Source organism: Arachis hypogaea, chromosome 1 (genome assembly GCF_003086295.3).
Source record: "Arachis hypogaea cultivar Tifrunner chromosome 1, arahy.Tifrunner.gnm2.J5K5, whole genome shotgun sequence".
In the NCBI taxonomy this organism is placed as follows: Eukaryota; Viridiplantae; Streptophyta; class Magnoliopsida; order Fabales; family Fabaceae; genus Arachis; species Arachis hypogaea.
In genome coordinates, this window is record NC_092036.1 from 93,326,140 (window position 1) to 93,387,087 (window position 60,948).

At 34.1% G+C, this 60,948-nt stretch overlaps 4 protein-coding genes across 5 annotated transcripts; 2 read left to right on the forward strand and 2 right to left on the reverse strand.

The window, feature by feature from the left end:
* Positions 1–13,321: 13,321 nt before the first annotated feature.
* LOC112696144 (brefeldin A-inhibited guanine nucleotide-exchange protein 5) lies at positions 13,322–27,014 on the reverse strand. Of its 2 annotated transcripts, none has more exons than XM_025748758.2 (33): positions 26,441–27,014; positions 26,063–26,144; positions 25,779–25,983; positions 25,534–25,655; positions 25,394–25,452; positions 24,131–24,188; positions 23,969–24,053; positions 23,683–23,877; positions 23,544–23,602; positions 23,394–23,463; positions 23,245–23,313; positions 22,666–22,788; positions 22,528–22,581; positions 22,335–22,423; positions 22,114–22,210; positions 21,911–22,009; positions 21,329–21,517; positions 21,098–21,208; positions 20,835–21,019; positions 19,694–20,317; positions 19,122–19,539; positions 18,785–19,024; positions 18,567–18,690; positions 18,338–18,486; positions 17,610–17,966; positions 16,419–16,585; positions 16,074–16,333; positions 15,802–15,977; positions 15,604–15,717; positions 15,268–15,404; positions 14,900–15,194; positions 14,466–14,561; positions 13,322–13,655 (listed from the first exon to the last, which is right to left on the reverse strand). In XM_025748758.2, the coding sequence occupies exons 1-33, from the start codon at positions 26,541–26,543 to the stop codon at positions 13,593–13,595; spliced, it is 5,274 nt and encodes a 1,757-aa protein (XP_025604543.1). In that variant the 5' UTR covers positions 26,544–27,014; the 3' UTR covers positions 13,322–13,592. The 2 variants fall into 2 exon arrangements, with proteins under 2 accessions (XP_025604543.1, XP_072055604.1); XM_072199503.1 differs by having other exon boundaries at positions 26,063–26,311; positions 26,441–26,892.
* Positions 27,015–30,634: 3,620 nt separating this feature from the next.
* LOC112696147 (glucan endo-1,3-beta-glucosidase 5) lies at positions 30,635–33,532 on the forward strand. The gene is made up of 2 exons (XM_025748764.3): positions 30,635–31,037; positions 32,169–33,532. The coding sequence occupies exons 1-2, from the start codon at positions 30,685–30,687 to the stop codon at positions 33,310–33,312; spliced, it is 1,497 nt and encodes a 498-aa protein (XP_025604549.1). The 5' UTR covers positions 30,635–30,684; the 3' UTR covers positions 33,313–33,532.
* A 6,917-nt stretch (positions 33,533–40,449) lies between these two features.
* Positions 40,450–44,702, forward strand: LOC112696164 (uncharacterized). The gene is made up of 6 exons (XM_025748789.3): positions 40,450–41,945; positions 42,558–42,655; positions 43,264–43,288; positions 43,578–43,698; positions 43,789–43,923; positions 44,105–44,702. The coding sequence occupies exons 1-6, from the start codon at positions 41,423–41,425 to the stop codon at positions 44,307–44,309; spliced, it is 1,107 nt and encodes a 368-aa protein (XP_025604574.1). The 5' UTR covers positions 40,450–41,422; the 3' UTR covers positions 44,310–44,702.
* Positions 44,703–44,975: 273 nt separating this feature from the next.
* LOC112696156 (alpha-aminoadipic semialdehyde synthase) lies at positions 44,976–53,837 on the reverse strand. The gene is made up of 25 exons (XM_072236310.1): positions 53,564–53,837; positions 53,071–53,333; positions 52,739–52,825; positions 52,475–52,604; positions 52,196–52,369; positions 51,916–51,998; positions 51,480–51,590; positions 51,121–51,196; positions 50,849–51,020; positions 50,341–50,440; positions 50,076–50,245; positions 49,877–49,934; positions 49,636–49,776; positions 48,933–49,280; positions 48,738–48,818; positions 48,429–48,494; positions 47,999–48,116; positions 47,507–47,636; positions 47,005–47,084; positions 46,654–46,812; positions 46,239–46,476; positions 46,058–46,166; positions 45,724–45,885; positions 45,574–45,643; positions 44,976–45,253 (listed from the first exon to the last, which is right to left on the reverse strand). Exons 2-25 carry the CDS (start codon positions 53,308–53,310, stop codon positions 45,201–45,203), a joined length of 3,156 nt encoding a protein of 1,051 aa, XP_072092411.1. The 5' UTR covers positions 53,311–53,333; positions 53,564–53,837; the 3' UTR covers positions 44,976–45,200.
* Positions 53,838–60,948: the final 7,111 nt, after the last annotated feature.

Genomic DNA, 60,948 nt, shown 5'->3' on the forward strand with positions numbered 1-60,948 from the left:
TATATTCATAGAAAAATGACCCACTTTAAGAATTTTCAAGGATTTAGGATCCTTCAAACAACAAAAGTTCATAAAGCTAATCAACAATTGATCCCAAAATCAAGTTAAAATCCAAAACAGACCATACAAAGAAATTATAATCCAATCAGCCCTAAATTTTTACTCAGATCTACACAAGAGATAAATTGGAGAAAATTATTTTTTTCAAAACAATCAGGGCTAAAACAGAGCATAAGCACATGAATCAGAGCACATGAAGTTGTTTCAATTCATGTTTTAATTCATTTTATGCTTTATCCCCCTTTTGACATCAAAAGGGACACCTGCAAGCACAAAAGTCAAGTAATGAAGCCAAAATATTAAGTCATGCATACCAAAGAAATTATACCAAAGTTAACATTATTACAATCATCCAACAGAAATTGAAGTTCAAGATAAAAGAAAATAGTATCAAAGTTCCAAATCCAGAGTCAATAGAATACAAATCAGTCAGAAGCAGCAAGGAGCAAAACTAGGCATCAGATTCCTCTTTTTCAAATTCCAGGTAGTCATCCTCTTTCTCGGAAGTTGCCATATCCTCATCAAAAGAGTCTCGTTGCTTTAGAAGCACAGCAACCCTATCATGAGATTTCATCCAGGATTTTTCATTTTGCATTGCAAGCTTTCGAGCGCCCTTACTAGATTTGACCATTTGCTTGGTCATTGAAGCAAAATCCTGAAGAACATGCTTAACAACTCCTGAGAATAAGTACTTGTAGGAATTCGATGTACCAGCAACTGAAGGAGAGGGAAGCCTCTCATCATCGCTTTCAAACATGACCGAAGACTTAGGGCCTTTGACACTTTTACCTTTTGCTTGCTGAGGTACACCGCCACCTTTGATAATAGACACCTTGTTCTCAACAGGCTCATTACTCAAATCAATATTAGAATATTCAAACAAACACGTTAAAAACATGCCATAGGATAGAGAACTCTTTTTATCACTTTTGACACAATCCCACATATGGCGAATCATACGATATGCAAATGAAATAGGGATGGAGTTCAAAATAGCATAGAGCGCAAGAGTGTCACAAACAGTTACCCTTTGATATGAACCACTTTGAGGCATGATAATATGAGTAATGATGCGATGTAACAGAGCCCTAACAGGTACTAGGACCTTTGAGTGGGAGTTGTACCATTCATAGAAGAAAAATTTTCCCAGACGTAAGCCAAGGTGTCTTGGTGAAAGATGTCAACTTGGTTATCCCATTTACCAGCCATATACAATTTTACCCTTGTGTCTTGATATCCAAGGGCAGTGCCAATGGTTTCAGCATTCAAGACAAACTGAGTGTTTTTAACAAAAGATGAAGTTCTCCTTCATGAAAAAGCAAGTTCGCATAAAACTCATGCACCGAATTCGGGTAGACAGGTTTTTGGATTTTGAAAGTGGGACTCCATTTCAGGTCATGAAAATTAGTTTTAAAATTAATCCCCTTTTCAGATAACGCATCGAGATCAACAACAAAGGAAGAACAAAGAGTACGATTTGCAAGAATTTGTTTATGAAACTCATAATCTGCATTTGTTGCAAATCGGTGAGGATTGTAGTAAGAGTGAGTTTTACCATACTTTTGCTTGAAGTCAAGAGAGTCAAGATTGGAAGGCTCCCTAGTGTTTTGAAGTATGGTTCTTTTTGGACCTCTAGAAGGACGGTTGCTTGGTGCAAAGCGACTAGTGGGATGTGGAGTGGAATGGCGAGGAGGTGATGATGGTTGGTCTTCCTCTTCATGCATGGGCCCTTTTCCTTTTCTTTCTTTTGCACGAGAGGATTCAACCTCCTTTCGTGCTGAGGACGCTTTCAGATGAATAATTTTTCAGGCCATGGACTCAGATGAATAGGACTAATGAGAAGAAGATGAATGGGAGTGAATGTGTAAGTGTGTGTGTGACTAGGGTTGTTTGGAGTGAGAAGGATTTTTGGGGGGTATTGATGCGTGAGCATCTTTCCTATCTTTTCTTAGTGAATTTGCATCTAATTTGTTGAGTTTAATAAAGAATTAATTATCTTTTAGCCAATATTGATGCTACTTTGAGTCTTTTGCAATTTTATTTATTTTAGGTAGCATTCGACTGGATATGATGGAGTTTCTGCAGCACAAGAACAAAAGGAGATGGCAGCGAGGAGCGACGCGTACGCGTGCCTGACGCGTGCGCGTGATTTGGATATATCCATGGCGACGCGTGCGCATGACCGAAGCGTACGCGTGATTTGAAGATTTGCTCAGCGACGCATACGCGTGACCGATGCGTCCGCGTAACTCGCAGAAAAGACCATCGACGCGTACGCGTGACTGATGCGTACACGTGACATGCGCCACGTGCAGAAAACACAGAAAATGCTGGGGTGATTTTTGGGCCCCATTTTAGCACCCAAGTTAGGCGCGGATCCAGTGAAGCCAAGTGGTCCCCACGTTACAAGACGCGGAGTAGTTAGTTAATTCTTATTTAAATTCAAATTTGATTTTAAAATAGGAAAAGATATTATCTTAATTTTAATTATTAGATTTTAAATTAATTAGGATTAGTTATAAAAAGAGGAGACTTCTCTTCTATTAGGTAGATTCCATTAGGGGGAATCCATTAGGGAATTCTATACAAATTTACATTCTGAACCATGAGCAACTAATCCTCCATTGTTAATGTTAGGAGTTCTGTCTATTTGTATGGATTTATTCATTTGACCTTTCTAATTTAATCCATGTTTTGGTTTATATTTCAATAATTATTTTCGCTCTTTATTTTATGTATATGGGTGGAACGGAAGTATGACCCATATTCTAATTGAGTTCTTGTAAAAATTGGAAAAGCTCTTTACTTGAACAACAGCTTGAAAACATATTATACTGAATTCTAATTGTTTGTATTTAACGGGATACGTGACATATAATCCCCTTATTTTTGGATAATTAGGATTCTTTTGGCATATAAACTAGAAATTGATTATCACCCTCTAATTGGAATTAATTGACCAAGAAATTGGCAGTTAATGAATTTTAGAGGAGACTAGGAAGGTCTAAGGAATTAGGGTCTAGTCACATATAGTTTGCCATGAAATTAAATCTTGCATGATTAAAATAGTTAGTAAGAAAAATAAATCCGAAAAAATAGATAACTCTGAAACCTTAATTGTTTTCTCAATATTTTATTCCCAACTTATTTATCTGCCTGTCTTTAATATTCTGAATTTACTGTTAATGCTTTTGAACTTCCAAACACTATTTTCTATTTGTCTAACTAATCCTATCAAACGCTATTGTTGCCTAGTCCGTCAATTCTCGTGGGATCGACCCTTACTCACGTAAGGTATTATTTGGTACGACCCGGTGCACTTGCCGGTAAGTTAGTGGGTTACAAATACCGCACCAAGTTTTTGGCGCCATTGCCAGGGATTGACTGTGATTAACAACCATTAGTTGTTTAGTTGCTTAGATTAGGTGTTTTGTTTTTAATTTTATTAAAATCTATTTTTTATTTCAAAAAAAGATATATATTTATTTTGATTTATTTTATTTAAAAAAAATTTCTCTATTAATTTTTGAAGTTAAGTTTGGTGTCTCCGTAGTAAATTTTCTCTAAAAAAAATTTGTTCTGTCTTCTTTTCTTTCCTGTTTACCACATGGTGCATTTAATTCTGTTTGGTGTTTTGTGCTAAGAAAAAATAATGGAGAGAGATCACATGGGTTACTACTCCCACACGAGTAGTGACTCATATTATGGTGGATGGAGGAACTATCCAAATTTTGGTTGGCAAAGTCAAAATCAAAGAAACTTCAATGCTCCATGTTCCAACTATCAAGAGCCACCACCTCCATATTCATATCAAGAACCACCATCTCCATATTCATATCAAGAACCACCATCTCACTATCCATATCAAGAACAAGCATCTCCTTCTTATGCATATCAAGAGCCACCATCTCCTTATTCATCTCAAATACCATCAGATCTTGAGCTTCTCATAAAAGAATGTCTACATGATATAAAGACAAGTGTCAAAAATATAGAGAAATATGTGCAGACAATAATCAAGAACCAGGAAGATGAATAAGTAAATTCCTTCCCAAGAGATACAATGCAAGATCCTATGGAAGAAAGTGAGGAAATCAATCAAAGGAGTTTATACTCTAGTAAATTAGAGAACTTTCCACCCTCACATATGGAAGAAGAGGAAGATGCACAACCTCCCATGCCCTTGGTAAGCAATGAAGAAGGAATTGAATTAGAAGAAAGCTACCAAGAGGAAGAGGTTGAAATTGAGGAAGCTTGCAAAGAGGTAGAAGAATTCAAAGAAGAGCACAAGGGAGTGGAGCTTGCAAGACCTCTTCCAAAGACATCACCATCCAATACAACATTTAAGTGGAAAAAATTCCTATCCTTAACCTTTACTTTCCCACTTGAATATGGGCTACTAGAGACAGATGGTCAACTTAGAGCTCTTTGTGGCATTAAGAGTAAAAGGAAGATGGTTAGTGGCAAGAGATGTCAAGCAAGATTCAATATTGTTGCATGCTCCAAATTGAAGTGCAAGGATTGGTGTAGAGCTCACTTGAATGGGTCTAGAAGTTTGTTTGGATGTCTCTGTGAGGATTCAGATTGCTTGCCACCCGGGGAAAACAATGGTGATCCACAAGAAGACAGATGTAAAAGCAAGGTTTGGGACCCTGGAATTCATTCCCAAAATCAACACTCTTGGGGCCTTGCCACTTGCTTCAACTTGCTCAAAGGCGTTATGCGCCTAATTTGGGATCCCGGTAGCCATTGGAATTACAAACATTGGTGGAGATTCCTGGATCAGTACAAGCACAAGCCACCATGACAAGGAGCTCACCACAAGTCCAACTTAAGGACTTTAACTAAAAGTGCTTGGTGGGAGACAACCCACCGTGGTATGATCATTCCTTTTCATTCTTAGTTATTTTTCGTAGTAGTAGTTTTCTCACTTATTTGATTTTTATTGAGTTCTTACTAATTTTCTGATCATGCAGCTATTTTAAAACAGGAACCGGATATTAAAAAAAAAGAGAAAGAAGAGCACCCGACGCGCAAGCGTCGCTGACGCGTACGCGTCAGATGGGTGTGCGTGAAAAATAAAAATGAACAGAGAGTTGCGCGGGAGTGGAGCAGGAATGAGGCCTTTCGCACAAACATGCCCACGCGTACACGTACGTGTACCCCACGCGTGCACGTCATTGGTGATTTTGGCGCTCCACGCGTGTGCGTCATTAACGCGTATGCGTGACTTGAATTTCAACGTAAATATGTGTTGGGCAGAAAGTTGTGCTAGTTTGGGGCTTGAAGTGTGCTAGACGCACAAAATTGACCACGCGTACGCGTCCTTGACGCGTGCGCGTCATTTGACCAAACGACCATCCACGCGTGCGCGTGCATAACGCGAACGCGTCGTATGCCAATATTGGTTCCCTAGCCACGCAAACAGAGAGTTGTGCGTGCGCGCGGCTAAATTCGTGCGAATCGCACAAAACCAAGGGCACGCAGACGCGTGCTTGACGCTTACGCGTCCTTAAGAAAATTTCGCACCCCACGCGTACGCGTCGCCTGCGCCGCACAATTATACTAGTTTGCTGCCCAGTTTTTATTTTCTTTCTCTCTCTCCCAATCCTAATTCTCTCTTGTTCCTTTATCCTTTTATTCTTCTTTCATCTTATTATTTGTTTTTGTTTTTAGATCTTCTTTGCTTGAGGATAAGCAAACATTTAAGTTTGGTGTTGACGCTTCGCTTAAAGCTTTTCTGTTTATTCCTATGGCACCAAAAAGGAGGCGACTCATCTTCACGGAGGAGCACAACCTGAAGAATAAAGCGACCGCTAGGATAACTAAGGTGGTTGAGTTCCTTTTATATTTTTTATTTTTCCCCTCTTTTTCTATGTTATGTTCCGATTTTCTGCTATTTTGATTTGTTTGTTGCATGATCCTTTATTAGTGAGAATCCTAGGTCTAGTTTAGTTTTTCCTTAAATGCTTTAATTCTGAAAAGATGTATCATGTATTACCCACTGAGCTTAAATTCAAATAAAAAATACAGAAGTGATGTATTGCATGAGAAATTGAGTTAATTTTAAAAGTTATCTTATTTACTTAAATGTGGTGGTATTTTCTATAATTCTGAATGCATGACATGAATAGTGCATATTTTTTATAGTGAAGTTTATGAATGTTAAAATTGTTGGCTCTTGAAAGAATGATGAAAGAAGAGAAATGTTATTGATAATCTGAAAAATCATAAAATTGATTTTTGAAGCAAGAAAAAGCAGTGAAAAACACAAAGCTTGCGAAAAAAAATTTATATAAAAAAACGAAAAAAAATAAGCAGAAAAATCCAATAACCCTTTAAACTAAAAGGCAAAGGGTAACAAGGATCCAAGGCTTTGAGCACTAATAGATAGGAGGGCCCAAAGGAATAAAATCCTGGCCTAAGCGGCTAAATCAAGTTGTACCTAACAATGTGCTTGTGGCGTGAAGGTGTCAAGTGAAAAGCTTGAGACTGAGCAGTTAAAGTCGTGATCCAAAGTAAAAAGAGTGTGCTAAAGAACTCTGGACACCTCTAACTGGGGACTCTAGCAAAGCTGAGTCACAATCTGAAAAGGTTCACCCAGTTATGTGTCTGTAGCATTTATGTATCCGGTGGTAATACTGAAAAACAAAATGCTTAGGGTCACGGCCAAGACTCTTAAAGTAGTTGTGTTCAAGAATCAACATACTAAACTAGGAGAATCAATAACACTATCTGAATTCTGAGTTCCTATGGATGCCAATCATTTTGAACTTCAAAGGATAAAGTGAAATGCCAAAACTATTTAGGATTGCAGTTGTAAACCCCACTATAAGAAGAGACATGGGCTTAATCAAACTCTCATTCTCATGTAAATTCACATCCTAAGCTTATATTAGTTTTGGTTGCTTGAGGACAAGCAACAGTTTAAGTTTGGTATTGTGATGCATGAGCATCTTTCCTACTTTTTCTAGTGAATTTGCATCTAATTTGTTGAGTTTAATAAAGAATTAATTATCTTTTAGCCAATATGGATGCTACTTTGAGTCTTTTGCAATTTTATTTATTTTAGGTAGCATTCGGCTGGATATGATGGAGTTTCTGCAGCACAAGAACAAAAGGAGATGGCAGCGAGGAGCGACGCGTACGCGTGCCTGACGCGTGCGCGTGATTTGGAGATATCCATGGAGACGCGTGCGCGTGACCGATGCGTACGCGTGATTTGAAGATTTGCTCAGCGACGCATACGCGTGACCGACGCGTCCGCGTGACTCACAGAAAAGACCATCGACGCGTACGCGTGACATGCGACACGTGCAGAAAACTCAGAAAACGCTGGGGTGATTTCTAGGCCCCATTTTAGCACCCATGTTAGGCGCGGATCCAGTGAAGCCAAGTGGTCTCCACGTTACAAGACGCGGAGTAGTTAGTTAATTCTAATTTAAATTCAAATTTGATTTTAAAATAGGAAAATATATTATCTTAATTTTAAATATTAGATTTTAAATTAATTAGGATTAGTTATAAAAAGAGGAGACTTCTCTTCTATTAGGTAGATTCTATTAGGGAGATTCCATTAGAGAATTCTATACAAATTTACATTCTAAACCATGAGCAACTAATCCTCCATTGTTAAGGTTAGAAGCTCTGTCTATTTAATGGATTTATTCGTTTGTTCTTTCTAATTTAATCCATGTTTTGATTTATATTTCAATAATTGTTTTCGCTCTTTATTTTATGAATATAGATGGAACGGAAGTATGACCCATGTTCTAATTGAGTTCTTGTAAAACTTGGAAAAGCTCTTTACTTGAACAACAGCTTGAAAACATATTATACTGAATTTCTAATTGTTTGTATTTAATGGGATACGTGACATATAATCCCCTTATTTTTGGATAATTAGGATTCTTTTGGCATATAAACTAGAAATTGATCATCACCCTCTAATTGGAATTAATTGACCAAGGAATTGGCAGTTAATGAATTTTAGAGGAGACTAGGAAGGTCTAAGGAATTAGGGTCTAGTCACATATAGTTTGCCATGAAATTAAACCTTGCATGATTAAAATACTTAGTAAGAAAAATAAATCCGGAAAAATAGATAACTCTGAAACCTTAACTGTTTTCTCAATATTTTATTCCCAACTTATTTATCTGCCTGTCTTTAATATTCTGAATTTACTGTTAATGCTTTTGAACTTCCAAACACTAATTTCTATTTGTCTAACTAATCATATCAAACACTATTGTTACTTAGTCCGTCAATCCTCGTGGGATCGACCCTTACTCACATAAGTTATTACTTGGTACGACCTAGTGTACTTGCCGGTAAGTTAGTGGGTTACAAATACCGCACCAGGTATAAAGGATTCGATGCTTCTTCTCGTTGCAATCTTCTTTCTCATATTGAAAAGAAAAGAGATGGAGAAAGGAAGATAGAGAGCGACGAAGGTGAAAAGTGAAAGAGAGAGGTTGGAAATGATAAACCGTCATTAATGTTGAGTGGAAACCTTCTCTTTTAAAGCAAAAACTTTTAAAGAAACGGTTTTCAAAAAATTTGAATGTTAAAACCATGAAATATGAAAAGACAAGTCATGAGAAATGATAAAAGATTAAGACTGACATAACTTGTTGTGGAATGAATTAACACAAAAAATTTAAAACCAAAAAATAAAAGAAATTTATGATTTAATAATAATAAGCCCATATCATATGAACAAGGTTTGTCTTACATATGCCCAAATGGCGGTGACAGCATGCTGGACTATTGGGCACAGAATTCCATTTTTCCAATCCAGAAATTTTCAAGACTCCTTTTGAAGAGTTCATCACTTGTCCAATTTTGTCTCCTTGCTACTTACGAGACAAAATAATACAGAGACTAGAAAAACATCATTAAATAACAGAATTAATATCAATCAGTCCCAGTTCAGTTCTCAGCTTGCAAAATCTTTCTTCACACAGTGGCTTAGTAAAAATGTCAGCTAATTGCTCTTCAAATTTTACAAATTGAATATCAATAGTTCTCTTTTACACATATTCTCTAATGAAATGATATCTCATTTCAATGTGCAAGACTCATATTAAACGTGGGATGTTGAAAGTTGTTAAAGGTGCTTTTGCGGTAATAAAAGTAGAAAAGATTGAAGCGAATCTATACATGTTTATGAGAGATACTTTGCAAGAGGCATTAGTTGCTTCGGCAAGTTAAGAAGAAATGACTATGATATGACATTGAAAAGTCGGCCATATGTCAAATTGGGACTTGAAGTATATATATATATATATATATATATATAGCGAGAGAGAGGGGAAGGAGAGGGGGAGAGGTCATACGACTCCGATGGCAGTGACAACCAGTAAGGTAGTGAGACGAAGACTACGACTCAAAGATGATGGTGGAGTGCAATAACAGCAGCGCAATAAGTAACGACATAAGATGCAAGTGAGAGGGGGCGAGGCAACGATAATTACGACTATAACAGCAGCGAGACAGGTGACAAAATCAAGGACAAAAGTCAAACGAGTGAGAGGAAGTTAGGTTGGGTCGAATAGGGTGAAATAAAAGTGGCTGCAAGTGAGATCAGCATAGATGAAGTGGCAAGGCTACAAGTGAGGTAGAGTGGGATGAGATAATTGTGGTTGTAGGTGAATTAGAATGATGGTGAGAGATTAGAGATCAAGAATAGGTGAGATTAGAATTATTATTGGAAACTTGGAATTAAGTTAGGCAAGGTAAAAAGAGAGTTTGAAATTTTGAATAAATTTTTAATAAAAAAAAGTATTAAATTTTTAGTAAAACCCCACTCCAATCCTTAACTATTTACAAAAAAGACTTGGCGCCCCCTGACCAACATAAAATGACAATGCGACCCTTATTCATTCACTCCGTGTGACCAAAAGGTCTTGTAATAACTCTTCTGTGAAATGTAACTGAGAAATCCTACGTATAACGGTAACTCTCCTACGTTGATTCAAACCATTTGATGACACAATTAGGTCTCTACACAGTCATAAAAAAGCGTTGCTATTTTGATGCACCCTCAAACCATATTTTAAAAGAGACTTCTCATTCTCTCCCTAACATATCAAACACTCTCATTCTTTGCCCTCATCTCACACATAGAATTACCTTAAACCCTAGAAGCTGTCAGACTTCCCGCCAGAAATTGCTGACGAAGGAGAGCCGGCGAGGGAGAACGTGAGGGAGAGATAACTGTGCAATAATGTGGCATTTACTGATGCAAGAGGTGACGTGTTGTTGACGGAGCAGTTCTTCGAGGTTAGTTTCTTCAACCGTTTGTAACCACAATATTGTGGTCCTTCATTTGTTTATTTGAAGAAAGTATTATTCCCATAGATCACCATAAAGTATGATATATGTATTTTTTTTTTTTTTACATTTGTGAAGAACAGTCACTTTCACTAGGGTTTGATTATTACTTCAAGTAAAGATTTTTTTGTTTTGGGTATATTAATGTTTGGTAATTATAATTTATTTGTGCCTTAATGAGTATACTTTATATGTTGCAAAAGTCCTTTGAGATTATACCAGTGTTTCACTATGGAGGGTGGTTTAAGAGAGACAACAATAGAGTGCTTTGCTACCTTGATGGTAAGCTGCATAGATTTCCCAAGTTGGATATTAACTTTGTTAATTTTAAAAATTTAGAGGAGATGTTCAAAAGTCTAGGGTATACCGGGTACAAGACTATGTATTGGCAAGACTCCACTGTCCCTGACCTAGGGTTTGGCCTCCATATTTTGAAAGATGACAAAGAAATTAACCAAATATGTGATAACAAGATGGCAATTTTTGAAACTGATGAATTGTATGTGTATGTTGATCATCCTGTGATCCAACCAGTTGTGAATAAAGCAGGAAATGTTCCTATAGAGTTGAGTGATTCCTCCACGGATGATAGCAATGAGACTGTTGAAGATGAGTCTTATAAGCCTCTCCCACTTGGTTATGAGACACTCAGCAGCAGTAGTAGTAAAGAGTTGAAATCAAGAAGACAGCAACACCTAAGAAGAAGAGTGTGACACCTGTGAAGAAAAAAGTTAATGATGATGATTGCTTGTCTCCTAAAGCCAAGAAGAAGAAAAATAAGAGATATGGGGCGAGGATAAGAAGGCGTATTTTGGAAAAGGATGAAGCTGTGAATGGGTCAAGGCAGAGACAACATGCTAAAAACAGGGGCCCAGATTGTAATGACACTAATGGGTGAGGTTGAAAGTCCAAATGAAGTGCCTGGAGCATGGGCCAATGATGAGCCCATTGTGAAAGAAGTAGATTCTGATATTGAAGAGTCATATCAATATGAGTCAGAATCATTTAACTCTCCAATTTCATCTAATGATGAGGGAAAGAAGTCTAAATTTCATAAATTTGATGATGATACTAATTATGATGAAGTAGATTTCGAAGTTGAAGAAATGTTTGACACTATGCACAATGCAAGCAAGTATTGAAGGACATGTTTGTTTTTGAAGGAAAAGAGTTAGAGTATATAAAGGTTTTCATTACTTATTGAATATGGTTAATTCTTATTCAACGGCATTATACCGAAACATACTTCAAATAACAAAACACTGATAAATTATCACTTCAACTCACAACAATGATAAATACTAGAGGATCATAAATTATATTTTTACTTTCAATTTAATTCACTACAATCTTTCCATCATCAAAATCCAACAATCTTTACATCTTAGTCACCATCCCTAATGTGCATCTAACTTATATCAGTAATACCCAAAATCTAAAATAAGTTGCAATTTTTTACATCCTATTCGTTTGCAGTGCAGTAAAAAAGAATCTGAGAGCAACGGCAATGAATAATGCCATGATGATACATCCAATTTGTGTTGTGTATCTTCTTCTTTAAACTCCTTCATATAGCTTAATCTTCATTTCTTCAATTTTATCCTCCAACTCCTTTAATCTACCTTGAACTTTCATCTTCTGCACTTCCACAACCGTATAGTCAGACTCAGTTATTAGCTCATCATGTCACTTAAAATATTTGCAATGTGTTGAAGGAGTCTATAATTATGGACAATTATTTTTAATCAACCTAATTACAGAGAAGATTGTAAGCTGGAGTGAATACTAATGTACCTTGAAATAACTGCAACCAAAGAACAACCTATTTGGGTTATTTGATGTGGTAGATTCAAAAAGAATCGCATAAGCTCTACAACTGCAAGTTAGATGTGTGAACTTCTTCCTCGCCATGCCAACATTGCCAAAGTTGTTGCTTGAACAGCCCATCGAGTTCTCTTTCCATGAACGACGGATTGAACTTGATGAATGATCTTCCATTATCATCACTAAAGGTAGGGTTTGAGATTTAGGGTTGACAAACGATTAACATTTAGGTCTGCTCTTTTTAAGAACAAGGATCAAAACGGCAACGTTTTTATGACTGTGTAGGGGCTTCTTTGTCCTATCAAATACATTGAGTCCACGTAAAAGAATTACCGGTATATAGAATTTTTCGGTTACCATTTCACGAAAATCTACAAGAAAGACCTTTTGATCATACGGAGTGAATAGATAAAAGTTGTATTGTCATTTTATAATGGTCGGAAGACACTAGGTCCTTTTTGTAAATGGTTTAAGACTAGAATAAAATTTTACTCTTAAAATTTTAAATTTATCTTTTTCATTTTTAAATAAAATTGTAAATTTTAATATTTATAAAAATAATATATTTAAATTTTTGCTCATTTAAATATTAAAATAATAATTAAAAAGATAAATTAAAACTTCCAATCATTAATCTTTCAATAGAATCATCGAATTTTAATTGAATCATCGAAAGTTGACATTTGGATGGTTTTGTTGATTGGAATTTATCTTTTCTGACATTTAGATGGTTTTGCTTATTAGAATTTATTTTTTATGAATACAACTTCAGTTATATTTGTTCATGAATAAATTTGTTTGCATTCAAAACATTTAGTATGAAAATAATAATTTACTCGTCAATTTATGCATGTTATATTTTTATTTTATTTTTCCATCAATGTGATAAAAATCAAACTAAAATTATCAAAAAATAAATAGTGATATCCATTACCTTTGTATCAGTCTACTCTCCATAACATTGTCACCGTATTTGGTTGGAGTTCACAATTAATGCGATGGATTAACAAGAGTACAGGATATTGCATATTAATGGTTTGAGCTTTGAACTTGTGGAAAAAATAAAAAAGGAAACACAAAGGGAAAAGAGAACTAGAGAAGTCGAGGGAAACTCTGATGTATACATTATGAAATATGAATAGCAACTATTTAATTTTCTAATGAAAAGATTTAGGGGTTTCACATGGTACAGAACTATTATCATACAACAAAATACTGATCGTAAACAACCCCGATCAGAGTTTAGCCATTGTCCAAAAACAGCACGGACGAATATGGAGAGATGAAAATGAATATTGGGACATCGGACGAAACCAATATGATGTTTTCTATTGCCTTTCTACAAAACTGTTAGAGATATTATATAAGATAGCTATGGTAAAAGAGGTTTCAGCTGTGCTTGAAATAGATCACCAAGAGCTCCTCGAACATCCATCTGATTAAAAAAGCAAAGGATTAGGATTATCAGTTTATGAAAGGAGGGATTTTTTTTTTTTACCAAGAGCACTATGACTGTTCAACCCTATTATTCTTCCCCCTAACATCAAAATTCGTCTGAATAATCCAATATTTGATTCTGGATAAATAATGTAATCATCTAACCGTATTGGACATGGAACACATTCATCACAAACAAATTCTGCCCAAGTACAATGGTACTAACTACTAAGATTTAAATAGCTTTTGTTTTATGGAATAGAATTTAGACGCCTAACATCTATTTGGTGTAAAGCATATAATCTTTATAAGAGACGTCCTCTCAGACATGTTGAGAAATTGAAAAGTTTTATAGGGAAACCACTATCCCCAATTTGTATAATCCTCTTCCTCATCTTAATTAAACTTTTTCTTTTTTTTATAAAAAAAATTAAGTAGCTAATTTTAGCTTTTTTTTAGCCATTAGTAAGGCATTTAAAAGCAACTGGTTTGATCCTATTCAATTGTTTTAGCTTTGTCAAGGCAAGCATAACTAGCAAATGCAATATATATATATATATATATATATATATATATATATATATATATATATATATATATATATATATTAAATTTATTGAGAATTAATTTCCATTTTTAAACTCGGATAATTTTTATTTTGGCTTCCTTATTATTTATCAACTAAAGGAAATCAATTGGTGTCGCAATAACTTCCTATGTATATTTTTTTATTTCCTTAAATTTCACCAAGTACCTACAAATTACCAATTAAATGCAGCCTGTAGTCATCACAGAAAAAAGCAATTACCTGGTCACAGCAAACAAGCTTCGTTAGCAAAGGATAGATTTCTCTCAGGTGTCTTCTAAAAATTTTATTGTTCATCAAGCACATGCTTTTAAGCACCTGAAAGAGCAAGGTTAACGGATATCAACTTATAATACAGGGAAGACAACATCAAGAAATTAAGAAACAAGAAAAAACTACAATGAATTTCATCCAATTAAGTGTACGTGTCAGGTACCAGTATAAAGAATTCTTTTATTAGGGTACCAGTATAAGGATGCAAGTAAACGAGGTAAAACAGATATGTTACTAGTGCAGCTGCTACCAGTGAGGTATCACTCTAAAAATGGCGTGATAAGAACAGAAATTGGAAGAAACAAGTATATGACAGGCAACTCCACAACAGTTAGTAGAATGCAAGTAAACTTTCATGCTCTCATGGATTATAATCCTTGTACCTTAACAATGACAGGAGCACGAAGTTCCAAGACTCGATGAATATCTATGTTAGCAGTTTCTCCAGAACTAGACTGGAGATCAGAAGCCTCCCTGAGAACCTGTTCACAGAAAGAGACCAGTTTCTCCTCAGCTATCCGTTCAAACTTCTCTTCTGCATCAGAACCAGCATCTTGAAATCCATCAGCCTGTAGACCTTTTTCTGAGTTTGTTTCAAATCCATATGTCGATTTCTGTAAGATGTTTAGATATATGCCAGTACCAGCTAATTCCTGGCGAAGAAGATTCATTGGTGGCCTGTTCAAAAGTTGGCAATGCTTTAAGTCCTTGAATTGAACAAAATGTATACACATACAGATAATTTTAATACCTTTCATCAGGAATTTGGTGCATGCGAGTCCTAAGGCTGGTGGATGAATTATATGAAGCAGCAAACTCCAACAAGGACAACAAAATGTCCAATACAGCAATCTTCTGTTCTGCTTTTAACTTGGTCCAATATTTCTTCTGTTAACAATAAGATAAAAAGTTATATGGGAGAACATATCAAAACTTCCCTTTTTCATTATTGTTGCAGAGATTTGCAACCGCTACCAGGTTAAGTATATTCTACCTCTTTCCCTTACATATGCATTCTTAATGTTTACACACACACACACAAAATAATAATAATAATAATAATAATAATAATAATAATAATAAAAACCTGAATGCCATCCATTGCACCAAGAAGCAACAATTGTGTAATGCACTTTCCCCTGACAGTTGCTAGCAAAGGACTCTCCTCATTCTTGGTATCAGGCTCTATGATATCAGCAACCTAAAATGAAGCAAAATAAGAGAGAGTATCCCTGCGAAAATCCAAAGGTAAATGTTATATTGCTAGCACCAGATAGCAACATACCCTAACTGGAGAAGTTGGCTGAGAAGCATCTGGCACGCCGCTTTTAGATTTTGAAGTAAGATTCCTAAGGAACAGATTGTCCATCATATTTCCCATGATACGTTGACCTAATGTTTGACTCCTATGGAGGCCTCCATCCGCAGCTCTTGGAGTTCTTCCTGATGGAGATGGAAGCCCTACAAACATAAACAATTCGTTAGTGTCACTAAGTATGTATTCATTGATTCTTCTAAGTCTCAAAAATGCACCTAACTAAAATTTGAAACTCTAACCTTCAGACTGCTCTACATTTGTGTGAGATGCCGAATCTTCAACTCCATCGGCATTTGTATTTGGGGATGCCAATGTGGATAATCTTCCATTATCACTGCCATCCAGTTGATGCTCACCTACCTCATTGACAATTGGCTTTATGGTAACATTGTCACCAACATTTTCCCCTGAATCTCCAACAATGCCTCCATGCTTTCCCAGGTTTTCAAAACCCAAAGCATTGAGCAGTTCTACCGGTTGTGTTGTGTATGAAGCATCCCTGAAGATCAAGAGTAAACAAAATGGATTATAGTTATCATCAGAGAAATTACAATGAATATTCAGGAGTTGACAGAAGTTTGCACCTTATGCTTTTAAGTAATGTGTTCCAGTCACTGTCACTGAATTGATGTCCACCAACTTCAATGAGATGTACCAAAGCACCAAGAGATATTGAGACCACTGTTTGATCCGTCTTTTTTGCACAATCTAACAGCAAACTCAGCAGTGGCGGCAGCATAAAACAAACCTCCTGTAATGAAGTTTCCTCATCAATGATCGTTTTACAATTCAAGGACAACTAGATAATAATAATCACATTCTTATAATACTAATGCAATGAATTCGTGATTGATAAAACATCTGACAATTTTACTTTTTAGCAGAAATTATTTTTAAGCAATCAATGGCATGTACATGAACAATAAATTTTTCCCATAACAATGACCATCACTGCTCCACACTGAGAGAGAGAGAGAGAGAGAGAGAGAGAGAGAGAGAGAGAGATCCACATCATTGGTAATCAAATGGCATGTACATGAAGTCGTGAACAATAAACTTTTCCCATATCAATGACCATCACTGCTCCACACACACACATTCACATCATTGGCAAATGGCAATAACATCTTCAATCGAAACCAGAGTATTCTATGCAATCCCTATTCCTTTATATATTATTTATCTGTTTTACTAGGTAACCAGTTTTACTTTTGGCCAACAATCAACCAACAGAATACAATAAGGGTTAAGGGATTGGGTTGCTATTGTAGAGAGAGAGAGAGAGAGAAATATTGACTGATTGTTGGTTTGAAAAAGTTAGGGTTCCTTTGGTTTGTGTTTTCATTTTCAGCGTTTTCTGTTCTAGAATTTTGTGAAGGAAAAAGACAAAAAATAGTGAAAACAATAAAATCCTGTTTTATGTTTTCTCCTCCTGTTTTCTCTTTTTTTTTTTTTCTTCACAAAATTTTAAACATAAAATATTGAAAATAAAAAAAATGAAAATGCAAACCAAATGCGCCCTTAGTTTCTAATCTTTTTCCACTTCTTGATTTGCAAAAAGCTCAAATTCCAGAAGCAAATGTTGCATTTGGCACTCTTAAGTACCATGCAACTGTTAAATCCCCAAATAGTATTACACACAACACCCAGGTCTCATGATGTTTAGCATTTAGGGTTTAGGTCTAGTATTTCATGATATTACCCAGGAAAGTGTCATAAGGCCAATCATCAGCAAGCAGAGATCACAAGAAAGCATTCTCAATAGTGTAGTATACCTTATAGAATGTATTAAAAAGGTTGCAAAGCAGCTGAAGTGAATGTATGCTTGTTTCACGAAACCAATCATCATCAGTAGAAACAAAGCCCTCTTTTCCAGCATGTCTCACATGATCAAAAATTGGAAATAGAACTCGATGGAAAATACTCTCCCAAAATGATGTAGAGAACTTGCTACCTCTTTCATTCAATAAATCAAACAATACTTCAAGCACACAACTTCTGACTTCAGGTCGCTGATCTGATGTTAGATCAGATAATCCAGCCAGCATCGGGAACCAATAATGCTCAGTTACATCCATAGTTGCATCCAAATTGGCATCAATAGGCATTAAGGCTCCTCCAGGAATAAGACCCTAAGTTGACAAATAAAACATTAAAAAGTAGAGGCACTGACAGTAAAAACCGAATAAAGAATCCACTTCTTGAAACAGTCAACAATTTTACATAAAGTACTCAAAATTGGAGCAAAAAATGGCTCATCTACAATGAAAAGATTGAGCATTTGGGAAAAATAATGAGAATTAGGCTTAGCTTCAGACATCCTGTTATCATACCATGCTCCAAAATAGTGTGCATGCACACACATATATATGGGTGAAACATACTAGACAGTGATAGCAAAATAACATATCCCACCCCATTTGTTAATTTAGAGGGCCTCAAAAAGACCAATATAATCATTTGAAGTAAAAATGAGATTTCCGACTGAAAATACCAAACCAACCTCTGCTAGACGGTCTTCACATATCCGCAGGAGTGCAATAGCCTTCAAGCTAATACGATGTGAAGTTTTATTGTTGGCAAACCTTATCAGACAATTCACGCAATCCATGAAACAATCTCCCACTACTTGATCAAAATGTTCTAAGATGACTGCAAAATTTCCATCCGTTAGATGCACCACAATTGCAACAGAAGACTGCAATGACAAGATCAAAGAAACCTATTCTTACCCTGCTCAACATTCTCAAATGCACTCTCAACAATCGATTCCAATTCATCATCTGCAGCAGCTGTAAAAATCATAAACACACTACGCCATCCAGATTTTATGTTTCCAACTTTAGATTTTGTCATCTGCAACATACAATAGTACCAACTTAAATATAGAAAATATATCTAATGACATTAAGTACAAACGGAAAAGAACCAGAATTCAAGCCAACTAAACCTGAACAATGCAATCAACAATTAGCCTCCTTTTGGATTCACTTTGACTATTCCGCATAAGAACAACAAAAGGTTTGAGAATATCATTTTGGAAACTGAAATTGGCCAGTTCAGCACGCTCCAAATACTTCATACCAAGTTGCCTTAGAGAATCTATGGCATACATAGCAATTTTCTCATCATGATGACTCCCTGCAGATATAAAGTGATTCGCTAGAACAGACCAAATTCTAGCCCAGACCTGGAAGACAATAAACAAAGCTTACAGATGCAATTTATAAGGCATGAAATATCAAGATGAATCAAATACTTGCAATTTGCATTGATAGAATACATACCATGCGTATACGAGCCATATTATAATAACTGATTTCAACAAGCTTTTGCAAGCTGAAAACACGAGCTGGCGATTGTTTCAGCTCTTCTGCTGACACACCACAGAGAGCAGTGAAGAATTCCACAACTGAATCACTAGGTAGTTTAACACTATTCATGAAAACTTGTTCAGAAGGTTTGCCAGCTAACTCTTTCAGAGACTGAACAACAGCATCCCTGGAGATTTGGTTTGACCCATGCATGACAGTGGCAGAAATTGCAGGAGTACTTGTTATAAATTCAAGGCGAGAAATACATTCCAGAACAGCATTCCATGTGTCTTGAAGGGAATTCATGTCCGAGTCACTAATAACCAAGAGTGTACGCAACGCTTCAACATTTTTACTACGCATTTCCTTGGGAGCATGCAAGAAAGTAAACCTGAGTTCAACAAAACCAAAAAAGAACATAGTCAACTGTCCCAAAATCATAGTTGAAAGATGGCATCCTTATTCTCATGTATAAAATATGTATATTTCCTAGTATGTCAAAATAAAGAAAAAGAAAACAGAGGGAATGCAGAAAAATATCAAACCTGACAAGAGAAGTTAAAAATGCATAGCGCATAGTGTCCATTCCAAGCACATATGTAATATGTATGCCAGCTTTGAAGCCTTCCATCAACAGAACAACACGAGGCTTATTCTCACCTTCCTCCATTGTTACAGAGAAGGTAGCAAGCAAAGGCCACCCAACAGCTTCTACCATGGGCCTTACAAGCTCAATCTGCTGGGCAGTGTAGAAAACCCCTCTTTTCACCTCCTTATTCCTGAATATAGCTTGTGTTTTCTTAATGATGGCCTCACTTTCAGACTTGGCATCTTCTGATAACTTTCTTCTGGGCAGTGCCAAATTAAGAATACTGACAAGGCGCCCTTCTTCACCTTCTGGCTTTTGTCTGCTGCTTTTTCCAATGAATGTTGTGTCATCTTTCATTTTAATCTCTTCTTTGACAATAGAATCATAGATCTCTTCCAGAAGCTCTCTAGGAGCACATTCCTCAGCATCATCCCTGGCATTCATGCGAACAAAGTCTGACTTGGACATCTTAGGCCAAACCATTGGGTTGTGAGCATCAGTATTTAGCATGATAACAGCATAAGCAAGAACATATGCTGTATCAGCATTTTTAAAAAGGCTTGGATTGTCTGCACAATATCTGCCATAGACAACATGCACAAAAAGAAACTACAATTATTACATAAGACACAAATTATTAGTGGAGATAGAATTATCATGACATATTGAAAAAGTATTAGTCGCAGAAACTATATGCACAAACCAAAATCTTGAAAGAAACAAAATATCTATAACACAAATCATCCGATATTTGAGATTTAAAGTAACAAAGGATAAATTAAATGATAACTGACTTGGGAAAAGGTCAAGTACAACATGTATTTGATAGAACTAGCTTCTTATCAATCACAAGATTTTCTATCAAAATTCAACACCAACGGTGTGTTTTGCACGTGGGTTAAAATACACATGGATCAATTCCATGGAGCTTCCATTCATAATTTTTTACCCCAATACAAACAAGCTGCAAAAGAGATTCCAACAGAGGCAGAAATAAGTATACCCAAAACATCCGACCACAACTCTATAGAATGACAATCAACCCTGGCCTAGGGAAAGAATAATGAGGGGAACTTGCATGTTAAAATAGCCATTACCTCTCTGCAAACTTTTCCATGATTCGATCAATCTTTTGGGCTTCACCAGGAAGTCGGAACCCTTTAAGAAACTCCCGGATTGCAATATCAAATTTCATTCCAGCAAACTTCATCGAATCTACATAAGCATGCATGACAGCAAGGGGAAACTCTTCATGTTGACCTAAATAGTCACCAATTACAACCTGAAAGCAACCAAGAGGTATATATTACAGAACAAACATGAATCTAGAATTAAATTGCACCTACATGAGAGTTACAACCTTATCCAGATTGGGAGTGTTCTTCAAAAATTGAGCAACCGAAGCAGGTTTGTTTTCCACTAACTTATTTGATATTAGATATTCCAACCCTTTTGTCGGTTTCCTGTTGAACTAAAAAGATTATTAAAACCATAAGTCAGCTCCAAACTACATATTGACCATTATACAATGGAAGGTTCTGACAAATTTCACTTCCCTTCTATAAAGTTTAAAGACCATAAGATCTGATACCTCAGCAATGGCAGCCTCCAGTGTAGATTTATGAGCCTTGGCCTTCTCAAAATTACTGGTTACATCTTCCCTGGATTTAACTTCAAAAGAATCTTCCACTGAAGACCCTTCTTGCTGATTGTTATTCAGGTTCAATTCCTTATGTGATTGCTCCCACTCAACCAATGATTTAAGAACACTAACAAGAGCCTATGAGATAAAGAAAATGTGATCAATCAGCAACATTACCAAGAGACAATGATTCAATGGAAGTATAATTTTCCCTCAATTTTCAACCCCACTTTCTTTTACTTCCCTTGCCGCAATCATTCAAGTGAAGACATCTTGCATTTAAAACACAATTCATAAATATTTTGTATTATTATTAAATATGAAATAATTAAAAAATAAATGTGAAAAATTCTTTCATGCATATAAATATAAATATTAGTTTTAGTATTAGTTTTATAATAATATCCACACAAAAAAAAAAAGCAATTTAATACCCGATATGGAAGTTCAATGAAACTATAGAGAATTTTAAAGTAACTAAACCTCGAATGAACTACTTGCTTCCCATAAAAAAGGCAACAGTTAACCTACCTGAAGCGATGAACCTTTAATTGAAGCTGTTTGAGAAACAGCAACAGCATTTGGATCAGTATTTTGAGTACCCTGAGCTATTTTTGATAGAGCTGTAACCTACATGTTAAATTGGAAGACGATAGAGATTATTGCATTCACCAACATGCACATAAATAACTTCAATGATGTTTATGCCATACAAAATCACTGTCAGATTTTACCATTCTTTCAAACAAGTTTGGTGCATCAAGATCACAGTCATAATTCACAAAAATGTCAACAAGCATCTGTGGATCCTTACATACTTTTTCTAGCATCCTACAAACCAACACCAAATCAAATTAATCATACCCAAAAAAAAAAAGAATGGAAAAACAACATATCATTTAAGGTCTTTAAACCAGATTACAAGAAACTTTAATCAACAGCAAGAACATCATACCGAAGAACACTAAGTTTTTGGTTGATGGGAAACTCTAAACTGTCCAGTGGTCTAAGCACTATCAGCGGAAAGAAGATGCCTATTTCACCCTGAAAACAAAAAGAGTGGTGCAGAAACAGATTAGACACGTTAAATCAACAGTGGTCTCTGCTAAGAAGCCTCTATGAGATTTGGAAAAAGACATGACACATACTTTGAGACTTTCTCTGAATCGCAACAACAGCACCAAGAATATTCCAGTTGCATACTGCCAACAAAGAAGAACAAAATAACAAGATTTACAAGTAGATCCTTAAGGATATGCTAAAAAATGTAACTTAGTTCAACCAACCTGAAATATGACAGGGGATTGTGAAACTGAAGCTCGCAATAATGCATATGAAAGATATGCCTTCACCGAATCAATAAAATGAAAATTCTTTGTAAATGAGTGGCTAACTCCCTCCAACAAACCCTGAGAAAATAAAATAAAAAATAAAAAAATTCAATTGTCATCAGTTAAGAAGAAAAAAAAGTAATTTGAAACATTGAGAAACCAATTCACAGCAACGTGAATGAGTTTCAAAGAATAATAAAAAGACAATAATGTGCCGTCCTTCCATAAGGTTTTATTTAAGAAAGAAAGCATTAAATACAAATATCAGCATCAAAACAAAAGGATATGTAAGTTTTCTTTACATCATCTAAGTTTTCTTTACATCATCTTGACATTAATTGCATTTGTAGATCTAAACCCAAGGCAATACAATTAAAAGCACCAAGTATATCACGGAAAATCAAATGGACCTGTAACTTGGTCCAGAGTAAAGCAAAAAAATGCTTATGCATCATTACAAAGAACATAAGTTTCTATGAATTTTGCTACAACCTATAAACTAGCAATTAATAGATGCTAGAATCACTTTATAACCTGCAGAAGCTCAAGAGATAATATCCTTGTCTTGGTTGTAACTTCATCATTATCTTCCTTCATACCCATCTGCCAAATTTACAGTTGAAAACATAAGAGATGTTGAAAGAAAGTAACCGTGATGCAAGTATTTAAGTTGCAGAACCAACCTTGCAAAGAGTGCGAAATACCAACAAAGCATCACGTTGTACTATACCCATGCTCTCTAAATCAATCCCACTTGACAGAAGATTAATAGTTTGGGTAATTAGTCTCAGTGAAAAAAATGCAGAACAGAAATTTCTATAACATATCCATACCGTATAATCTGTTTACCATCTTCAGTATGCACGGCCTTGTCCAGCACAGCTTCTAAGCCCTATAAAATATACACAATCTTATCATAATAGGGATTAGCTAAATAGGATTGGATTAGTAACATATTTGTAAACTATTTACCTTAATATCAGCACCCCCAGCAAGATGTTGAAGTTCCTCAAGTGATGCTGGTAAAGCATCCTTGGCTTGGCTAAGTGCATCACCTAAAGTCATTTCTTTTTCATTCGACTCTCCCAAAGATGTTTCGTCATATTTTGTGTTTGAATTCTCAGCTGAAGCTGCCTCTGTAGCTGTATGTCCACCTGAAGTTTCAACCTGGACACTTAAAGGCATTACTAAAAGAGAATTACTGTGGAACCAATAGACTTAATATACTTAATAATAAAGAATAAAAATAATCCCCCACCGGATTGGTTTCCATTCTCCTAAAGATGATGCTGATCATCTGTGTTAGCATAGCCTTTGATGTTGCTTGGTTTATAGGACTCTTGCTACAAAGGCAAAGAATGAATCTGAGTACTATAGATTAATAACTAAGCATCAAAGACAAAATAGAAATGAGTAATACCTATTTAGTGCAATATTGTAGCATACTCTGATAACTCCCAACAAGGGTTCGCCATGCACTGAATAACACAAAATAAGGATCGTTAATTATACAAAAAGAAGAAAGCAATATGTAAATAAATGCATACGAACAAGAGAAAAAAGGTGGCCTAGAGAACCAAGGCGTGGTTTGAAAACCAGAGGATCGATATGATGATCAGGGTGACATAGTGAAAAAAACTGAAAATAAAAGCATAATGCATGTGTTAAATTACATCACAATTAGTTGTGTAAACAGCAATACTCTAAGCTTCTAGCTGAAATGAAAGCAGGCCTGTATTGTCTCTATTGATGGAGTTTTTCTCCCTTCTCCTTAACACAGCAGTTTTGCATAACTTGTTTACCAGTCATGCCTAATCAGAGCACTCACAAGTCTCAATTCTCAATTTCAGTGTAATTGAATTCCAAAGAAAGATGAGGAGATTTAACTTAAAATGAAAAACTAATGGAAGCCGCAGAATCCTGAGGCTACCAATTTAATGGCAAAAATGGGCTTGGCTCATTAAAAGAGCCATGATCTTCTTCATAGAGTCATCTCATCTCATCAATGATATTCTGTGAAGCATGCATGAGTAACATGACCCATAATGGTTTTCATATTTAAAAGAGTGAAGTCATAATATGCCAATTTTTCATCTTTGATTTCAATAGTAATGCGATGGTTTTCTATACCAACTGTTATGCAGCATAGACATGGTGAATGTAAGGATAAAGCATCTAAAACAGAAAGCTCTATTGCCAAGCATCCTCCCCAAACTCGAAGCGGGAAACATCGCCATGGTTTGTCTTTCCAAGTTATCTTTTTGAAATATGCCAAAATTTAGTTACACATCAAGTTCTAGAGAACACAACCTCATAGCATCTATTCAGAAAAATAGAAATATACAAAACAAAAACAAAGGGGAAGAGCAACTACATGATTTTCATATACCTTTTCTCCTAGAAATAAAATCAACCGAAAAAGTTCTTTACTGCTTTTGACAGGTTATATTAAGAAAAGCAATTATGCTGAGTTATGTTTCCAACCAGCTATGGTATGGGGTGGGGTAAAATAAATAAAACAAAAAAAAAAGAAACAGCAACGGCAAGACTTAAAAACATTTAACTTAACTGCTGTTACTTAAAGCTAACTCCTTCACAATAGATTGTATGTCCATCAATATAACATGTTATCAGTAGATATAATTAACAGAAGAGTGGGTTCATTACTACAATAAACACACACCTCTGAATTTTGTGGAAGCCACAGCAGTAAGGAGTACCTTCAGCACTTGGAGAATAGTACTGCATATTGATTCACAAGAATGAATATCACACAGAACTTATATTCAGTCAGCAAAGCTCGATGGGTAGAGATTTGCATACCTATCTGGTGATGAATTATCAATACAACTGCACACCATATTTAGAATGTCTGTAAACAGTGGGACATTTTTACCGCCATCTAACCCAGGATCTCCTTCCAAATGATCATAAGCAATAAGTTTCTGTATTAATGGAAATCAAGAAGAATGAGCAAGATTTTGCTATTCGGCATTACTAAGCATCATAACAGCTATAAGAATTAGTTGAACAACTCATTCAGCAGCATCAAAAACAGATGCACATACATGAAGACAATCCAAAGCAGGATCTAGAATTTTCAAGTTCTTTGTCTCAAATGCAAGACGAAGTGGATTTAAAATAAGCTCTGCATCAGGTCCATCAAGTGTCTGCCCAGCATTCGCTAGAACAACCGTAATATTACCACCCTTAGCCTTCTGTGACTGATCTGCTTCTGTTCTAGTCGCTGCCCCATCTTCAGTTTCATTTGTGCTAGCAACAACCCAAAATGTATTCAATTTAAACTACACCAAATACATCATGTCCAATGTTTTATCCAAAAGATGTTTACCTGGCCGATTCAGCTGACGGTGCCACTTGATTGGCCTCACTCGGGGCTTCTTGCTTTTTCTGACTTGCCTCTTTCGCAATTTCTGAAACAATAGCATAGCATAAATAATAATAATAATAATAATAATAATAATAATAATAATAATAATAATAATTTAAGATAAGATTATTAGTAGCACAACAACTACATCATCTCCAAGGATCAATGGCGCAAATTGAACAGTGAACAGCTTAAACAATATCATCTAAGCTGAAAATAAAATCATGAAAATTGAATACGCATCAAAGTTCAAATCAGAAGGGGAGGAACAACACAAAAGGCAAGACAAAGTAATTGAAACAGAGATCTAGGGTTGAGAATCGTATAGAAAAAGCTAACCTGTATAATTCTTAATAGCTTTCTGGAGGTCCTGGTACTTCTTGCTGGAACACTCCTTCAACATAGAATCAAACGCTCGAGTGACGAAACCACCGGCCGCCATTTCCTCTGGCTCTCTCGAAAATGCAGATCACATGCAGTGCTGAAAGTCGGAGACCGGAATTCGAGGAAATGCAGGCGAGATTCCAGATCACGGCGAAATCGAAACGAGATGGTTTCTATCTGAAGAGCTCGCAGATTTTTCCGGCGAAGATGGAATTCGGTGACGCAGAGAGAGATCTGAGAGATGGAAGAAGCAGAGGGTGATAGTGTCAGATCTGATGGGTAATAATAAATAAGAAGAGGATGATGTTGTCGGTTTTAATTTGATATTTTGACGTGTCTGCTTTGGTCACCGTAGTGGAACCATTCCATGGGCATTGCATTGCTTCCCCGAGCTGAGATTTCAGAACAAAGCTAAATTTTGGAACACTGACTGTACAATGAATTTTTTTACTATTTTTTTTTTTTTTTGGACTTGGAATTTTTTTACTATTTTTTCCTCTATAATACAAATGAGTAATACTAGATCGACGATTTTTTTTTTGTCAATATAAACTATTTTTTTATTGGAAGAATGGACAAAAATATAACCGAAAGCATAGTGGTAAAAATCGAATTCGTAATTAAACTGATTAGGTTATTTATTTATTAATTTATTAGTTTAATTGATAAATTATTAGTTAAATAGATAAAATTAATTTTACATAAATAAAAATATAAAATAATAAAAAATTATATATATATATATAATAGAATAGTTTTTTTAAATTCCACAATTTATTTACAATAGTTCTATGCATGATCGGTTTTTGTTCTATAGTTAATTTTTGGGTTCTATACAAAATTTTGTATTCTTGTATCTTGTTTGGTGATAAAATAAAACAAATTATGAAAATTTAATTTACTCTATTTTTATACATTAAAAAATTGAGAAAAAAATATAATAATAAAAAAATATAATTATAAAAAATTAACAAAAATAATGAAAGAAAAAATAAAAAATAAGTTGGGTCTCTTGTTAGTGTCTCCATGTCACAAAATATACTAATTCAGTGTCCCTAAATATAATGTCTCTATCCATGTCTCATCTATCAAAGGCAGCCTAAGAGTTGATCCTTGTTCTTGCAAGGATAATGTTTGTGATGGTGCTGAAGTCATTCTAAAATAATATGGAATAATAAAGGTATAAAACAACAATTATTATAAATTCACATCATCTATACAATAACATCAATAAAAACAACTATAAACACTAAAAATCAAACAAAAGACATCAACTTGCCATTAACCTAAACAGATTTATAATAAAAAAATTCAACAAATTCAAGAAATTTATAATCAAGAATCAACAAATTCATAATCAAGAATCAACAAATTCAACCAGTTATAATTAACAATATAATATAAATAAAATAATTAAAAAACTGATGCAGAAGTAGAGAAGTGAGGAATGAGGAGACTACTAATCTATCCGAGAGAGGACGCGACGACAGCAACGACGATGCGGAGCAACAGTCGCGAAGCGAGGAGCCGAAGAAGACTACTTACAAGCCAAAACACGACAGGAGACGTCGTTGGAGACACACCGTGTCCATCAAGACAAAGAAGACGAGACTGCCGGCGGTGAGGTGAGGTGAGGTTGAGAGAGACTATGGTGTGATGAGGTGAGGAAGAGACTTCACTAAGGGTTGGAGCTTGGGCTGGGAGTGAGTCAAGGCAGCTCATAAAACAGCTTGAGTTCGACTCGTTAATAGCTCGATAAGCTAAACTCGTGAGTTAATGAGTCAAGCTTGAGCATGAAATTGAGATCATAAATTAAATGAGCCAAACTTAAACTTGGATATATAAGCTCAGTTCATTAGCTTGTGAACTAGTTTGATTATATATATATATATATATATATATATATATATATATATATATATATATATATATAATTATTAATGCACATATCTTATATGCATTTAATCTATATTTTAATATTATATATATGTGTGAAATAGTAATATATATATATATATATATATTAATGATCTTAATTATTTAAAATTTATATTTATTTATAATATATAATTTTGATGTAGGACTTAAATAAAAAATTTATAATTTTTTGATAGATAAATAATATATAAAATTTATATTTTTAAATATTTTTTAAAATATATAAGTTATAATTTATTGATATAGAATTATAAATTATGTTGCTATTATTTGAGCCAACTCGTGAGTTTTCGGTGAGCCAAGTTTGAGCCAACTCGTGAGTTTTCGGTGAGCCAAGTTTGAGCTTAAGAAATAGGCTCGATTGTTAATGAGTCGAGTCGTGAGTCAAGCTCAATTTTTGTGAGTCGAGCTTGAGCTTGGTCTAGCTCGGCTCAGCTCGGTTCACTTCCAACTCTAGTTGGAGTCTAGAGGGATTACTGGAAAATGGGTGTTTGGGGGATTTAGGGTGAGGAAAAATGGGGTATTCAAGTTATTTTTTAGACCCAAAACGACTTTGTTTTAGCAAAGAAAAAATAAGTTTCGAACTGGTTGGGTTATACAAAACCGACCATTCTTCGGTTTTCATCAAAATCGGATAGTTCAACCAAGTTCTTTTCGGTTCTGTTCCTTATCCAGTTAGATTGCTCAACCAAATCGACCAAGTGATCGGTTCACTAATTTTTTTATCGAATTGGCTGGTCCGATTCGATTCGATTCGATTCTTACAACTATTACTGAAAGTTCACAAGCTTATCACAATTACACCTAAATCATTCCTTTCCCGCTATGGGCGTGTGTCTTTGTTAGTTTAAGTGCACACGTGGAGCTATAGTCCATGCTGGGACTGTCATTGTGAGTGATGTGTCTTTTTATTTTGAACTCAAATTAAATAATTTAATTTTATATTTAAATTATTATAAAATTAAATTTAAAACCATTCCTCTCTTTTATCTCCAAAAATTGTAGAGATTCTTGAAATTCTAATGGAAAATTAAAAACATAGGTTCACTCTAGGAATATCCAACTTGTTATTCCTAAATTGTGGCACGGTGGATCATTATTGAGGAAGAAAAAGAAGAAGAAATTCGACTACAATAATAACAAGTGTCTGCACGGAATTGAAACAGTAGTATTAAAGTCCGGAACAGATTGGAATCTAGGCAGATTTTGCGATGTCCCCTGTGGGAGTTATTTTTTCAAGTTGCCTTGCTTTTTGAAATTAGCTTTAGGGTTTTATCCATTTCTTTCCTTCTGTATGTGGATAATTATGTCAAATGCGCAGAGTACTGAACATAGGTATGAGTATTTTGTAGGAGTTAACTAAGTTGAAGAAAAACTAAGAAATGTGGGGACAGCGGATAAATTTAAAGGAAATCCATAGAAACAATCATAAACAAAGATGATTGAGTTTAGAGAGGGTGTGACAAACGTGAAAGAAGATGTGCAGAAATTACACAAGACAAATCATATTAGTAAAGAAATAAAGTGTATTAAGAATATTATTATGAACATTTATTTTGAATTAGAATTTTGTGCATTGTGGATATTTATGATATATGCTCAAAAGTAAGAATTATGTGTAATAACTCGGTTATTTCCATTAAAAAAATGAAAAAAAAAATAGTTCTACTTTACTGTAAATTCCATATTACAACCTATGTAATACAAATCCATGATAAAACAAACAAGTTTCAACCTGTGTAATGTAAAAGGTTTTTTCAATTTATGAAACAAACAATAAAATTTTCTAAAGACTTTGGTCTCTTCTCTCTTGAATAGGTTGTTGTTGACATTAAAAGGAAATCAAATTACGTGAAGATCCATAGCAACCTTATATCCTGTGGATTGAGGACTCCTATCTGTACTTCTGAATGATCCATATTAAAAATGCAAAAGGGATTATTTAAAAATATGCTTTTCCCCCTAATGAGATTTTTGGGTCAAAAGCAAAGCATCCAAAGCTTAACCAATATAGGCATATAGTAGTACAACTGAATTCCATGTTGCCTTAACGTTTAGTTTGATCCTACCTTTCTTTGCTTGATTATTCTCTCTTGGAATCCAGTTCTTTATTGAGTCGTCATGTAATTCTTTACGTAACTTTATATTGAATAAAAGGACTGAATTCTTCTTTTTTCACTTTTTAATAACTACGGAGAATAATCATCAGGTTCATATATGTACATGTTTTGACGCATAGGAACTCCAAAAAACATAACAACATGGCATCATTCAACCAACAATATGCAACATGTTTTTTGTTATCACTTTGCATTCTAAGCCAATGCTTAACAAAGGGTGCTGTTGGCTTTGCTTGCAACTGGGGAACGCGTTCAACGCATCCCTTGACACCTCAAATAGTAGTGAGGCTGATGAAAGACAATGGATTCAACAAAGTGAAGCTCTTTGAGGCTGATCCCGGAGCACTCAAGGCACTTGGAAGATCTGGTATTCAGGTCATGGTCGGTATCCCAAATGATATGTTAGATTCACTTGCAAGCAATGTCAATGCAGCTATTGCTTGGGTGACACAGAATGTTTCCACTTACATATCCAAGAATGGGGTTGATATAAGGTAATATATGAAAAGTTTTTAGATGATTTCGGAGCACTTTAAAAATTCTTGTTTTATTTCGTTTATACTGTAACACATTAGTAGTATTAAAAAGAGAAATAGGTTAATTAAAAAAAATAGTGAACTTTTAAATTAGCAATACTACGTGACAATAAAGATTATTATTTTTTTATTGATCCTTAACTGGTAATAATTTGCATTTATATTTATAGTTTTGTAGAATTTATACATATGAATTAGTAAAATTTATTTGTTAAAAACATTTAATATTTATACTAGTTAAATTATAATAAAAAATACTAAAAATTATTAGTTCTTAAGAATTTTTCTTTTTAAAATTTTAAAAATTTAATTTTAAAAGATAAAAATGACTAACGTTATTAATAAGTTACAACATAAATGAAATTAAGCATAAAATTGTTTTCTCATGCTCATAACTGGAGACCATAATACAATGCTACATTAATAACTATATATTTATTAAAATTCATATTGTACTATCAAGTTTATCTTCATAATATTAATTAATGAAATAATAGCATTACAAAGAACATTTAGATAAACCTCAAGATGAAGCGTTTCCTATCAATTAATTTTTTATGTTAGCCAAATCAATTTCTAACAGAAAACAAGAATTATTAAACCAGAGACAATAATTAAATAACTTAAAATTACGTACTCAATTTTTTTTTATTTAAATATGTTGTAGGTATTTTTTTATCATAAGTATGTTCGATATACAAGAGTATAAAATTAAATATTTACAAGACAATAAAAATATTTACTCTTTTTAAAAGACAATAAATCTCATTTGTCTTGATATTATGTGAAATAAAAATATGTTATTATTTAAATATCTAGAAGACAATAAAATATTTTTTTTATTAATGCATATAGCTATAACATTGTAGGTACTCAATTATTTAAATATGTTCTACGTACTCAATTTAAATTTGTTATTATTTATGTTTTTTACTAAAGCTAATATAAAACTTAATAATTACTATTTTAAAGGATTTATTTTCCTATTTATTCATTCTAATGAATAATTATAAATCTATAATGCAACATGTTTTTTACTATTAAATCCTAACACAATTCATGCATAACAATTATTTGTAAAATACTCAGGTATGTTGCCGTGGGTAACGAAGCTTTCCTCAAAACATATAACGGCCGATTTGTGAATGCCACATTTCCCGCCATTCAAAATATTCAAGCTGCCCTGATTAAAGCTGGTTTAGGGAGGCAAGTGAAAGTGACTACTCCTCTAAATGCAGATGTGTACCAAAGTGACAGTGGCCTTCCATCAGGTGGAAACTTTAGGCCAGACATTCAAGATCAAATGATCAACATAATAAAGTTCCTACGGCAAAATGGTGGCCCTTTAACATTCAACATCTACCCATTCTTAAGTATGGATGCTGACCCAAACTTTCCAAAAGAATTTGCATTCTTTGATGGCTCTGCTTCCCCTGTGGTAGATGGGTCAATAACATACACCAACGTGTTTGATGCAAACTTTGACACACTAGTTTCAGCTCTCGAAAAGAATGGCTTCAGCTCCATGCCAATCATAGTAGGAGAGGTTGGATGGCCAACGGATGGAAGCGCTAACGCAAACATAAAGAATGCTCAGAGGTTTAATCAGGGACTATTTGACCGGATAGTGAAAAAACAAGGAACTCCAAAGCGCACCACTGCTCCAGATATCTACGTGTTCGGCCTCATAGACGAAGATGCAAAGAGCATTGAGCCAGGACCTTTTGAGCGGCATTGGGGTGTGTTTAACTTTGATGGATCAATAAAGTACCCTTTGAATCTTGGTGGTGGAAAATCACTAGTTGCTGCAAAGGGGGTGAAGTATTTACCAAAACAATGGTGTGTAATGTCAAATCAAGCAAATCCAACGGATCCTAGTTTTGCTGACAGCATCAGCAAAGCTTGCACTTATGCCGATTGCACTAGTCTTTCTCCAGGTGCATCCTGTGGCAATTTGGACCCTAGGGGTAATGCTTCTTATGCATTTAATATGTATTATCAAACCATGGATCAACGCAAAGATGCGTGCAATTTCAATGGACTTTCTGCAATTACTACCATAAATCCTTCACCACCTCAAGGTTCTTGCAAATTTGAGATCATGATTGATCTTGGAAAGCATGAGAATAAGTCAACTACTTCTTTTGCTGAATCAATGAAGGGAACATGTTCAATGGTCATGCTGGTATTAAGCTTTATGTTCACTATGTTAGTGTCCATTATCAGCGCTTAGTTTTTACTAATTATTATGTGTGTTGTGTGATGAGAGTTTCACAAATTCACAGGTTCAATTTGTTTTCTTCTCTTTTATTTTTGTATATTCTCACCTTATATTTATATTTCCGATCCCAAACATGATAAATTGAACGTAGTATATATGTTTAATAATTAGATCTGATTCTTCAAGTGCCGCTCTGCTTTTTATATTTAATAAAATGTAGTTCATCACATATCATTTACCGGAGCACTTTTACTTTATAATAGTCTAATTATAATGTAGATATTAAATTCAACAAAAATACTATTTATACACTAAATTTAACTATTAAAATTAGTCATTATATATTTATGTATAAATATATATATAGTTTAATTTATTGTTAGTATATATTTAGTATTTTAATGTGTAATATAATAGTTAATTTTGGTAATTAATTTTAATATATACCTAATAAAGTTGTAGATTCAATTAATAAGATGTTGCTGATTGTAAACAATGCAATATGCAAAATGATAGCAAAAAATATTTTTAAAAACAAAAAGGTTTGAAAATGACAAATGATGACACTATGTTTACCGAAAGTGAAATATCGTTCTCTTAAGGTTAAGGTATTGAAACACCCTAAACGTTTCCACTTTGTTCTAAATCTCCCTCTTAAATTTGATTGCTTTTACTTATACGGTAAATTTTTTTATTTTGGTTTTAATTTTATTCTTGAATGGAGATGAAATTAATTTCTTAATGAAAATATGAAAATCTCAAATTATTCTTATTTAGTAAAAGGTCTAGAATACTTTTAAAAAAATAATATTACATGATTAATAAATTTTATTATTTTTGGTTAATATTTATTCAATTCTAAATATTAAAAATTAAATTCTAAACATATATTATTTTAAATAACATTTGAAAGAGAAACTGATAGTATGCCTTTAGCATCAAATGATGCAATGTTATCATCAAGCCATGCGAAGTATTTACAATATAGTCTTGAACTCTATATAACATAGACAATGGTAAGTACATACTAAAAGGAGAGAAATTAAACAAAGTTAAGAAAAATTCATATTACTTTAAAATTTGGACAATCATAAAATAGCCTATTAAGTTTAATTCTATTGAGGATAGGAATAAAATTGTATTTTGTCTACAATGGCACTACCACATTGAACTTCTTCTTTTTTTTCGTCACTGCAACACTTATAGCAGAGTCTTACTTTTATCATTGTCTACATCTCTTCCAAAGCTGTGAATAGACGTCGAACTAAACACTCTACTGTTGTTCATGGTAACTTAGGGCTCAGCAAATTAGACTCAATGGGAGAGATGAACACCAACAACGCATAAAATGTGGTGTCTCATTGAAAAGACGTTTTTTGGCCGATATGGATAAGAACAACTAAGCCTCTAATCATTTTACATTGTCCACGTATGCAACAAACATTCACTTAAATGTGTCAGCACACAAGATTAATGTAACACATCAGTATTTTTCATTTAGAATTGATGGAGAAACACTTAAGAGACCGTGTTGTGTTATGAAAGTAGAGGACAAGAATCGAAGTAAATCGTTTTTATCTTGAAAAGTAGCGTTGTTATTCATAAAAAATGACAGAGACTAAGTTAGTAGTTTGCTCCAATTTAAAAGAAATCAACTGCCACCTGCACTTAAAGAAATCTGAGAAAAATTAAAAAAGATGAGAGCAGAGAGTCAAGAGAAGTGAAAATAATTGAGATTATTGCATCAAATGAGAACTCATTTGAAATGAGACTTGTATAAAAGGACTTTACTTGTTGAAAAGTGTAATTATTTTTTTACGAAAAAAGTAAAGATAAGTGTTTCACAATACACTTTATATTTACAATAGTTTTAAACATAAAATATTTTTCATGATCTCACTACACATCTAAGTATTTTTTGTCAACTAAATTCAACTAATTTAGTCCAAACTTAATGAAAATCACTCACATAATATGCGCATGAATTACATACTTCTTCTTCGCATTCCTTTTTTTTCTTAGCATGTTTCCTCCTCGTGGTCGTTCTTTTATTATTATTATTGTTAATGTATTTTTTTCTTTTCTTCTTCTTTCTTCTAGTAGTTATTGCAACATTTTTATTTCTTCTTCTTTGTTTATTTTTTTGTTTTTATTTTTTTAAGAGGATGACATAAAAAGAATTATAAAAATATGAAATAAGAAGGAAAAGATGAAGAAGATGATGTTGATAATGAAAAAGAAGATAAGAGAGTTTTGAATTGCGTAGAAATTATCAGAAAAATAATACTAAAACGTTCTAACTGTAACACAGAAAGTTTTTTAATTTTGATATCGAAATTTCTTAACCGTGACAAAGGTTTTTGTCAAGAGAGTAAAATAATAAGAATGATGAGAATGTGAAATAACAAATAATTATGATATGAGAAAAATTTTGAATTGTGTATAATTTATTAGAAATAGCATTCAAACTTTTTAACGGTGACATAGGGAGTTTTTTAATTTTGACATCGAAATTTTAATTTCTAAACAATGATACATATTTGTGTTGAAAGGATAAAATAAGAATTATGAGAATGTTAAAGAAAAAGAAGAATAAGAGGAAGGGGAGTTTTGAATTATGTAAAATTTATTAAAAAAATAACACCGAATTTTTTTAACTATGACATAAAAAAATTTTTAACTATTTTTTTATCATTAAACTAATCAAGTGGTGTTAAATTCATATATAAGAGGTCTAGTCATCCTTTTGTCATTTGTAATAAAATGATGTATTTTTTTTATTTCACAACACATTTAAATATATTTTGTTGGTTAAATGTGTTAAAATTTTGGATTTGTGGTTCTTTAAAGTTTTTTGTGTCATTTATAAAAAAATTCGGTGTCATTTCTAGTAGATTTTTTGTGTCATTAATAAAAAATTTTCGTGTTATTTTTGTTATCATCAAACTAATTATGTGATATTAAACTAAGATGATGATGATGAGGATGATAATGATGGTAGTGATAATGATAATGAAAGAGGAAGAGAAAAAAGAAAGAGGAAAAGAAGGAGGGGAACATGTTAATGATAGTAATAATAATGAGAGAGGAAGAGAAAAAAAAAAGAGGTAAAGAAATCAAATAAAAAAAAGAGAAGAAGAAGAAAAATAGAAGAAAACAGGTGGAAGAACAAGAAAAAGTGCGAAAATGTAATAAAAGCGTATATGTAAATTTGATTTGATTAAAGTTTAAATTAAAAGTTTGATTGTCTAACATTTTTGTATTTTTCAAATACATGACTTGTTAAATAATTATGTTAGGTGTATATTAAAAATTAATTATTAAATTAGTTACAAATATAAAGCAAATATTAAATTATAAAATATATATTAAAAATAAAATAAATAATATACATATTTATATATAAATACATCATGATTATTTTTTTACATGTATACAGTATTTTTATTTGTTAAAATATTATATTTAACTAAATAATAGTGTAACCAATTTAGCATGAATACTCACCAAGAAAAAAAATTACATGAATAATATATTTTAAAATAATTTCGTTAGGTAACCAGTTAGAGTACTAGCCAATTCAACCAACTCTTATTGGATTGTATCTCAAGACCTATTACAACACCTAAACATCCGAATCCATTTACTTCTTGTTACCCTAGGCTATGTTTGGTTTATGTATAGGTGAAGACATAGACACAAATACACAAATATTGAAGACATATACATAAGGAGACACAAAATTTTTACTTTGTTTGGTAACTATGCTCAAGACAGAACATAAATTGTAAATGTCAATATTATCCTTATCTCCCCAAAAAAAATCACCACAGTCACTACTATTAAGGATAAAAGTGGAAAAACTTGTGTCTTAGCCTTTGTGTCTTAGTGTCTCAATAAAATGACAATACACAAATTTTATGTATTTGTGTACCAATGTATACCACCGTGTCTTTACTTACTTTATGTATTTGAAAACCAAACATGAAACATGGGTGTGAGTGTATCACCGTGTCTCAAAATTTGGTGGACACACCCACTAAACAAACGGTGCCCTAGTTCACCTTTCACCTCCCCCATTTTTTCACCGCAACCACCTCGCTACCCCTGCCCTTTTCCGCCTCAGCTCCCTACGCCGTGCGTTCCCGACGATGAAGAAGCACCGCCCCGCCCCTATCGCCTCACTGCTCTGCGCCGTTTGAATAAGCAACGCGCTGCACTGCCTCTGCTCCCCATAGCCGTGCCGTGCATCTCTTCCCTTGCGTCGTGCGTTCCGAATGCCGAAGAAGCACCACACTGCGCTTGTCACCTCACTGCCCCGCGCCATCTGAATAAACAACGTATCGCACCGCCTTTGTTCCTCACAGTCGCGCCACACATCTATTTTCTTTGTGGCCCTTGTAGTTGGATATTTCTTAATGCAAGTTTGCGAGTGTTTATTCTTAATTGATGGAGGTTTATTTACTAGTTAGATGAATGCTTCTTTATGTTATAGATGGATGTTTCTTTTATTTGAAGGATGATTTTTTACTCTCAACTCGATGTATAAAATTTGGAATGTTTCTTCTTTTTGTTATTGAATATTTCTTTTATATAGTAGTGGATGTTTTTTTTTTGTAGCATGGAGATGTTTTTTGGTACACTACGAAGATGCAACAACAATTCACACGACGACACAACTACAACAGCTCGAGTCCTTGCAGCAAAGACATGACCAGCCGCAAGAATTCCCTCTAGCGGCGATGCGTGTGGCACACTGGATGACAGGAGTTGGAGCACTTTGACAAGTGGCGATATAGAAATCTGCATGAACGAAAACGTTGATGCGATAGAAAGGAATGTAAATACTATTATAGATGGTAATTATGGGGGGTTACTTTACATAATACTTATTATTCAAAATCTGTTTAATATTTAATTATTTAAATTTTAATTTTAAAAAGAATTTAATATTAATAATTATTAAATAGAATTGTTTTTTTTTTGGTGGATAAGGGAGGTCAAGACCCCAAAACAAAAAACAGAAAAAGAAAAACTAACAAGAGCCTCTCGGCCTTAGAGAACCATAACTATCTAACAAGAGAGAATTCGTAATGTCAGGAGGCGGAGCATCAAACAGATGAAGACCAAGAGGAAGGTGCTGTCCTTTCTTGGCAAGAGTGTCAGCTACAGTATTCGCTTCTCTCAGCGTATGCTTCCATTCAACCTTATGAATGCGGCTACTTAACAAGCTTATATCGTCAAGGAGAGGTTTGCAAGGATGAGAATTAGTACAACCTTCTCTTATAAAATTAATAGCCATAGCCGAATCAGACTCAATGAGAACATGAGAGAATTCATTTGCTACCGCAATGTGCAGACCCTTTACAATGCCCCAGAGCTCAGCTTGTGTGATGGAGCAGCTACCTAAATTGCAAGAGAAGCCAACAACAAATCTGCCAAGGTGGTTACGAAACACTCCTCCACAAGCTGCATTGTTTTCTCGCTTGAAAAATGATCCATCCACGTTCAACTTCATGCAATTCTCTACAGGGGGATACCATTTTATCATGCTTATAGCTACAGTACGATTTCTTTTTAATTGGGAGCTTTTCCTCATAACGCTCAACATCTCTTTTCCACAGAATTTAATAACTTCAAAAGCTGCTGTTGGGTGCATCCTCTTGCCTTCAAAAATATATTTATTACGGAAGAACCAGAGACATGAGCTTGCCACTCCAAAAATACATGACCAATCAGTTTCATTAGATAAATTGGCAAAGAGCCAATCTCTAATAGTCATGTCGAAGAAATCTGTAATAATGTCGTGAGCCTTGAAGAAGTTCCAAACGGCTTTGGCAAATGGACAATCTCTAAGTACGTGGAGAATATCTTCATCCGCGACATTGCAAACCGGACATTGAGCAGAATTGGACATATGTCGTCTTCTCCGTTCTACATTTGTTAGAAGCACGTTGTGGGCCACTAACCAAAGGAAGGATTTGATTCTTTCAGTTCCTTTCCATCTCCAAACCAATTTAAAGAGCTCATCCGAGGGTGTTGCATCATCAATAATTGATTTGTATGCTGATTTGAGGGAGAAAGAACCATCTGATGTACCAGACCAAGCAATGCTATCCATTCCTTTCCATGGCGATGGAGGTGCCATTGCACTAATCCTCTTAATTACTGAGTCCGGGAGCCATTCGTTGAGCTTCGTTAAGTCCCAGGACCCTGAAACAGTAAGGAAGTCCGTCAAATTACAACAAGTATCTAAAGGACTGATTACCTGAGTTGCATGATGCTCCAGTTTTCCAAGTTCTGGCACCCAATTATGCTTCCAAAAATTGATGTTTGTTCCCTCTCCAATACGCCAAATAGAATTCTTTTCCACCCCATTCCAGGTTGTGCATATGCCTTTCCACAAGTTGGAAGCCTTATTTTTCCTAGAGACCCTTGGGAGCAGATCTTCTCCACAGTTGTATTTAGATCTCAACACTCTGGCCCATAAAGAGTCCTTCTTTTCTATTAGACCCCATCCCATTTTCATCATAAACGCATGATTCAGATCCTTTGCATGTCTAATACCAAGGCCTCCTGATTCTTTGGGACTATTTATCTTCTTCCAATTAACAAGATGAACCCTTTTTGATTGATCAGTTTCACCCCAAAGGAAGGACCTGCATTTACGATCAATTATGTCACAAGTAGCAACTGGTAAAATAGCAGTTTGCATTGTATAACTAGGTAAAGAAGATAAAACAGATTTCACCAGTGTTGTCCTTCCGGCCAATGACAAAGATGAAGCCTTCCAATTGTTGAGCCTAGTATTCAGCTTATCAATAATCCCACTATAGGTGTTCTTCGACACTCTAGAGTGAAGGAGAGGTACCCCAAATATTTACCAAGATCATCAGTTCTTGAAAATTGGATGGAGTTGCTGATTTCACTTATGACACTATTACCCACATTAGCGGAAAAGAAGATACGAGTTTTCTCATTGCTAACTTTTTGTCCTGAGCTCGAGCAAAAAGCATCTAAGACTTTGTTAATAACCTCGGCCTGTTCCATGCTAGCTTCGGCGAAAAGAATGAGATCATCCGCAAAACACAGATGGGATAGCTTAGGGCCATCTTTCTTGAGACAAATAGGCTTCCAAAACCCCAAATTCACTGCAGAGGTAATAAGTTGAGAAAGTCTTTCCATGCATAAGACAAAAATAGAATTGTTTAAGTTAGATGATTTAAGAGTTGTCCCTATATTTTTTTATTTTAAAATTTTTAATAGTAAAGCACTAAAGATCGAGGGTAGGATCATAGTTCTGCGAAGATTTTCAACTATAATTGTAGAGAAAGGGGATCATCGAAAATTATGCCCTAACTCTCGCATTAACCTCCAATTACTGGAAGTCTGAAAAAAAGATTTAATTTTTATTGGATTAACTTTGGTGATCACCTGTATATAACAGTTAGACGCGCTGTCACAAAAACCTAAATCTAATGCCTTATTATTTCCACTTCAGGAAAACCACAATCCAAGTAATTATTAACACTGCGGAGAGGCTGAAGAAGAAAAACCACGGCTCTGCATAGATCTTTCCTTTATCTTTGTTTCAATGCATATTCGATCCAGAGGTTCCAGCATCTTCTTCAATTCCCTTCTCAACCTCAACGAAATTTTCTCAGCTTTTCCGTCATTTTGTTGCTGACTGATTCTTCCCGGTCAAAGCTACCCACGAATCGGGTCTTTCTTTATTTGATCCGAAGCATAGAAAGATTTTTTTATATGTTTTAAAAATATTATTTTAATCAACAACCCTAAACTCCCATTGTCCGGGTGTCTCAGATTGGCTAGGGTTCGATATTCATTTCTTCCTTTAGAAAACAATTAGGTGTTTATGTTGTTTGTGGTAGGAGGAGGATAAAGACAATAGATACCCCTTTGTCTCCGCCTGAGATTGACTGATAAAAGGTTGGTCCTTGATGATTGCAGTATTCGACCCTAATTGGCCCTCACTCTTTTTCAAAACAGAATATTGCCTTTTTCGCTGTCAATTCTATCTGTTTTTGTTCATTCATTTTATTCTTTGTTTGCTTCTTAATGGTAATGCGAGAGTTCCAGGGAAAGATTCTGGTTTTATATTATGTTTAAATTAAAGAACAGCCAATTCCCTGTGCGCTTCTTGTTTCAGCAAGCTCTGTATAATAAGAACCAAAATCAACATAAAATTCTCATGGCTTATTTGGCTGGTTACGATCCTTGTTCCCACTTGAGCAAGAGCTTTTCCCATTACCATTCTCTTCCTTCTTCTTCTGATCGTGGCAGCTACTTGTCTTTCCCATTTCTCCCAAATCTTGTTTATGCCAATGTTTTTGGGGTTGGCAGAAGCAACGGTTTTAGTCTTAGAGGTTGTAGCTTTGACACTAGTGGTGGTAGCAGTAATAGGAATGATAAAATTGTTGTGAAAGCGAATGCGAGGCCGCGCATTGTGGCTCGTCCTTTACAGCCTTTTTTGGCTGATTTTGAGCAAGGGAATTCTGTGAGGAATGATGGCCTTGATACTACTCTCATTGGTGCATCGGCTAATGGAACTCCTACTAAGCTTGTTTCATACCGTGATCATCATTTGTCCCAGAAAGTTGTTGTTGCTGTTGATGTTGATGAGGGTATGTGAAGCATATGTATGCATGTGGAATTTGCTATTTGAGTTTTCACTACGTGAATTATTAAGTTCTAGTGCAGAATCTTGACTACCTTCCAATTTAAATATGTATATCTGTTTAAATATGCAAGGCGTAATGCTGTGCTGGATGTCTGTCTTTTCTTTTCTTTTTTTTTATTTTCGAAAGATGATTGAAGAATTAAGTCAAATTACCTCCCTTGGTGCATGAAACGGTCAGAATATCATGCATAGTTCAAAGCTACAAGTATCTCTTAAATGTATATTTGTTTAAATGATGCTTGGTCAATGTATGAGTAGAACATTCTTTCTGCAACTCTCTCTCTCTCTCTCTCTCTCTCTCTGTGGTGTTAGATGCTAATTTGAATAATTATCGGAAATCTTAGAAATGTGTAGAGGCTGGAGATTGAAAAATGATGCAAGCAGAGAAATTTCTTGTATCACTGAAAAACCCCTATAATTCCCCTGTGGTTTTTGCTGATAGTCTGCAGTTTTCTTTTCTCACTTCCTTATTATGCTGAACTATATGATTATTCACTTTTGTTATCTCTGGTGCATATTCTTTTCATCTGTTTTTTTTTTTAATTATTATAAGCAGTATTAGGGAACTTTGTGTCAGCTCTCAACAAGTTCATTGCTGATCGGTATTCATCTAGTTATTCAGTTTCTGAGTATCACGTCTACGAGTTTTGCAAGGTATCATTTGTTGCCTGCTCTGGCAATTCTGTACACATTCATTTCAAGTACTTAAACCCTGGAATTATTTATAGTTTTAAATTAACATCAATTGAGTACAATTTGCATGTTCTTCCATATGCTCTTTTTTTTGTTCCCTATATTCACCCGCGTTGTTTCTTTTAAAATATAAATATGATGTTGCACTGAAATTATAATGTAGCATTGTTTCTTTTCAACACTAGTATTGCGTGAATTCCTACCTCCGATATCAGGATTATTTGTGGGTACTTCATTTTGCTTTGGCGTTAATCTTCCAATTAGTGTCATGTAATCTACCATTGTATGCTTGGGTTTCTTATAATTTGGGGTGATCTGATCTCTCTCTTTCAGTTCCTTGTCGTATCAATTTCCCAACAGCCAATTTTCCCAACATATATTGGGTAGGGAATTCTTCTTTGCACGAGAGGGATCATTATTTTGATTGTACCCTTCAGTGCTATTAAAATAAGAAGTCACTGATGAAATTGTGTCTTCTTCTATGGCATTTAATCCATATGTTACCATGAACTTGTGCATTTTCCTGATTTCCTACGTGGACTCTGATGCACTCTTCATTTTTGTTTCAGATATGGAACTGTTCACGTGACGAAGGTATTATGCTATGAACAGTTTTTGCTACTCCATTTCTTATGAAAACTTGTGGATAAGAACATTTTTTCCTTCCCATAAATTTTTGCCAAGGTCCATGTATCATCTCTTGAGATCAGATCCCGTGTAAATCCGATTCTTAAGTGACTCATTCTGTTAGTTTTGGTTTCTAGATTGGCAATTTTTTGTTGAAGCAAGCCTAAATTCCGAGGCTTATCATACATTGCAGTCCTGATATGGCTAGTGAAATTTTTTTATGCTTCATGATGACTAATGCAGTTGTTTTCTGCAGCTGATATCCGTGTGCATGAGTTTTTTAAGACACCATATTTCAAGACAGGGATCCACCCTCTCCCAGGTGCTCAGAAGGCTATTCAGAAGTTATCAAGATTCTGTAGCCTATCAGTTGTAACGTATGTTTTTGGCATTGGACATTGTTCAAGCTGTCAAGGACTCTTGTCAGTATCAACTAACTTGTGCTTTTATTCTATCTTGATGTTTAGATCACGACAGAATGTGATTAAGGATCACACAATTCAGTGGATTGAGAAAAATTTTCCTGGATTGTTTCATGAGATTCACTTTGGTAACCACTTCGCTCTTGATGGAGTTTCAAGACCAAAGTCAGAGATTTGTAGGTATACCCTTTAATCCCTTCACTTTTTCTTACCCCAAGATTTGGATCCTTCCTTTAGCTGAAGCTGGAGATATCCAAGAGATTCTAAACAGGAAAATATCCGAATTCTCTTCTTCCCGTCTCAAGACGGAAGTGTTTATGATGTCCTACTTCGTAATTTCCTGTTGTACTGCCATTGACAGATCTCTAAATGCTAAAGTTCTTATTGATGATAACCCAAGATATGCGCTAGAATGTGCCGAAGCTGGAATTAGAGTTTTACTTTTTGATTATGAAAATTCATATCCTTGGGCCAAGAATGAGTCTGTTGATCAGCACCCCTTGGTGACCAAGGTCAAGAACTGGGGAGAAGTGGAACAACAATTGCTGTCATTGATATCTTCATAATAACATAAAATTCCTAAAGCAAGGACTTGTGGAGACCAATTCTGTGTGAAGTGCTGGACTAATTCTTGCCTGATATATAGCAGCCTAAAATATACCCCAATTAGAGGGTTATGGCCATAGCATAGGTTGAGGTTGAATAACTATAAATGATGAGATTGTATTCTTTTTCCCATTTTGAACAACAATGAAGAGTGAAACAGGTAGTTGTTCATTATAGTGGAAATTCTCATTACCTTACGATATGGATAACTAGGGAAGCCTTGAATGCAGAAGTGAACTTTCAAGTATAGGGTACTACTATAATTAAGGTTCCATGTTGACCATAAAATTGTAAGAGATCTAATGTTGGATAATGGTGATAAATGGAATAATACGCATTTGTCTTCATTAAAATCTTGGCTCTCTTCTACGTATCCCATATTATCTTTTTGGGATACAACCAACCATGTTCCTTTTGAAGTGGGTATTGCAGCATTGTGGTATGTTCACGTGGCTGACTCCATGCATGACTTGTTCTTTTGTACAAGTTCATTTACTTACGGAAATTATTTTAGTTCTGACCAAATACATCTTATACCTTAATCCGTGTAATGACTTTGAAATCCGTATCAAGAATGCATAAGCTATAAATGTTCAATTAATTTTGCTGCTGTTGAAATGAGAATCTGCTTGTACAATGCTTTTTTTTTCTTCCAGTTAGGCTCAGAAGCTGGTTTACATAGTTCATTTCTGACATTTGTTTTATACAATGGCAGTGCTAATAGCTGTTATGCCAGAAATGCAGTGATTATTATAGTTGAAGTTATTTACATCGTAAATTGAACAGTATATGATGAGTCCTTTTATATAAAAAGAGTGACATTAGAACCCATCAAACACCAACTCCAGATATTACTCGTTCTTCTCAATCAAGTTGATGCCGTAAGCTTCTATAGTATCCAGCGCTGTAAAGGTCACAAACAAGCATTATAAGTGTTAACATCTGCAATGTATGGCGTTAGAATTTTTATTTCTATTTTTATTCTTTTTTCCATCTTACCTGATGCAAAATCCTTCTCAAAAGAGAATAATGAAAAAGAAGTGAATACAAGAAAAAAATTTATTTAGTCCATTAAAAAGGATTGCCTAATTATTGATTGTTGCAATTGGTGGCTGGTTTTGCTGATAACTATGCTGGTGGTTGAAGTTGTCCTTACGTGCAACATTTATATGTATGCCAGAGGAAAATAAAAAAGAAAAAGAAAAGAAATTATCATCCGGTCACCTGGAATGTATACTTCAGGTTCCAAAGGCCTTAAGACACCTCTAGTCTGAATTTTCTTTGTCAGTAGAAGCTGCAAAAACCATATATAATTAACTCACCAACAACGTTTATTTTAGTAACATGAAAGACCAAGAATGAAGCGGAGAGTACCAGCGCTCCAATTGCTACCGGAATACCAACAGTAAGGGCCATGGCACTTGTTGTTTTGCCATTGACAGTCTTACCAAATTCAAGCAAAGTTGCTCTGTGTTTCTTGGTAATTTGACTCTCCGGGTATTCTACCTCCACTTCATGGTATAAAAGCACCATATCCTGATTACAAATCAGATATTAATGTCTATGGTTATTTGCCGATGCATTTATTCATGTTGGAAGAATCGTATACTGGAAACTTTAACTCTCGGTAAACGACACTTGGTTCTTCTTAATGGCAGATGAACTTGGTAGACTCAAATGGCGGAAATACGAACTAACAGAAGTATACCTTCTCTGTACCGGCATAGGATAACCTCTCTTCCATGCGGAAACATGCAACGTCAAATGCACTTTGGCAGGAAGTTGGGATTTCTTCTTGCTCAAGAAGTCCTAAGGATCTATATCCAAGAAGATAGGTGAAAATGAAAATATTCCAAATGAAAAGATAAATAGAGGTATAAAAAACTTACATGAGTGTTTTTGCTGTATTCACTGCAGTACTTTGTTCTTTGCAATGTCCTAGTGTTAATATCCTTTCAATAATTTCCTTCTCTCCTATCATTGGTTCTTCTGGATCTTCACTTGCAACATCTAGAAGTTTGAGCAAGAATTTTCTGAAAGTTGGTCTCTTTTCATTCTTCAACAAGGGATGAGTTTCATTATTAAAGAAACCAATCCTAGAGAGTGTTCCCATGATCTGGCTGAAACCTGTACTTCAAGCTACCATAAATAAGTTCCAGAAAGACGAGCGAACAATTTACATGCTTAAAACACTGAAAGCAAATTGGTTAATTTCATTTTGGAGACAGGACTGGTTCACCAAAAACTTGTTAATGCAGTTTAAACACATTTTTTATCGAAACATCAAACATATATAAACCATGCCTTCATAGCGGAGGGTTCCACGGAAAATGGTGGATGCTTCAGATCCTATGCCATATAAATCCCCATAAAGTAGAGAGTTACGATTTGGGAGACATTCCAAAGCAAAAGCAGGAAAGTCAGCTATCCTTATTCTTGTAGCTGAATCATAAATACTGTCCCCTGTTCCCCAAACAAAGCAGATGAAATCTTTATCAGCTAGGCTTCTTGAGGGATATTTCCAAGCATGTTGTTATTTGTCATGCATGAATACAGATTACAAAATCATTTGAAGACAGAAAGAAAAATGAAGATAGAAAATACATCCTGTTTGTTGCTTTCTTGAAATTCTAACCCAACTTACTAAAATCTTACCATCAATGTGTATAGTTTCACCACAGTATTTGTAGGTTGCAGGATTTCTCCCAGCTCGGATAGCCCCTACAGGACTCCAACTGACATAATTGATAATCAGTGAGTTCTTATGGCAACAATCATAAAATATTTCAACTACATTAAGAAGAGCAAGTTGTACTGCCGAGTTGAAAGCAAATACAAAAGTAGGATAGATTTAGAAGAACTTTTCTTTTTGGAAACATAGACTAACAGATACATGCCTCTTCTTGATCAAATCTAATTGAATCCATAATTGGTCATGTAAGTATTTACTCGAAAAGAGAGAATTCCCCAATAACATTTTTCCACAACAACCATGTTATGAAGCTATTGATTAATAAGCCGTCTTTCTCAAGTCATTAATGCAACAAACTAACATGTTCTTTTGACTAATTGTTTATCAAACCAGCCAGCTCTGAAAATACCAAAAATGTAGTTTTTATTTCTAAACCATGATGGTAAAAGACATTAAAAAATGTACCTAAATTTATATGCTAATGGATTGTTAGCAGCATCAGGAGATGGAAGTCCACCACAGTGAGAAATGAAAGACTTAATTTTCCCCTTCCGCATATGTGCTTCATTGATCATTTTCATTGCCATCATGTGATCTGGATCACCAGCCATATAATAAGAAATTCTGCGTATAGCTAGAGATATTTTCAAGCATCTAGAATTTTCAGTAACTTGTTGTTTCGGCCAATGAGTTAAGACAAAAACAAGTGAACAATTAGTTGTGAAGGGATGATTTTTTATGACATGCAATCTAGACGAAGCATTTATAATGACTTCTCTTGCAATCTTCTCAGGAAATAAGCTTATACAATAACTAAATTGGTGCAATGCCATGATCATAAATTCAAGGAATATTTCTCTCACAAGTGAAAACAAAAATCTAAACACTGTTATTTATACCATGTATATCAACATAAATGCACTAGCTTACAACTTCAATTATCAGAACAGATCTAACCTATTCCTGGATCCAATCCCATTTCCCCCAGGATAGTAATACCAGCATCTTTAGCCTTATCATTTAGCATTGACATTGAGCTATCAACATAGCTAGCAGTGACAAGATGCTTCTTCAGCTGCATCAAAAGACACATTAATTTACTTAGGTGGAAGCCTAGAACAAGGAGAGAATAATTATTTGCTAGTACTACACTTAAGAGGATTAACACAAAAAATAAACGTTTCTTCTAGATTCTGCCCAGAGACTTGTGTATAAAGCAATGGATCACAGTGGAAAAGATTTCCTAACATTACTTCTATTGTTGCCTTATCATCTGTTATACGCATGCTTTATCCAAAAGCTGCATAGTTTTATTTCTTTCTTCTGAAAACAATACATAGTATTCCAGTTCAATCTTGAATAGTTAACATAAAATACTGTAAATCACCTCAATGCAAGCATTTGCAACATTAATGTGACAACTAGCAGGGAGCAAGCTTATAACAACATCAACCTGCAGACATATATAAAGAAAAAATGTCAAGGTTAATCCGCCATCAAATACCCCCAAGAACACAAAATAGATATCGATGTGTAAAATCCTAAAATCCTAGTCTTCATTGACACATCAGAAAGCAATATTTAGAAATCTAAAGCTGCTTTTTCCAGCCAACTGCCATTTCAATCTCTTGTAAGAATCTCTCTTAAAGAATCAATTAAGATAACTGCATAATTATTTCCAAAATGACAATTATACCTGTGAAACATACTTATAAAGATTTTCATGATCCATCACATCAAGCTGAACTCCTCTTACATTTGGGATGCCTTTAACAATCTGCACTGATATTCTGATATCAGATCAACTATTCTTATGCAAAAACCAGTTCGGCTTCAATAATAGAACTAATGCAAAGGTAAATATTTTAGTAGGAAATAAAAAGAAAAGAACCTGTTCTGCATCCTTCAGGTAGAGAGATCCGAGAATGACTTCAACTTCAGTTAGATCCTCAAAATCATCTTCAAGCAATGTCTTATACCATTGGCTGGATGAAATCCTTCCAATTGATGATAACACTTCGGCAGCTGGTTGACAGACCCTACCAGCACCAAGAATTAAAACTGCTGACTTCTTTTTTGAGTCAGGCACCTTATTTATGCCATTCTCTTTGACTTCACCTAGCCTAAGTGAAATTTTGCTTGGATCTTGATTTAAAAATCCATGATCTTCATTAGGATTAGCAAGAGATGTTAGAGAATCAATTATTTGATCCAGAACAGCCTTATCATCTGCTCCAACCTGTTGAAAACCAATCACATTAATGCATCATTAATCAATACAGTTGACTAGTTTTACGTAACAATGATAAGCCAAATGATATTTTCACCCAAAAAAGGCTACTCCAGGCATCGGCCTCTGGCCTTACTAGGTCCGCAACGGCCATGCCAATGACACAGAAAGAGGCATAGCAAAAGTCTAGAGAAATTAGACAGATTAAAATTTCAGTGATTCCATTTAGACTCGATGAGTGAAAAAACTAGATTTTCTTACAGAAGAAATGAAATTACTCAGTACTACACTTCATAAAAAAGAAGGGGATATGTGAACTAAAGTACTAAACATATTTCGGTTTTTGAAATAGACAACCACTTACTTCAAGTTCTGAGGATGATATGTCATCAGCACACTGACCAACATGGCATTTAACTAAGTGGAAGGAGCCTCCTGCAGCTTCAATAGTATCTAAGGCCTCATTTATCAGAAATTTATCAAATAGGTGACCAGTCAGAGATATCTGCCAGTTACATTCAGTGTTCTTGATCAGACTATCAACTGCACACAGTAATATGGGAATGTACAACAAATGAATAGTAAAATGAAGCTCAGGAACAGACCAATATATTGTATCTCCTTTTCCTAGATAAAGAATCTGCTAGGTTGTCTGATACTTCCCTACAAGTCAAAAGACAGTGTATACATTAACTAAAAATAAAAATAAAATGGGGGCAAAAACCCAATCAAGTGATTGGAAAGGATAATTTTTACAAGCTTAAAGAAACACGAAAGAGAATGAAATATAGATCAGACACATACTCTGGTGATTCAGATTTCCGCATGCGGGGTATATATTCAAATAAAGGGGTTAGGGCACCTCCATATGCTATGCAAGCTCTCCTTAGGTGAGCTGGCAGGCTTGTAATGTCTGAAGTAGAAGCCAAATTTATGACAAATCGGGACAGTATGTTTCCAAAATGTTGGGAAGCCTAACCATAATGGAAACGCATATTCAATCATTTCTTGAACTAAAGTAATCTTTATTGAATGAAATAAGGGAATTAGAAAATGAGAAGGCATCCACCTCTACTGCGAATTCTGTTGGAAGAATGTCAACAGCTAAACATAACACACCATTCCCCTCCAAGTCATCATCATGGTAGGAATTCTTTAGGGGATCATATCTAACAACAATGTTAAACAGAGAAATTTAGAAAACAAATGCAACTTGTAAATGTTTGGAGTTGACTTGAGTTTGGGAGGTGTATTGCAGCTATAAGACAGAAATATGATGCTTTACATTCCAGAATAGAAAGGTTACTTTGACAAAGAACCTTTGGTTCTTTTCTGCTTTTTGGTAGTCTTTTCTGTTTTTAGCTTATTTTCTGGAACAGAAGAAAAATTCATGAAATGAATTTCATGAACATTATGACAACTCTGCAAAGTGCTCAACAATTAAATCTTGAGTGACTCTAAAGCATAACTATTATCACTTTCAAACACATATTCCATGGCAAATACTAGTATATGAAAATAAAATAAGTGACTTGCCTAAACTAGTGGGATGATTCAAATTTTTAACAAAAGTATACCTGAAGAAGGGTGAATCAATTGAGGTAGTTCGGTTAACAAACTCTAATGAGCCCCCTATATCACACGTTATGTCTGCTATTCCAACAAGTGGGCACCCCTTTCTTACTAAATCTTTAGTCTGTTCAGTGCTCAACAAACGGGGAAATCTCTGCTCCCAATACATGCAGTTGACTAAGATAGGTAAATGTGAGTAATAGTGCTTCTTAAGAAAAATCAGTTCATCAACAAGCATTTGACGCCAAATATGGGTGGTAAGCATGATGGGACCTACCAATAACAGATGCATATGGTGCTACTTTTTCATGGAAAATTGGATTGTAATGTTCAGGATGTGCATAGTAGTCTGCCTGAAATAATCAAATAAGGAAAGGAGTAAAGGACACTAGATAAATATCTCAACCCCTGTTTTTAACATATAAAGATCAGTGTTGTTAAATCAACTAAATAAGATTGAGAAGGTACAATAAAAATCAACAGAACAGTTAAAATAAATAAATAAGATAAGATAAAATTGTTACATTTACATTAAGCTAAAAAATAGAATCTAGGGATACTAATGCGGATTGCAGAGTATGAATGAAAAGAAATTAATATCGAATTCCAGAATTCATACTCGAGCAACTAACTCACCTTGTCAAACACTTTAGTTGGATCTTTGGGCTCAACAATGTCTTTGGCAGTCACAATACAGCCATAAACTTGGAAAACTCTTTTTGATGGATGGTGCAAGTGATCAGCATCCTAAAAAAGAATGTGCATGTGAGACAGCACCGAACTTATGTTACGCATGTGAAAAGCAACATGAAAAATGACAACATTCTATCTATTTACTGATCTAATCAAATTGATATATGAGGATGAATGCTATCATACCAATTTCTAAGCTCAAACATTATAAACTTTAATACCATATTGAAATTCTGTTTAAATTATAGGGATTGGATGGAAAGGGTAAAAGTGGAAAGGAAATAATATCTTTTTCAGTGAAAAGGCAACGAATAATCAGCAAGCTGTGAAATGAAACACTGAACTACTACTCCTATTTGTGACTATAAGGAAAACTTACCGCTTCATGTAGGTTGCTTAGTTTACTTGGATCTACGAAGGTATGAGGAAGAAGCTTAAATATCTCCTGTGATCCCAAACAAACTACAGAAAAGAAAGAGTTCAATAGTCAATATAAGTCACATTTCCAAATTAGTTAGGTACAAGTAGGCAAGACTTTTAAGAAATCATTAGTCCATTTATACACAGAGAAACATAATTAACATTTTGCATCATGTATGCTTATGAGAGGATAAGCCAAAATGCAAGGGCGGAGTATCATTTCAACTTAGGAGCTGTACCATTTCCTGAACCAGTGAATACAAAAACTAGGGGACAGATTCCCAGTGGCAATCCCTGGGTTGCAATTTCTTCACCAATAGAAATCACAGCAGCCTTAGCAGCAGCCAATGAAGGGTACATGTAGGATGATCCCAATGATAAGAAAGGTGTTGAGTATCCAAGACTCAAGAACCCTGAGATATAAGAACAGAACAGACAATATGATATTAAGTTCACTAGGTGAAGACATTGAATTTGTAAATACTAGAATTGAAGTGTTAGGATTAGAAGAGACATACGCTGTCCTAATCCGCGTAAGAAGTCAATCATTCCAGCCCTACCAGCGAAATTCCCAAATGCGAGTAACCTCTTCCCGTTATCCCCAGTAATTAACTCATAGTCATATAAGGATGCTCTCTCAGTTAGGATCTACAACAATTGTTTTTTTTTTTGGGTGGGGAGACAACAAAAATAAGTCATAAGTACTAGAAAGAAAACCACCGCCACAAAATTATGCAATTCAGAGTCACATTCAACTTGAAGAATTAGATATCATAATATACCTTGTCCAGCAAAGGCATGTTTTCTTTCTGTGCTTTATGGGTATGGGAGAAGAAGGCATAAGCTCTGTCGGGTAAAATCATCTCTAGCTGCACAAAAAACACATTCCAAAATTACAGCACATCATTCTTATCAGTATCTGAATCTTATTACTAATAATCCAGCTCGAAGTTCGTGGTTGCCCCTCTCACCATGATTTTTTCATATCTTTTCCAAGACCAGATCGAAGAGATCTAACGAGGCCTTAATCTTTTAGATCAACTCAATGTTGATAATGACAAGTTTATAGCACATGCAAAACAATAATTAGAAAATAATGCAAGTTGAATTTGACCTTAGGTTGCTTGATGCCAAGGATGAGACCACATTGTGACAAATCATGTGAAATCTCACAGCCAACTTCTTCATACAGAGCATCATGGTGGATTCTCTTTGTGCTTGGCTGCACGATGATTCGAGACACACCACCACCGCCATGAAGTAATCTTGCACAGTGTGTTGGAGTCAACGGTGCCCTTCTCTCCCATTTGTTCACGGACTCAGCTAGGATCCCAACAACACCGTTCCCAAGCATTCTCCTTTCAAAGATCCTTCTACCTGCAATATAATCGTATCATAGGTCAAATTCAATTGTGAATTATTCCAACCCAACAACAACAAATATTCATTCCCAGCAGCATTAATTAACTCAAACACAGTAACTACCACCACCTTAACAAAAAATAAAATTCAAACTTCAACTAAGATGACAGAAAGAAGAGGAAGCGATCATATAACAGAGAAGCGAAGAGAGAACTAGAATGGATAACAGAATGAAGGACACGTACGTTTCACTGCAGTTCAGTTCCTTCTTTCTGTTTCCTACGAATGAATCAGTTGCTCTGGAAATTGTGTATATATATGTCAGCTTAGTTCAATCTTAATTATATTAAATAATACTATATTATCAAATCAAAATAGTTGAAAATTGGGAAATTTGGTCTACAAACGTGAACGATGAGGTGGTAAGATAAGTGCTCATAACATTGGCATGGCACTGATCAAAAGGAAAAGGAAAAGGAAAACGACAAGGCCGTGGTGGAACCCAATTGAAAGCGAAATGAGGTATCGATATTCCATCAAGATTCATATTATTCATAGTACTTGAAATGAAATAAAATAAAATAAAATATCAAAACTCAATAAAAATCAGGCTAATTTTTTTATATAAAAAAATATGAGCATTTTTTTAAAAATAAAATTATTTAATATAATTACAAGTTGATAAATTTTATAGGTAAAAAGTTAATATATGCAGATGATATGTATTATTATTATGATAATAGATAAAATGCATGTTGCATATGTGTCAATATTTTGATCCATATCTAAGGTACGTGTTAAACACATTTTTTACACGTCTATAATATTATAATACGTTTTAAATATTAATATTTAACTAAAATATTATTTTTATTTTTATATTAAAAATAATTTTCATAAAAATCACTTATTTTCATAGACATCTAATAAACTAAATTTATCTATTCAACATTTTAACCCGATTCGTTAAAGTCCATAATCAATTGAAAATCCAAAGCAAATTAAATTATTCTAAACAGAAAATAATAAAATATGGTATGTTGAAAATTTTGTGACGATGCTTAATTAATTGAGATAAAATTTAGTGTAAAAAGTACTTATAATCCATAAATAACTGTCAACAAATAGAAAACGAAAAAGAAGGAAGGAAAATATAGAAGGACTTCTTATGAAATTATAATAAATAATAGAATAATTTATTTTTTTTATTTCTTGTAAAAGAAATAAAAATACAATAATCGTAGAGTTTTATCTAATTTAAATTAATTAAATATTAATTCACTCTTTTATTAAATAAATATTGAATATTTGAATTTTATCATATACAATATTATATTGACTAATAATAACTTTTTAAATAAAATTTAAATTTATGATAAATTAATTTTAAATATGTATGATTTTGAAGTATATATGGTGGAAAATAAAAAAATAATCTTGCAGTTTTAGTTTGCTGTTTGCTCGGATAGTATACATATTTTAATACTCAACGAGTGTTTGCAACAATACTCGTATAAATAAAATAATAATTATATTAAATATATACTAAAATTAATTATTACAATTAGTTATTAATAAAATATATATATTAAAATATAATTATATATTATAAATAAATTAAATAATATATATTTATACATAAATGTATTAATAATTAATTTTTAATTTATAAATAATATTTTATATATAAAAAGAATACATGAAATATATGTTTATGAATTTGACATAAATAAAATTAAGTTAATATATAATTACTCGAAAATGAAATAGTACACGTAACGTAACTATGATTTCACATGAGTTGTCAAATGGGATAAGGGTTGTGGTGCTATCTGCCTCCTTTTTAGGGACGGATATAGTGTCGTGACGTGCTTCATTCAGAAAGTTGCATGCCGTGTTGTTATAAGTTATACACACGCACATGTGATGGACTCTTACTTCGTTCTCATCTCGAAATTATGTTAATTATCCAACTAAAAATTGAGTAACAATCAACGATTACACCCTTTTGTAACCCTCCTCCCTCTTTCCCTTTTCTCTCTTTCTACATATTTGACACGACAATTAATAGAAAAGAATGTGACTATTAGTTGGTACGTACCTTGTGAAGTTTAAAAATGTTATTTATATATAAAAATTAGTTATTAAAATTATCTATCAGTATATTTATATATAAATATATATAATTTAATTTATTTTTAATATATATTTATATTTTAATAATATTTTATAATAATGACTAATTTTAATATACACATAATATAGTTGTTTTAATTTATATAATCAATATTTTTCAATTTCTTATCTTTAGTGTTTAATATTTTCTTGGTTAATGAAAAATCTATTATATATTATTAAAATTTGATTTTGTCAATTAATAGTATAATTGATGTGATATTATTAAGATGCTTTTTTATTTATTTTATTTAATTAATTTAAATACTTTAATTATTTATTTAAATTAAAATAAATATTAAATTATTTAGTATTTTATTTGACTACATTAATTATATTAATTATTTTATTTGACTAAAATAAATGAATGAATTTTGTTTTAATTTTTTGTTCGTCTTATGTATTTTTTATTAATAATTTATAAAAGTATTATAATTAATTATTTATTTGATTCGATTGAGATAAATATCAAATTAGTAATATTTTGTTTGACTATATTAATTATAACTAATTAATTACATGAATTATTTGATCCGATTAGAATAAATGAATTGATTTTGTTTTAATTTATATTTATTTTTTATATATTTTAATTAATAATTTTTAAAAGTATTATTTACATAAAATATTTATAAGACATTATTTACTTAATTTACGTTATTAAATCAATATGGAGACATCAAAGAGATTTAAAGTTATGGGCCATCTAATGTGAATTCGATCTCCATTAATTTTATTATATATATAATAATTTTTAATTACATACTATAATATATAAAGTTAGTTGAATTAGGTTAGACTTAAATGTATACCCGACTCTATCTGCAATTCAATCTGTTCTACTATCAACCAATCTATTGCGGATTGAATTGCCAACTCTACCCAACTAAATTGGAATGGATTGAATATTCAAAGATATATATAATTTGTGTTATCATCCTTATTCCAAAACCTTTTAAATCCCCCCCCCCAAAAAAAAAAAAACTCCAGCCCACACCCAAAAAAAGACTCCAGCCCACACACACAAAACTACAAGGGGGTACATCGCATATCCAAAAAAATATAGGGGGCTAAATCGCAAAATACCCGTATCCAACTCAGTCATTTACAAATTTACATCTTTTTATTGACAATGGAATATATTAAATAATATGTTTAGACAAAAACATAATTAATGATGAAGAAAGCAGAAAAGGGAGAAAAGAAAAAAAAAAACCTGCCAAACAGGGGCATATCTCCCGGGAGAATATCCTATTATGGTACTATAATACTAAAAATAGATAGTCTCCTAAGATAATTTTTTATTTTTTCTTTATTATTGATAACATGTATCTGTGCTTGTGTGTACATATTAGAGAATATTTATAAAATCATCTTTAAAAAATATTTTGATCTTTATTTTCGTTCTTAAAATATAAATTTAACTAAAATTATCTTCAAAAAATTTAAAATTAATTATGTTAGTCTTTCTGTCTATTCTGTCACTAATAACATTAATTTTACTGATGTGGCACATTAATTTTTTTGTCTTTTTGGTTATAGACTGTTAAACCCAAAAAACAGAAACAGAACTCTAACTACCCAGAATTCAATCCAACCGTACCCGTCCCGAAAATCTCTCCTCAATTCGTCTGAATAGTTTCGAGCCTCCATTTTTGTCTCGCTGCAACACAAACTCCTGCAATGGTTGCTCTTCAAGTATTCCTTCATAATCTTCAATTGGCAAGCCATCACATCTTTGAGCTATTCTCCAATGCATTCGATAGCAGGTATTATGTCGTTTGCTTCAATCCCCTCTTAATCGAGAATTCAGGTGAAGAATTTTGGGATGATCTTCTTCTTTAACTGACTTTAATCCTTGTAACTCAACCATGAACTGTGAATAATATTTTTGTTGTTATGCCAGAAAATTGTTACAGCGAAATCCATTTTTTTTTTACTATAAGTGCAAGCGATTGAAATATTGGGCCAAATTTTTTTGTGGGAAGCATTTCGGACTATGAAAAATTTGAGAAAAATATAATTCTCTGGACGGTGGCACTGATTTGGACATTTCCAGAAAGTGATAGGGTCACTTTCATTAAAGATTAGGCATAAATTCATGTCTTTAATTTTTATTAAGTTTTTTACTTTAAAATTAAATATTAATTATTTATTTTTGACAATTAGACACTAAAATTTTAAGTATCAATGTATCATAATAAACACCTAAATTCATAATATCACTGGATAAGAGGATGAGTTGTTTAATCGTACATCTGGTTTTTATGGAGAAGAACCCATATTTTGCAGTGTGTCATCATTATATGCATAAAATCTTTTTCTAACCATCATAGTTGTCGCAAACATAACCCCTATCCCATACAATTTTTTTTTTGGTAGAGTAAGTGAAGGTTGTGGTAGGCTTAGAGAAGGGGGGTTGAATCTATGCCTTCCTTTTAAGTTGTTGTTATGACCCTTTTAAACAAAATTACAATTCTGATTCTGTTTGAACTCAGCAGCGAAAATTTATGAGACAATTTATTTTTGTCTCATGAATATCAGAAAACAGAACTTACCAGAGAAGAGAAAAGTGAACACCAGCATGTATCCTGGTTCGGTTGCCTTGTGCTATGCAACCTACATTCAGTCTTCTCCACAATTATGGAAGAATTTCACTATAGTTATCAGTATTACATGCACCAATTTCACACTCAAGTTCTAACCTAACTTGACATTGGCTATGCTAACTCCTAACTATTCACTTTTAGTGCTAACCCAACTAAGAAAGGGATACTAAACAGGTACAGGATACAAGACACTTAACCAACCTAAAGAAATCAGAAAATAACTCTAGGCTTTTCTCTCAAGTGTATCACTCAACCTTTTTCCACTCATGGCTTCTACTTGAGCTTTCTCACAATTCCTTTTCTCACAAGAAATTACAGAAAGATAAACTTAGAAAAGTACATTACAATCAGTAAAAACATGAAGGAGATTGAATTTATCAGCAGCCTCTTAGCTATGTGCAAACCAGATTCGTAAACCTCAGATGCAGTTCTTCAGTATTGGCCGAATGCTTCTTTGAAAGAAAGCATTATCCAAGTAGATGAACTTCTTAACAGAACATTGTTCTCTATCTCTGGTTTTCTCTCCTTCTTTTTTGAATGAGCAAGAAGTCTTCTTTTATTCTCCTTGCATGTCGCTGGGACCTTCTCCCAAGGTCAACATCTTGAGCCTTGAGATTCACCACCCACAGATTCACTTTTTCTCAATAATCCTCAGAATAGAAACTCTCCTTCTGACTTCCTCATCTTGGCCGAAAGCCATAAAACATCAACCATAGAAATCTTCCAATGGTCAACTTGATCTGAGCCCTTGAAAACCAACTTGGTTCCCAAGTCTTGTTTAAGACCGTAGATACATACCAGGGAAGAACAGAAATCCTCTTTCCCATGTATCCCATTTCGGATAGAGCAGAGAGTTGGAAAGAAGAGATGAGACCGAGTTGCATGTATGAGGAAAAGATTTACCTATAACCTAAGCTTGATTTGGTTTGGATTTGTTGAGATGACTTTTGCCTTTCAAGCTTAGTTTCTCTTTCTTGCTTCTTTGGTGACTATCTTTGTGAAGAAGCTCTTTCTCTCTTTCTCTTTCTTACTTTTCTGAAACTGATTTGACTTGGTCAGAGAGAGAGATGAACGTTGCTTTTGGTTAATCAAAAGAGAGGGATTTGCTTTTTTGAAACCAGATCGGGCTTGGATCGGGTATTGGTATGCTTGGCCCGATTTGATTTTTTTGGCTTCTTTCTTTGCTTTTCCTTGGGCTCTTAATTTTGCTTTCTGCCCAATAACCTTGCTGATTGCTTTTTATTCCATTTGGGCTATTGAAATTTGGCCTGCAACAATAAACAATTTGTTAATAAGTAGATATAAATAATCAACACTAATTATTTATTTTGCCCAAAAATAATGTTTGTCATCACTAATTAATTTGGTTAATTTCTTAACTCAACAATCTCCCCCTTGATGACAAACATGGTTTAAGCAATGATCAAAAGGAAATAAATTGAGTAAGGTATAGAAACTCCCTTTGATTTTTGTCATTTGCTTTTATGTTGCTCCCTCTTTTCTTTTCAAGATTAGCTCCCCCTGAATTTGTGCTTTCATCTTTGTTCCTAATTTTCTTTGATTTTAAAGAGAGCACAATAAAGAGCTAAAATACATTTATCTTGACTAAGGGATATCAGATAAGCAACATCACATAATCAGCCCAATATCAAGCTAATACCATCAGCAAACTGGTTCAGCATGTGAAATCAAGTATTAATGCAGCAAAGAATATTGAGCATGCAAACTCAAGTATTAATGCAGCAAAAATCCCAAAAGAAGTACTAGGATCTATTATCCTATTGCTATTACTCCCCCTTTTGTCATCAAGGGTGGATAAAAAGCAAGATCAACTAAAACAAAGTCTTGCATCCTGCAGAAAAGAGTTAGTCCATAGTGCAAAGTACTGACTAAACTACCAAAGGTGCAGCAATATCTAGAGTTATTACAGTCATCCAAAAAAAATAGTTCAAAAGTAGCTAAAAAAACAGAGTTCATGAGACAAAAAGAGAGCAGCAGCAGCAGTTTTTATGAGACAAATCCTAGGCATCAGAACCATCCCCCTCCGCAGCAGCTTCCTTTTCAACATCAGTGGCAATGTCTTCATCATTATGAAGGTTATCAATGAAGGTCATGAGCACAGCCACCCTATCTCTTGATTTTTTCAGGAATTTCTCATGCTTGCTAGCTAGCTTCCTTTGTTCCTTGCTCATGGCAATCAAATGATTTGATTGGAAAACAAATTCTTGAGCAGCATCCTTGACCACATTCAGCAGAGCAGATTTCTTCCCAGTGGAAATGGAAGTACCCTCAGTGGAAGGAGGAGGAGAGTCATCTGGGATGTACTCTTCATCATCATCATCTAGAACCACTCTCTTAGATCGAGTTGGTCCTTTTTGTTGTTTCACTGAACCACCCCCTTTTAGGTATGAATGTTTATTTTCATAAGCCTCATTTGCCAGGTCAACACCAAAAGTCTCAAATATGCAAGTCAAAAACATGCCATAAGGTAGTGCTTTATCTTTCACACTTCTAACAGAATCAAACATGTATCTAGCCATCAAATAGGCAAAAGAGATTTCTGTTTTAGTGATTAGGGTATACAAAACAAGTGTGTCAGTGTAAGAAACCCTTTGATATGAACCACTTTGAGGAATTAAAATGTGGTTGACAATACGGTGCAACTGAGCACGTTCATATTCGAGGACTTTGTGAGTGGGTGTGATGCCATCAATTAAGGAAACATGTTCACAAATGTGAGCCAGAGCATCATGGTAAGAGATACTAACACCTTCATCCCACTTCACAGATGTATAAGCACACGGCCCAACATCAGTGTACTTCAAGGATTCACTGATAGTTTCATT

What these genes read in the sequence shown, in the direction of transcription:
- LOC112696144 (XM_025748758.2), bottom strand. Translation starts at nt 26,543, where the DNA reads ATGGCGGCCGGTGGTTTCGTCACTCGAGCGTTTGATTCTATGTTGAAG. An exon ending in GGCTTCCACAAAATTCAGAG is followed by an intron (nt 24,189 to 25,393) that starts GTGTGTGTTTAT and finishes TGTGTTATTCAG; the next exon opens with TGCATGGCGAACCCTTGTTG. An exon ending in GTGCTCCTGTCATTGTTAAG is followed by an intron (nt 14,562 to 14,899) that starts GTACAAGGATTA and finishes TTGCTCTTTCAG; the next exon opens with GTGCTTAAAAGCATGTGCTT.
- LOC112696147 (XM_025748764.3), top strand. Translation starts at nt 30,685, where the DNA reads ATGGCATCATTCAACCAACAATATGCAACATGTTTTTTGTTATCACTT. An exon ending in AAGAATGGGGTTGATATAAG is followed by an intron (nt 31,038 to 32,168) that starts GTAATATATGAA and finishes TAAAATACTCAG; the next exon opens with GTATGTTGCCGTGGGTAACG.
- LOC112696164 (XM_025748789.3), top strand. Translation starts at nt 41,423, where the DNA reads ATGTTTAAATTAAAGAACAGCCAATTCCCTGTGCGCTTCTTGTTTCAG. An exon ending in GAACTGTTCACGTGACGAAG is followed by an intron (nt 43,289 to 43,577) that starts GTATTATGCTAT and finishes TGTTTTCTGCAG; the next exon opens with CTGATATCCGTGTGCATGAG. An exon ending in TGTAGCCTATCAGTTGTAAC is followed by an intron (nt 43,699 to 43,788) that starts GTATGTTTTTGG and finishes CTTGATGTTTAG; the next exon opens with ATCACGACAGAATGTGATTA.
- LOC112696156 (XM_072236310.1), bottom strand. Translation starts at nt 53,310, where the DNA reads ATGCTTGGGAACGGTGTTGTTGGGATCCTAGCTGAGTCCGTGAACAAA. An exon ending in ACATGCCTTTGCTGGACAAG is followed by an intron (nt 52,605 to 52,738) that starts GTATATTATGAT and finishes CAATTGTTGTAG; the next exon opens with ATCCTAACTGAGAGAGCATC. An exon ending in TAAGCAACCTACATGAAGCG is followed by an intron (nt 51,591 to 51,915) that starts GTAAGTTTTCCT and finishes ATTCTTTTTTAG; the next exon opens with GATGCTGATCACTTGCACCA.